The 72,089-nt window shown below is 34.6% G+C and overlaps 2 protein-coding genes across 3 annotated transcripts in view; both read right to left on the bottom strand.

Annotated features, from left to right (window-relative positions):
- Nucleotides 1–18,441: 18,441 nt before the first annotated feature.
- On the bottom strand, nucleotides 18,442–46,580 carry LOC111509267 (juvenile hormone esterase). Its single transcript, XM_074180024.1, has 10 exons — nucleotides 46,273–46,580; nucleotides 43,175–43,303; nucleotides 39,448–39,607; nucleotides 36,116–36,301; nucleotides 33,973–34,163; nucleotides 29,128–29,296; nucleotides 27,124–27,302; nucleotides 26,859–27,012; nucleotides 18,794–18,932; nucleotides 18,442–18,685 (listed from the first exon to the last, which is right to left on the bottom strand). The coding sequence occupies exons 1-10, from the start codon at nucleotides 46,468–46,470 to the stop codon at nucleotides 18,508–18,510; spliced, it is 1,683 nt and encodes a 560-aa protein (XP_074036125.1). The 5' UTR covers nucleotides 46,471–46,580; the 3' UTR covers nucleotides 18,442–18,507.
- Nucleotides 46,581–52,989: 6,409 nt separating this feature from the next.
- The window catches only part of LOC111509263 (juvenile hormone esterase), a 24,837-nt gene continuing 5,737 nt past the window's right edge, over nucleotides 52,990–72,089 (bottom strand). For both annotated transcript variants that reach the window (XM_074180023.1, XM_074180022.1), the window contains 8 exons: nucleotides 68,069–68,228; nucleotides 65,254–65,439; nucleotides 63,295–63,485; nucleotides 62,534–62,702; nucleotides 57,189–57,367; nucleotides 56,958–57,111; nucleotides 53,381–53,519; nucleotides 52,990–53,275 (listed from right to left, as the gene is read on the bottom strand). In XM_074180023.1, the coding sequence (XP_074036124.1) occupies nucleotides 53,095–53,275; nucleotides 53,381–53,519; nucleotides 56,958–57,111; nucleotides 57,189–57,367; nucleotides 62,534–62,702; nucleotides 63,295–63,485; nucleotides 65,254–65,439; nucleotides 68,069–68,228 (1,359 nt within the window). In that variant the 3' untranslated portion in view covers nucleotides 52,990–53,094. The remainder of the gene's footprint in view (nucleotides 53,276–53,380; nucleotides 53,520–56,957; nucleotides 57,112–57,188; nucleotides 57,368–62,533; nucleotides 62,703–63,294; nucleotides 63,486–65,253; nucleotides 65,440–68,068; nucleotides 68,229–72,089) is intronic.

Consider the following 72,089-nt stretch of genomic DNA (forward strand, 5'->3'; position numbering starts at 1 on the left):
TATTGCAAAACGAGCGTCAGCAAATGGAGCAAACTCACGAGCAAAATAAAATCACTTTTAACAAATGTATCATACAAATTTTTTTGTATAACGTTACTGCTGATAATAAAAAAATATATGGTCCATGGGATTTGAACACACGATCTTTGGATTACAAGGCATATGTTACAACTACATACGCCAACTCACGTTATTTTAAGGAGGATTATTGATTAGTCATGAAGGATTTTCTACAGTTGGACTGAATACTACTTCGTCATCGTCAGTAACTTCACAGGGTTTTAATATTACCAATAGCACGAACTGCATGTGTAAACTTTTCTAAATGATTCTTTGGTAGGTGTTCTGATTGAAGTGTTTCTATCAAAGAAATTTTCAATAACATTTGTACAAAAAATAATTTTTAAAGAATTTGATTTCTAGGTAGCCGTGGTAATATCAAGCTTATGACAGTTTGGTGACTTTTATAAGTAATTGATAAATGGTTATTGACGGTGTTTCAAAAAATCGCCAAAAATGAATACAAATATTGATTATTTAAACGAAGTTCTTATGAAATTATTTATTATACACGGACAGTGTGATCAAATCATTGCCAGAACTTGTAGAAAATTCAACCAAATGTATCCTGAATTAACACCAATGAACGAGAGGAAGTTTGTAAGATTACAAAATAATTTCCTTAACTATGGCTCCATGTTAAAAGCGCCTTCAACATTACCTAAACCTGTTACTTCAAATGGGGACAATACTGTTAACGTTTTGGCATATTTTTATGCATATCCAGAAGCTTCCATTCGCAGTGCAGAAAAAGATTTAGGTGTATCACATGCTTCAGTACAACGAATTTAGAAAAATCACGGAATGCATCCGTATGAATTTACCAAAGTTCAAGCTCTAAAAGTAGAAGACTTCGAACGTAGAATGCATTTTTGTGAATCCCTTTTGATTCATACACAGGAAGATCGGGAATTTTTGTCAAAAATAATTTGGAGCGACAAATCAAAATTTACGAGGGATGGTATCTTCTGGATTGTATCTTCTGGTATCTTGGGCTGATCATAATCCTCATGTTACAAAAGAAATGGGTTTTCAATAAAAATTTGACCTGAATGTTTTCTGTATTCTGAAGAACAATAAAATTAGCCTTTTTATTTATGAAGACACACTGAATGCAGAGAGATATCTCCAAATATCAAGGACGACTGTAACCGATTTTCTTGAAAATCGGAATTCGGAAGGAATCGTGGTTTCAACTGAACGGAGCGCCAGCTCATTCCACCCAGGAAGTTTCCAGGAAACTTGACGAACTTTCCGACGATCGTTGGTTTAGGCGTTTAGGGCCGTGGGATTGGCCACCGAGATCACCCGATCTCACGCCACTTGACTTTTCTTTATGGGGTGTTTTAAAAGAAAGGGTATACAGTACTCCAGTGCCTACCAAAGAAAAATTGCGTCGGCGAATAGTGCGGAGTATTGAAGATCTGGATCCCCAGGAAATTGAAAAAGCAACCACAAGTCGCGTACAAAAAAACATTTAAAAGTGTTTAGAATGTAATGGACAACATTTTCAGCATTCATTGTGAAAATGTGATATTTTGTTTACAATTTTGTTATTTTGAATCATCCTATTCTGTTATTGTCTGTACTTTCACATGTTTTAGTGTAGCCCACAAAATCTCACTTTTTATCTAGTACAGTACAGGGTACAGTTGTTCCCTGGAAACTTTGAGCCATAGTTAAGGAAATTCTTTTGTAACCTTACAAACTTCCTCTCGTTCATTGGTGTTAATTCAGGATACATTTGGTTGAATTTTTACACGTTCTGACAATGATTTGATCACTTTGTTCATGTGTATAATAAATAATTTCATAAGAACTTCGTTTGAATAATCGATATTTGCATTCATTTTAGAAGATGATTCGAAACACCATCGATAACTCTCTGTAAATTATTTATAAAAGTAACCGAACTGCTATAAGCTTGATAATTCCACTGCTACCTAAATCCGAATTCTAAAAAAAAATGTTTCTAGAAGAAGCGACTTTATTGAGAAAACTTGACGATTTAGGTATAGGGGCATGATATATCATCTTGAAGCATTTTTCACCATCTTTCAATTTACCGAGTAATATAATATGCACAATGGAAATCATAGTAATTTTAGCACGCCCTGTATGATATGGAGTCGATTTCTTGGTGTTATTTGAATATTTTGAGTTCGTCCAAACTATCATCAAAATATCAACTTTTCATGAATTGAGAGTACTGATGTACTCAATTTCAATTGAGGATATGTTTCGGACCATATTTAGCACAATTTATTTTTTATCTCAAAAACAGATAGAGATGGGTATAGGACATTATCAACAAAAAAGTATTGAAATACCAGAGCGATTCCAAAAATGTATTAATATATGGGGTGTTCCATTGAAAAAAATAAAGTTGCTAGGACTTTTCGATGGAAGTGGCAACGTCGCAATGCTGAAAATATTTTAGATCGATAGAACAGGTAAGGAAATGTGAGAGGTGAAATTTTCAGAAAAATCATGCTCTGCGTTTTTGAGAAACGTCTAACCTACCATCGACCGTGAGTCACGCTGTATAGAGCACGAAGAGTCTGTATATTCTTAAATTCCCGACAATTTCTCATTATGAAACCTATCATTTTGAGAGGCATTTCAGAAACGTAGAATATATGTTTATCGGAAAACATTTTATATAATCAAATATTATTCTTAGGTCCTTTATTTCCGTGACAGTTTATAAGGGACGAGAAGATATTTGATATGATTGATTTAGATAGATTTTTCCGCTTCCAAACAAAATGTGTTAACACTGTATTAGCATGATATCATCAATATCAGAAATTGAATGGTATACTTTTAGATCATCCGCATACTTCAGAAAATTGGCAAATCGAAAGCATTGGGATATATCATTAATATAAATATCAAATAGGAGTGGCTCTAAGCTCCTATCAAATGGCAGTATTCAATTTCTGACCATGCTACAGAGAAATCGCAACATATGATGGATTCGTAAGTTTTTGCTGTGATTGACAATTTTGAAATTGGTCTACAGTTTTTGACGAATTGTTTGTTGCCAGATTTCAAGGTTGGGATTATATCAGCTTTTTTCCATACTGAAGGAAATACGCCCACTTCAAGGGATTAATTAAATATTATGTGAAGTGGTAATGCAATATATTCAGCACAGTTTTTGAGGAAGGTTGTTGGTAGCTCATCGAGTCCCGCTCCTTTATTCGAGAAACTTTGAAGTTTTTAAAAGATAAATTGTAAGGGTATGTTATAGGAAGAAATGTTGATATGTGATTCTTGATGTGTATGACCTGGACTAATTCTTCTCGGATTAAAAACCGAGAGAAAATATTCTAAAAATGTTTTGCAAATTTCATAAGGGCTTGTAGTTATCCTATCACCAACCAAGTGTTAATTGAGGCAGAACTGTTTTTTAATTTCACGAATTGTCATAGATGTTTTGGGTAGGAGTTAAGTTTCACAATCACTGATGTAGTTTTTGTAATCTTTTTATCCATCTAATCTCCACTAGCTCAAATGAGCAAATTTATGGTTCATTCCTTATACTAAACTATGAATCAGTACCAATTCGGTGATGGAAGCTATCGTTTTTCTGACGTTTTTATTTAGCTTGCCCTGTTTGTTCGTTTGTTTGGGTGAAATATAGTAATTGAAACTTGCCCCCTTCCTGTTGACAGATTGATATGATATCTGGTAAACACATTCAGTTCTGATGACAATCAGAACTGTGGATACAAAATGGCGGAATACATATTGTTCACAACTACCTCAATATAGGTATCAAATGACACAGCTTGGCTAGTAGAATAGTAGTGCACTTTGAAAAAGATTCAAATTCAAAATGGCAGCAGCTACAAAATGCGGATTACATATTGTTTCACATCTACCTCAGTATGGGTATCAAATGACAGAGCTTGACTAGTAGAATAGTAGTGCACTTTGAAAAAGATTCGAATTCAAAATGGCCGCGGCTACAAAATGGCGAATTACATATTGTTTCACAACTACCTCAATATGGGTATCAAATGACAGGACTTGACTAGTAGAATAGTAGTACATTTCTATTTAGCGTATGGTTTATTCACATCACAAAAGTTAACATAACGAACATAATTGTATAAAAGCATAAAAAGACACAGGAAATTCAGTTTTCAAACAAACATCCAAGTCACGTATATATTCAATTGCATCCTTAGTCGCCGTCCGGAAGTCCGAGGGATCACTAGTGTCGGCCCTCAGTGAGCAGTCTTCAACGATGTGGCTGATTGTTTGCATATCATCTCCACAGTTGTACCTGGGGAGATGATATGCCCCATTCAAAAAGTGAGTCAGCGCATCTCCCGTATTTGGTTGTAATTCTATTGATATGTTTTGCTACGTAGGTCGAATACATGTGGTTTGTTGGATAAGCAAGGCATGTTGTGGTAGGCTAGTGGAGCATTGTAGAGCTAGTACGCGTCTGTAGTAGAATACTACATATGCACCCTGGGTAACGCTAAATGAACTAGCAAAACTGGCAGTCAGACAAGATGCTGGGTCTCCTGGCATACATCACTATCACCATGACACAATAGTAGTACACTTTAAATAAGATGCGAATTCAAGATGGCCGCAGCCTCAGCGGAATACATATTACCTTGTAATTCTGAGGCAGTAAATGAACTAAACAGAATGAGAAGAATTGAGTTACAAAATCAGGAACTGAAAACTTAAAAATGAAATAGGTGAAAAATTATTTTATGTTGAACAATCGTCACACCACTCCCCTCAGCAATCTACGGTATTGATCAGATAAAAAAGAAATCGTTGGGCGCAGTATTAGCATATTCACTCAGGTTACGCTACGCTCAATGATTTCATTATTTTTTATCTATTCAATACCGTAGACTGCTGAAGAGAGTGGTGTGATGACGGCTACCTAGGACCTCCCAAATAATTTTTTAGTTTTTAGTACATTATCAACATCATTATTACGGTTTTTTTCCAATAGAACCGTTTGACACAATTTTTTTTAACTTTTTCCATTTCTATTCGTTTCCTACTGCCCTGTAGTGTGAATTGTATTTGTCAAATATTCCTGTGCACCTCAAGTTTCACTCATGAATTCGAATAATAAACATTATTCAGCTGTGATTCTTCTGAGAAATAAGTCTTTGTTGATGATATTATAGTAGGAGAGCTTCAACATGCTAGATTGGTGAGGCTGGAAACATTTTCTATATGACATTTGTCAACTGTGGTCCTGACCATGCCCCTAGTCTGTGACGTATAGTTCGTTTGGAATCTTCTTCGAAATGTAAAATTAATAATTTGTCATCCTAAACTTGAGGTTTTCTTTTCCGATGTGGTTGTCCAAAACAATTATTTCTATTCGTGTACTTCTCATGAGATACCATTTGTGTTTCTCAGGCACAATCTATAAATGAAATTAATTTTATGCATATTCCCGTGTTGTGTTCGGCATATTTTTGCAAGCATATATTTACTTTCAAGCAAGCATATATTTACTTTCAAGCAAGCATATATTTTTTTTTTTAAATCAATGGAATTATGTATTTTATGAACACAAGAATACGACTGAGCTGATAACTCGTGATTTTCTTAGTTTTGCTGCTCATAAACAGGGGAACAGAGTGCAAAATCATATAACTTCGAATAGTAACACGAGATTGAAATGATTTCCAGAAAAGTATTCGCCAATGTAATCCCATAATGATGATGATAAAAATTTCACTTTCACGCATTCAAACTATTGCAAAACAGGTATATGAAAAGGAATCGAAAAACCTAAATTCGAAGCAGATATTCAAGCGATTTCCCATTTTGAGCTAGTTACAAAATATATCCAGCTTCTCTCATGTCATCTGTTGCCCTCAGTTCCTATCGATAGACCTCTCCTTCAACATATCTTCATATCTAAAAGCGTGAGATCTGGCAATCGTACTGTTCACAGAATTGGTCCTTTTCGTCCGATGCATTCATTTTTATGCCACCTATTCAGAAACACTCTGATTGTGAGGAAGCGCACTGTCATATTGATAATGTAACCCGTCTCCTATGTCAATCAGTATAATTTAAAAAAAATCAGTGAATGATTCAAGAGAAAAAATCTGTGAATTATTACACTGAGTGGTCCATCAAAAGAACATGGTCTTATAACTTTATCCCCGATTCTATCCTCCAAATATTTGTTGACTATCTGTTTTGACTATTGGCCCAAAGGGGTTTTTTGTTGAGTAGTAGTGGCAATTGTATCTATTACCAATGTTAACGTAGGCACCAGTAGTTTTATTTAGTACCAAGTTTACTCGAATGAGTTTGTTTCTAGAATATGAATTTATCAGTCATGAATACATAGTTATACTCATTATGGTTTCATTCACTATTTTTCAAAAAAGGGTTTCAAGAACATAAAGTCTGAAGCCTAAGGCGTAAACCAAGTGTCAATTACCGGTGAAGTGAAGTCTTCAGAATCTTCAATATCATCTGAAGATCCTTCAAAGGTTAGTTTCATTGTGGCAAACCAACGACACTAGAACAAAAATGGAGTTGGAGAAGTTATATGCTAATTGAACAGAATTGTATGCAAAACTCAAAATGAATAATTTTTTGAAAATATGTCGTGAATTTAAGGTTTTCAGAATGGTTCATTTTTTCCCAGCACCGAAAACAGAACTTTTGCATAATGACATTTCCACTATCTTCACTTTGATACATTTTCGGTGGATAGGAAGTAGTTGAGTTATACATCATGGTATTATGGTACAACTTAGAGGGTGTTTCGTTCAAAAAAAAGAAAAATGTTTGATCACGATATTAAGTTACCTTCGTATAAAAAATCAGCATTCGATGAAATCATCAATAACAAATGAAAATGCAATATTCTTAATAACAAAGTTTTATTTCATTCGATCGAGAAAAAGTATTCCGTATAAAAAACACAAATTTGATATGTTACATATTCATTAAACACTCTGTATATTCAAAATTATTCTTGTACCATTTTTCACCACTTCCATTCAAACTATTTTTGTCTATCTCAAACAGGAAAGTCGCTATCGTCCAGACACAATATCGTTGATACACCCTGAATGAAAACAATGTGAGAATTGGATGGAAAAATAACAAAACAAAAATCATCATAGAAATGTAATAAAATTTCATCTGATGACGATGGCATTAATTATTGAATATGTGTGAATTTAATTGAGGTTAGGTTTTTCACATCAATGCGATTGTTCAAATGTTACAATCCTAAAAAATATCAGAAGGGTTATCTGAAAAGTATATATAGGAATCACCCTGTTTATTTTTCATTTCCAAACGCATATTAGTTTTTGAAAAAAACTGATATTCTAGATGAAACAAACAAATTTATCATACTATCAATTTTGAGTTGAGTATCACACAGAATAAGAAAAAAGTCGCTTTCGGCAGACAACAAAAGTGTTTAAACTTTCCGGAACATTTGACGTGCCCCGTATATGATATCACGAAATCTTCAAAGTGAATAGCTAATTGACAACAAAACTCCATTGTCAATAAAACCATTCTTAACATTCAATACTAATTTATTTGCACAATTACCAAGTAAAACTCAAAAATCCCCTTTTTTGAATCTGTTTTCGGAATTAATTATTTCTCAGGAACGTTCATATCCGTTACTGATATGTAACGTAAACATTCACATAATGATATGGTAATAACACTTATATTTGTGGTGATAGTATTTACGTCGAATATTTATTTTGGTACAGTCAACTGTCGAGAAAGTTTTTGTATAATATGATACTTCAAATTGGCATTATATTACCAAAAATATATGCAGTTATACGAATCGTGCCTAATATTTCTCATAACGCAGGAGCGTTATGCTGATCACACCGTTATGCTGATCAAACCGAAAATATCTTGGTAACTCTCATGAAAATTTCACAATACTTTTCCCAGTCTACAGTTGAAAATTTCTTCTGGAAAATGATAACAAAAATCGGAAAAACACTTCAGTTTTATTTCAAATGAGGCTTCCAAAGAATATATTCAATCATAGTGGTTCAACTCTGAACGAAAGCTAGACCTAGCTTTACCTTACCCAACTTAACATAACCCAATGTAACCTCAGAATCATGAATGAAAAGGAGGTCTAATTGTCACACCCTGTATATAAAAATAACTTCCGAAAATTAAAAATTGTTAGAAGATTGATTGGTACAGTTCCAAACCTATAATATTCAAAATATTGTTCATTGTTATTGAAGTCTGTGAACTTATTTTCTAAAAATCCTGAGAACGACGCAGAAAATGTACCTTTCGATTCGCCTTTCAAGATGAGCACTAGAAGAAAATTATATATTATGAATAACATATGTAAAATGTCCCCAAAAGTTAAGTTTTGAAGAGGTGAAGCCAGCTATTCTGGAGGCTGTTCTGTCAATGAATCTGCCCAGGAAAGAAAGTAAATGAGAACTGCTCGAAATGTAAATGATCCTTCGGTTGAACTGAATTGCCTCCTGCATCAATTTGAGATGCTACAACAAAAAATATAGAATACAAATTTCTGAGAATAGATACATAGAGTAGAGTACTGTATTTGAACATTTCACATAGTACATTTATGGCAAGTCACAAATGCAGAAGTTCTTGTTTGGAGTTACAAGGATAAAATCATGTATTCAATAAAACCAAGGATTTAATGAGGTCTTTCTTAAATTGAAGACCCTGCCTTGTCAATATATACCCCAATGTTATAAAAACAGTGTTGTAGAAGAAACGTCTTAATAATAGTCTTGAATTTTGCTAGTCTCAATGCCTTCAGAGATAAGTAAAGATGATCATACAAATGAAATTTTAGTGAATTGTTAATTTATATCTGGGCAGGTTCGAAAAACTTGCGGATCTCGTTCCATATGCATGAATATCACAATGTCTGTCAAATTTATTAACGTTTTCATGAATCTCCAATAAAACTTCATAGATATATAATGTTGGAAGTGGGGCATAATTCCAAGTTGAATAAAAAGAGGATGACAGTGATCTTTGTAACCTGCTTGGGCTATATTTTCTGGCACTTAAAAAGACTAATATAGTTGTCTGAATTACCCCAAATCAGAATACCATATGACATAACTGAGTGAAATAATCCATAGTGGGCTCTTTTGAGCGTCATCAAGCTGACCACATTATTAAGTCGTCTTAGCATAAAAAAGACAGTGGAAAATTTGCTAGTCACAGTTTTGATATGATCAGATCAGCTCAACCTATTATCAATAACAAATCCTAAAAAAATTATACTTTTTGATAGATGCATATTTGGATTGGGAGATACAGTTGAATTTTGAGTTTTGATTATATCCAAAGTCAGCTTATTAGCAGCAAACCATTTATACGCTAATGTTAGTTATAAGCTGGTGAAGTCTTTGCTAGAACATAATGTCTTATCATCTGCAAACAAGGTATATTTTGCTGGTTTTATAAAACTGCATAGATCCTTGATATATATTAAGAACAAAAGTGGACCTAAAATAGAGCCTTGAGGGACGCCATGCTTAATTTCTTTGAGGTCTGACTTTATGTTGTTCACTTCAATATATTGGTACCTGTTTGTGAGATAAGACTGGGGCTACGCCCCGGATACCATAATAAACAATTTTTTTAATTAAAATAGTATGCGATACACAGTCAGAAGCCTTTGTCAGGTCGCATAACGTCAAAGAAGGGTGCTTTTTCTGATCAAGTCCTTCGATTATGTTGGAAATTAGATTGTAGGCTGCATGTGTAGTTATAGCCATATTGTGAACTGTTGAAGTAGAACCATTTCTCAAAATAAGAATAAAAACGATTTTTCAAAATTAACTCAATTACTTTTCCAATAATAGATATTATGCTAATTGGGCGGTAATTACCCGGTTAAGATTCAGAAGGTTTTTTAAATATAGGTATCACTTCAGATATTTTGGAAACATCTGGAAATATTCCCTAAAAATATTTCATCGAATAATGCTGTTAGTGGGATTTCAATTACGTCGGCCACTGATTTAGGTCGTGTATATCTAGCTATTATACACTAGCTATTTAGGTCGTGTATATCGCAAGAACTACTGTCCTTGAGATTTTATCGTATAATCTACTTCCTGAAGACAGACAGGCTCCAGAAAAAATATTTGCAGAGTGAAGGAAAGCTCTTTGAGTTATTTAGGTCATTTATTGAGAGATCAGGAAGAGCTGTAATAATATTTTCAGCTGCTATACTGCAAGAAAAGTCATTCAAGCATTGTCCTGATATATTTACTGATTTATTTATTTTCATTATATCACCTACCTATAAAAGGGGTATTGAGAAAGGCATAACCACATGAAGGCTATTGATGAATTCTCTATTATCACAAAATATTTTGAACTTTCTGTAACAAAATTGTTTGATCACATTGTGAAAATATTATGATGAATCCACGAAATGAATTGACACTCGGTAGGTTAACAGATAAAGTTAATCAAGTACTCTTGATTCAAAAATTTCAAACGATACATCTTGGCTTCAAATATGGCTATCAAGTTCTCTGTCGAACAAATCCCAAATCATAAAAATTAAAATTTTTCCTACACAACGAATTTGGTTACATGCAGGTCTACAGGGTTCCTAAAGGGGTCCACTGTGTTACTACAAATATAGTGTTTTTAATAAATTGTAAATGGTATTTATAGAACATAGAAATTCATACTGATAGGTTCCTAAAATACAAAATATGAAATTTTTCTGAAGTAGACGATATGTCGTATTCACCACCCTTATGCAATGAATGATAATTGCCATTTTGTGGCATGATGGACATGCCGCACTGGAAAACAACAAGAACTTTCACAAAAATATAATTCCTTTCCAAGAACGTCTTTCTTCTCACCAATACATGTATATGTATATCGTATTAGGTACAGTCTGTTTGGGTATAAACTGAAGTCGAACTATCCGCCAATGACACAGAGCCTATGAAATAACATTATTGCATGTTTATTAGCGCATTTTTCGTTTAGTACGATAATGGTCTTGAAAAGTAATATTCGACTTTGGGAAATGTGGGTGGATGTTTTTCTCTGAAAACTTCAAATTCATGAAAACATCAAAAGAGTTTACATTAGATATATATATTGATTGCGCCCTCTATCAATCAAGTATCCAAGCTGATTTCACAAAACGAAAAGTTATATTTCTTGATACAGCCTTTGTATATAGACTGTCCTACAACAATAATGTTACAGTACGGTTTAAAAATCAACCTTGTTCACTATAACAATAATTACAATAATTAAAGTTATAACATTCTCCCTCTTGATAATCGAATAACAAATTACAACTAGTTTTTAACATCTAAAACGATGAGTCTTGAAACTGGTCGTCAAAAAATCGTACCACTACTATTCTTCACATCGATGATCCTGATTTTATCATCTTTTGTGGGATAAACTTCGTCAATAATACCTCTCTGCTGAATATTTCGGGGTCCATTTGGATCTTTCATGGAAACAGCATCTCCTACACTGACAGATTTCGAATCACCATGCCATTTTGATCTCTTGATCAAACTCGAAAAATTCTTCTTAGTGCAGCACGCCAACTGGACATCAAATATATATCCCTATCACTGGTTTTGGTACAGGAGAGTGCAGCACAGGACGAACCGATGAGAAAGAGATTAGAAGTCAATGCCTCTGCATCTTCCAACGAAACACATGTTATAGGCTTGGAATTTAAAATATTTTCGCATCCAATTAAAAAAAGTTATCAGAACATGTTCTTAATTGAAAAAATGAGATATTATGGTATACGGGGCGTAGCTTCCAAGCTCGTCCAGTCTTCGATTCCTGCCTCGACCAGATATTTTTCTCGAGATAATTTATTTGGTTGAAGCTGGGATGATTCTGTAACCGTGTTAAGAATCACACGTTAAAAGGTAAGACCTCGTTAGTCCTTAGCTCGCACAAGTTTCTCAACTTCTGAGAGTTGTCGTTCGTATGGGGACGACAGCTGATTAACGGAAAAACAGATTTTAAAAACAGACAGACAGATATTTCGAAGGCCCATATGTTTTTGAATTATCTGTAAATTATATATCCTAAATCAGACGTCTTTCAAGAGCTTTATTTATTTATTCTCTCAACAAACTTATTTTTTCAATCGACCTTGATCACTATTAACTAAAAAATGTTAAAAATAAATAACGATATACAGGGTGCAATCAGATAATAATAATAAAATCTATAACAGACTTTTTTTATGATGGAAAGTAGAAAGCCACAAAACTTCTTGTAAAAATGCCCTGAAAGTGTTGTTATATTATGTTTCGGAGCCTGAGTTACCTACCCGTAGTAATCAGAATAATTGTGGAAAATATAGAAATCTGGTTTCGAATTATGAAATGGAATGCTTCAAATTCCATCGCAGATTGCTCTATTCGTGTAGTTATTAGGCATGATAACATTGACGAAATCTTTGATATGATCATAATGTTGATTGTCTAGTTTTTCAAGCTGGTGAGATTCCTGGTCCAGGTCATTATTGTTCAGTGGCTCTGGAAAGTTTTGACTGATTCATATGCAATGATACCTTGATGAGCAGGGATTTGAATCCCTGGTACAGTTCGACTGACTCCCCTTTTGTCTAAAGAGTTTCTTTACAAATGAAAAGTGAATGTCCCACCTGGAAAATGTATTGTTCATATTTTTCTTATTTACTTCAATGTTATTTTCACAATTTCACTGTTCGGTAGGTTATTGAAAAATGTAATCATATAGAAATTTTGAGTTTCAAACCAGTAAAAATGAAAATTTCACATTGGCTCATCTGGAAAGAAGTATGGAATCATCTTCATTATAAAAATGCGAAAAGCTGATCTGGAGACGTGATCTGGCTAGCACTCTGATGACTCCGATAGCGTAATTGGTAAATAAGCATGTCAGCCGCCTAGCAAACCTTATTCCAATGGTACTATATTAGCTATGCAACGTTCATTTTTTACGGAATATTACCGGCAACTTCTTGTCAATACTGACCCGTCAGTTATAAGTTCGATTGTCTCAGTTTTTTTATATTATTGTGTCAGTTCATTTTATTCATGAAATACAAATCAATTAACAGAATTAGGTTTATGAAAGAAAAAGAAAAAAGCACATCGAAAGTGCTGCTTCGTTCCCTCCTGTTCATAAAAGAGGACATATGCCTCCTCACCCACAAGCGATTTTGGTGAAATCAGGTACACGTGTGAATCGTTATATTCATGCCACGTGCCACTATAAGGGTGTCTGCAATATGCTGTGTAATGCCCGTTGTAAGTAATCCCACTGTGATTCGGAAGTGCATATAGATTATAACGACAAGGAGCCACATTATCTGCTGCATAATTGCTAACATATAACCCTTTTAAAAAAAAAGTCAATGGCAACATTCAATTTGCCTCTGAATATTTTCGTTAGAGACAATATTTTCAAATGAATTACTAAAATATGGGAGAACTTATATAAATTGATAGGGACTTTGTGCATTTTTTTCCTTCCTTGCACCTCGAATATGTTGGTTTTTCATTTCCATCTAGAGTTTCCTCTCTTGTGAACGGATTCCAAGCATTGTGGCAAACTCAAGTGGACAGTTCATTGTGGGGAGAGAAAATCCCAGAAAATATCGAAGGTTACTGATGATTGTCCACAGTGTGCGCACTCAATAGTGGATTTTAATTGACCAAAGAAATTGTCTACAATTTTAGAGTTGTTCATGTTCGAATATCTCAGCCAGGACTCTTGCGCTTTTCCGCTATCGCTCAATTTTTCGTCAATCTCCGTTAAGATCGGTTTATGTTTCTCAGTGATTTTATTGAGGTCCTCATGTGAACTTTCTGAAAGATGTCAAAGGAATTCTTAGGCGTGTTGATGGGCAGATCCCATGAATCTAGGGGCAAATATTTGAATCTGACTTTTGAAGTAGCCAGTGTTTATTACTCTAGCAGATGAATTTTCTGACCACAATTCCTTGATAACTTATGCGAACGGTTTGATTGAAGTACCTTTCATATCAGAAATACTAGTATTGATATCTTCCACGTATATATCCTTTTCTAAATATTCCAGCAACCATCTCGTGTTTGATAAACATTGGATTACACTGTTCATTGAACAGGTGTTTCCAATATTTTTCAACCCATTAAACCCAAGAGTTCTGACTGGAGAATGTATCACTGATCTCATAACTGTTGATACTATGTTCGCCACTTCTGAGTACTCACGGATTCGATGATTCACTCCTTCATTGGATCGGTGGGATAAGGAATTCGAAGCTGAACTGCCAAAAACTGAATTGGATATGGCAGACGTTTTGTATTTGGTAGGAGAAGATAATTCTAGAACTTGTTCATATTCCTCTGTATTTTCTGATGGGAACTTATGAGGAGTATCACAAGAAATATGGGAAGTTTAATGAGAAAACAATCTCTCATCGTGACTAGGGTATAAATATGATTTGGAAACAACGGAATGAAGAAAAATTTCATCCAGTGAATGTTACGATGGAATGGTGCCAGAAATAAAAGCTGAATTACCACGTTGTATAGCTAAACTATTTTTTTGGATCAAAAAGGCGGTACTTTTTTTTCTTTAGTTTCGTCAGTCATTGCCAATTTCATTAACAAAATTTAGAGATAAGAAACCAACGTTTCTACAGCCACAGGATAAAATAAAAAGTTATTTTCAACATTTTGATACTTCTGCTGCACCTGCATTTTTTGACGTTCCAACTAAATGAGATGGAGCCAATGTGTTCGCACATATGACATCCCAAATGACAATTTCGCCACATTTCCAGGAAACAAGGTAATTCCATCAGGACGTTTGCCGTCAGTACGGCTTGTTCTAGGATAGAAAGTATCCTGACTGATATCAAGGCCTTTTTTATGATGTCGTTGACTTGGTGATGTCCAAAACTCTTTCTGCTGCTCAAACCATGGGTACCTTTTTCATTTACCTCACTAACAAAAATACTTTTATAAGGAGTACAAATATCTGAACCCAATCTGAATCCAATGGATACTCTGAAAGAATCATCATCTGATAGTGTTCCCAGAGTAGCAACAGGTGATGCGTTCAACCAAGCACCAGATTCTTCAATATTGATGGCTTCTGGTGAGCTTTTTTAGAGAAAGATGACAAAAATGAAGTGATGTACTCAGAAGCAATTTCTATTAAAGGTTCTTCCTATGCTTTCTGAAGTGATTTGAGATCCGTAGGCACATGACTCTTAGTTTGAGAACACCAAATATATTCGCCTTCGACAGCTACATTATATATTATATGAGTGACCGAAAGTATCATTTCTATCAATTACGATGGAAGACATAAATGCAGGTAAAGCCAGCGATAATGCTGAGCGCACACCCAACCCGCACGATTCACAGGCAATGTTGCTTGAGATCAAGAAATATCAGTGAAACAGCTGTTGGAAACAGTTTCAATTATGTTACGTAGGTGATCATCAGACTTCTCAAGGTGTACCTGACTTTTCTAACAAGGAGAGCATCTCAGATTATAGAGTGGATTAGGAATGTCTAAACAATTTTTCAATAAAAAAACGGAAGTATGCATTGGCAAATCATATAAACGGGTGGAAATCAAGTCAAGTAGATCTATTTTGTTCTACAAACTTCCACATAGAGCTTCCATAGTGAGAGGGACGCCAAGTAGTTGACATTTCGATTTTTTCGTGAGTTTTATACCAGGAACAACTTTCATCTAAAGGATTGCCTTATTGGACACTTCTTTGAAATTCAATCAAATGTTCACCAGAAAAACTTGAAAATCCGTAGCATTGACATATAAAAGGGTATAGGTCAGGCAAACACTCTTATGACCATTGTAACATCAAATTTCTGTCTATCGTATTGAATGCATTTCAAAAATCCAACTTGAGGAAAATTTTTGATAAATAATTTGAATGTTGATGGACATATCGACCAGGAGTTCCGGAACCAAATTAATATGGACCCAAGGACTTCTTTAATGCACCGTAAAGTTCAAAATATGTTTTTTCGTTAATCAGCTGCCGCCCCCATACGAACGACAAGTCTCAGAAGTTGAAAAACTTGTGCGAGCTAACTACTAACGAGGTCTTACCTTTTGAAGTGTGATTCCTAACATGGTTGCAGAATCATCTCATCTTCAACCAGATAAATTATCTCGAGAAAAATATTTGGTCGAGGCGGAAATCGAACCCACGGCCTTCCAATCGTGAATCGGGCGCACTACCACCGCGGCCAATTCCACAACAAGTATTGGACAAATCTCTGAATTAACTCTTCCAGATAATGAGAGATAACAAAGATTTGTCACAGAAGCTAGCAGTTGATCTCTAGAATTACCAGCACTACAACTAAGAAGATCTTGTATGTGACTTGGGCGAAAGTCATCTAGTCCTCCAGTGCGAAACGCTTTCACTGTTGCACGTATAAGTTGTTTCGGAAATTGAAATGTTGAATTGCTTGTTTGATTAAGTGAATGTTCAGATGCATATGATATTGAGTCGGCATGAGTATGTTTAAGAATGAGCTTCGAAAAAATATCATTGTCATAATCAGTAAGAGTATCGTTAGAACTAAGAATCTCAATGTCAGATGAATTATCGTTCTTTTCATTATTATTTAAAATATTTTCTGAGATATTTCCTTTGAATCGATTGGCAATCGCTGGCGAAATAGCATATGATTCGTTATTCGTCGTTTTGATATTCCTTTTCATCAATGTTGTTAGAGATGTTTTTCTCGTCTTTTTCGAATATTGTATAGGGAGAACCGTGAATGAGGAAGAAAGTAGATTTTCTCAAATAGAAGAGGAGTTCTCTATTACACATTCATCGATGACTTAAGATAAGACGGATTCTACGCAAAATCTAGCTGATCTGGGGTTTCTTCTCACAATATTAGTAGAGCTAATCTTTTGAAAAATGATAATGTACCTTGTCCTGTTTCATTTGGGTCATTGCTGGAATTTTCAATTAACGAACCCTTTGACATCAAAATTCTTTCTTCTGAATTTGACATTGACGTTTTGTGAATTTTTTCATTATGAATTTTGAGTCCGGTTTTGGTGATAACCCTTCGACATCAAAATGCTATTTTCTGAATTTGATAGGTATTGACATTTTGTGAATTTTTCCATTTTGAATTTTGAATCCGGTTTTGGATATGAATGATTTATGGCAAGTTGTTAGATTATATTGGATTATCGAGGAGCTGGCCCATGGCCTGATTCACTGTGACCTTGGTTGTTAGAGCTCATTATATAGCTTGATCTCTTTGATGAGACTACGTAGTCTTGACACTGACCCCTTCATATAGCTGGCAGCCTTTAGTTTCTCTTCCCCGCATCTTACGTGTCTCAGCCTTGCTATCGCTTTGCATTCACAGAGCACATGCAGGGCGATTGTACAAACATTGTCCATGTCGTATGATTGTTTTAGTTCATCATCACAAGCGGAATCCATTCAAATTAGTAAAAACATGTTTATTTAGAATTGAAAACTTGGACTGAACCTGAATGACCTCTAGAGAGGAGAGGATAGCATTATTCGCTTCCATTTCCCAAAAAATTTCGGAAAGTATGTCCCCAGATCTATGGTCTTGAAAACAATCATTCATGGGGTTTCAAAATTAAAAAAAACAAAACATTGTGGTGTATGAAAAAATTGTTTGTATATAGGCAAGATACTTTTTGACTTGTATAACGATTTTTTTGGATCTGTGAGAAATTCAAGTTTCGTGGACACTCCACAAAATAAGGACTTTCTAACAAAATGTCTATGCTCCTCAACAAATCACATCCTTATATATTCAGGATGATCAAGAAAATATAATTTGAAAGAAGATTGTAATGAATATTTTCAAAATGATAATACCTACGTAGATCTGAATTAACATTTATGAAAAGAAGTAAGAGATATCACTCAAATAGGTACTGGAAAATCTAAATGAACATAATTTCTATGAATCAAAATAAAAATATCACATAAATCAATGGAAAGTCCTCTGATGAAATAACAACGGAAAGATACCTGTTTCCATGCAATTCAGGCGTACTTCCAAAGTGAATTATTTCGGATTTGACAATAGAAAAAAAATGTTTCAAAACATTATTCGTCTAAAGAAAGCTAAGTTTGAAAGTTTAATTTTTTTCTATATCTCAATCTATTTGCAGACAGCATTCATGAATATAAGCAATTTTCGGTGGTTTATATAACCCAGTAACTTTTCTTGATGAACTTTTCAGTTTGCCCTTTATTACGATTCGGCATATTCTCTATCTACCAAGCTCTGTTGATTTTTCTATTTGCTTGTGATACTCAGAAAAACAAACAGTTAAAGTGGATATATTTCAAGATAATTTTTGATGAGGAACACAAAATTACACAGGAGCTAACTAAGCTTCAGTGTAAAAACTCAAAGGGTAGAGTTTTTCCCAAAATTCAATACGCCTCGGAAATAATCTTTCCTTCATGATCAGCCTTCTGCCGATGTCCATATACTTCTGGCTATTCAAAGTAAAAGGTTCCCATTCTACGTTATCCAGTTCAGCACTTCTTTTTGGTATTGGATTTCTGAAAAAAAAATGTGAATCCCACCGATAATAAAATCAAATTAAAATTTGTATTAACGATCCACAAATAGAAATTATCAAATACTAGTACATGTATTGCATTTCTTACCCAGTTTTAGCGAAGTTTGCAAAAATTGTTGTCAGTTTCTCAACCATATGAATTTCGGGTTTCGGTGAATTTTTTCCAAACAATGGGAAGTTTCTTGAATCGTAATATAAATAGCTGAGGTCATCTCCATGAACAACTCCTGTAATGATACCAAATGAAAAAAGTAAACCTGCTATGATTCAATCGTATGAGAAAGTTAGTTTGGATCATTTGCTACAGCCTAGTTCCTATTTTAACTCAACTTATTTCTCAAGTTGAAAAATGTTCAATCATCCATTCGTAAAAATGAGTTAAATACGGCTATTTAGTTTTGGCTTACATGAAGTTTGATACTGATGGATGCCCTAACAAAGAACAAATTCCACTACTTGGTCTGTTTCCAGACACCAGAACTGTAATACTCTTCTCTATGCGAGTTTCATCAACCAGGTTAGCGTCTTCAAGAAATGAAGTAAACTAACGGTACTCCTTTTGAATTTATTTTTCGCCAGAGGTTACAGTTCTAACTTTTATATATCATCACTTCAACAAGAGTGAATTGAACTGTTGTTTGTTTTATGATGATATCTTCATGATTTGTTAATGAATCAGTTTTTCAATACTCTAATTTTGAAAAATTGTTTTTCTTTCTTTGATAGTAATTCTAGACTGAACAAACTACAAATGAAAACTGATATTAATTTGGGACACCTAAACTTTACATATTTGTTTGTATATCTTGTTGAAGGAGTTGCCTTCTACATCAATAACTCTATTTAATTCAAGACACTCTTTAGTCATGTAAGTTCTCATCTTGAACAGTTGTGGATCTCAACAACCCACAAATGTAAAACTCTCGTTTTTGGAGTATTATACCGGCCCCCTTCAGCTGATTTAATCCAATGTTCAAACGAACTCGAAGACAGCATGGCTAACCTACTTCCTTCATGTGATTTTTGGCTGGCTGCCGACGATATTAATATCAACCTGTTAACTCACGACCGGCGTTCTCAACTCCTTACAGATTTTATAAATTCGTGCGATCTTCATCAGCTTATAGAGAAGCCTAACCGAATAACTGCTCACTCTCAATCCCTTATTGACATCGTCCTTGTCTCTGATAAGGAAAGAATATTAGATGTGGATGTGAATAATATTCAGTGAATTTCAGATCATCTGTCAGTGATGTGCAAAATTAATGCTTCTGTTTCTTCTAGAAGAGTTAAAATGGTTTATTTTCGCGATTATCGTAACTTCGACTTCGATCTATTTTGTTTAGACGTCCTGAATATTCAGTGGGATCTGATCTATCAATTTGATAACGTGGATTGTATGATCTCCTTCCTGAACGACAACATTCTTAATCTTTTCAAAAAACACGCCCCTCAGTTACCTGTGAGATTGTGCGAAGTTCCCAAAAGCACCGTTTTGAGTTCTGACGGGATATTCCTCAAAATGATCAATCTCATTGACTCTTTTTTGATGAATCACTCCACCTTTCTCATAAACTATATCATTACCAGTTGCCGATTTCCAAAATGTTTTAAGGATAGATTGGTTATCCCTCTGGCTAAGTGTAACTCACCTACTGTCCTTTCTGACCTAAGACCGATTACAATTCTACCGTATTTCTCTACAGTAGTGGAATCGATTTTGAAAAATCAGATTAATGAGTACGTCAATGAAAATCATATTATAACATCTGTGCAATCAGGATTCAGACCTCAGCATAGTACCACCACGGATCTTCTGTCAATTATAGACGATATTTTTCAAGCTGCAGATGAACAAAATTTGACCTGTTTGATACTTCTAGACTACAGCAAGGCATTTGACACTCTAGATCATGAGATATTTTATGACAAACTTGTCTACTTCGGTTTTTCTCGGAAAGCAGTGTCTCTCTTAGAAAACTATCTGAAGAATCGTACTCGAAGGGTTGTTATGTATGACATGCAGATATATTTTTTTTTTTCGCCTGGCGAGTCTTCATCTGCTCTGTCGTATATGAATAACAATGTCCAAGCCATCTTTGACATTTCTACTGGCCATAAGCTCAAGCTCAATTCTGACAAGTCCGCAATAATGATGTTCGAAGCTAAGAAGAAAAGAGAGCTCACCAACTCTACTTTTCAAGTTTGCATCGAAAACGATGTACTTCCCTCAGTGGACAAGATGAAAAATTTAGGATTGTGGTTTGATCTGAATCTTCGCTTTACTAAACATGTCAGCTATCTGAACCAATCTTCTTATAATGTTCTCAGACAGCTTTTTCTTATTCGGAATTTGCTCAACACAAACTCAAAACTTAGACTATGCGAGTCTCTGATTATGTCAAAAATTTCCTATTACGACAGTATTTATGGACCTGCTTTGAAACAATTGGATGCTCTTCAACTACAGCGTATTCAGAATAGCTGTCTACGTTTCTCGTTTGGTATTCGGAAATATGACCATATATCCCCAGCAATGCAAGAATCAGGATAGTTAAATGTTGAGAAACTTAGAACTCTACACCTTCTTACACCAAAACACATAAAGTTTTGATAACTCGACAACCTGATTACTTACTGAAGAAGCTTAGAACATTATCTACGATTAATAGCTTCACTACAAGGAACACTTCAGTTCTAGTCATCCCCAAACACAAATCTTCCATCTTCACCCGCTACTTCTCGTATAATGCACCCAAATATTATAATCAACTACCCTGCGAATTTGGATCATACACCATCGTAAACTTAAAAAAAAGACTGAAGACTTATTTAACTCATTAGCCTCTTGACCGTTCCCGACCATGGCATTTCTAAAATGAATATTCTAAAGTAAAGCAATGAATATTTTTTTTTGATATTGTTAACTCGACTGGTGTTCATATTATTTAGATAATTATAGTTTCTCCCAGGTTGCGTTGAAAAACAGCCTTGGCTGATACTCTGCCTATTCATCATATTGTTCCTCTAGGTGTTATTGTGCCTCTAGGGTAAACTGATCAGTTATTGGGCATGTGGTAGTTATTAGACAGTTGGATTATAATAATCGAAACAAGATTCCTACTATACCTTTCAGTTCATATTTTACTCTAGAGATGGCACCATATATTGTAATGTCATTGCTGTTGACCGCGATGCATGGAGCATCTCTTTGAGTTTTACCGATGTGTGAATAGCAACTATAACGATTCAACTTTTGATAATGAAGTTCGTGATACATTATTGTGCTACTTAGTTCCGTTGAAGGAGATTTGTGGGATCTAAAATTCCATGTGTATTTTATTGTGAAAAAAGTGAGTTTTACAACTTGTACACCTCGGTAAGTGGAGTTGAGTTATGTTTTGTGGGTGTCCAATAACTGAAAGAAAATACCCACTAATTTGATTGTTGGACACCTGTCCAATAACTGCTCTTAGTAGGTTTCTTCAAGTTTATTCAACAGTTTTACCGCCTTCTCACGTTGATTTATTCAATATGAGATTTCCTCAAATATTTTCATTCCAACCAGTTATCGGACACTTGTCCAATAAATGGTTAATAATGTGTCCAATAACTGAAATTTCCATTTCAGCGGTTTTATTCACTAGTAAATAATGCCAAGGAGAAGCCCTTATGATGCCAACTCTATGGAGTCTGCTAAAAATTAGTTTAAGAACAATGAGATATCATTAAGAGCAGCCGCAAAAAAATACGATGTGCCAAAATCAACATTGGAGTTCAAATTAAAGAATTTTGGACATAAGGAGACTTGCGGTCCATCTCCTATATTGACATTGGGAGAGGAATTGAAGCTGGTAAAGTACGCTGTTTAACAATTTTTGTATTGACATGTTTTTAAATTGGATTTAAATTCTCAAGGTGGATCGAAGAACTGGCAATTCGAGGATTTCCAAGAAAAAAGATGATATCTTGAATAGTGTTCAACATTTTTTAATAGAGAATCCACGTCTTCACCCATTCAAAAACCATAGGCCCGGTGATTGTTGGTTCAAGGTGAAATGAACTGATTCTTTCATCTTTTTGTTATTTTGATTTTTTAATTCTACTCAGCCCTTCCGTAGAAGACATCCCACAATTGTTCAGAGAACTAGTGAGCCAGTGAGTTCAGCAAGTGCTTGTGTTTCAGAAGTAGATATTAGGAAGTGGTTCATTGGGATACAACGCTACTTGACGTTTAAAAATATAGATTTGCAGGATCCGTCTCGAATATTCAATGGAGATGAGACGGGCTTCCAAATCTTTCCAAGCACTTGTAAAGCTTTTGCTGGAAAAAGCGTAAAAAACGTTCACACTGTTGACAAAGGATCCCAAAAAGAAAGCATCACCGTGATGTTTTGTTTTTCTGCCACTGGAATGACAGTGGATCCCACTTGGGGAATTGGCCGATCGGATAATGGTTGGATGACCTCCGAAACTTCCTACGATTACATAAAAAACATATTCCATCATCATTTGATTGAAAAAAGTATCAGGCTCCCTGTTTTATTATTTCTTGATGGACATAAGTCCCACTTAACTTACGAACTCAGCCTACTCTGCAATGAACTGAATATTGAAGTAATTGCGTTGTATCCAAATGCAACTAGAATTCTGCAACCATGCGACGTAGCAGTTTTTAGGCCCATAAAGGTGGGGTGGAAAAAAGCTGTCAGGGAATTTCACGAGAAAAATCCAGGACAAGTTCTAAATAAAATGACTTTTGCACTATTAGAAAAAGTTGTAACCGAAGTTGTCAAGCCAGAGACCCTAGAACACGGATTCAAAGCATGTGGGTTATTTCCATTCAATCCGAATGCGATAGATTTTTCAAAGTGTCTAGGAAAACTGAACGAACTTAATAAAGTGAGTATATCTTGCGCTTTTGTACCTAACAAGTTGATTATAATATGATTTCTATACCATTTTTAGGAAGCACAGTCCAATTTTGTTATGGATAACAAAACTTTCATCAACTTCATTGGAGAAGATACTTTAACGAAATTCCAGACCTATGATGCGATTTTGATCAAAGAAGGATTCAATAATGAGTTCTCAACACTTCATCAAATGTGGAATTATTTCGGAAAACCTGATATTGAACCTAAAACTGGATCGAAAGTTTCTGGTATCGCATCGAAAGAGTCCGAAAATTAATTGTCTGTTGATATTGGAGTGATGAATCGAGAGAGCCTGATATCGGATTGAAAGAGCCCGATAATGAATTGGACATGTCATTGGAAAAAGCAAGTATTGAACTTGGAAAGCCAGAAGCATTAACCAATAAAAAAAAATCATGAAAGAAATATAGATTTACAGAAAAAATCGGATCTAACAGCTGAAATCATGTTATTAGGAATAAAGATTAGGAATATACATGAAAAAGATACTGGAACAGATAGTGGAACTTCGAATGATACGAGTTCACGTATTGATGTTCCTAGTTTGAATTTGATCCAAACTCCATATCCAGCTTCAAGAAGTGCAAGTTTTATTGACATATCTGTATCTGCGGTATTATCATCGGCGAATAAAACATGTATTGAAGCGTACCTCAAAGTACCAGACAAACCCCAACGGAAAAACAAGCGCGATGTGGAACGCGTTTCATATGCAATAACTCCAAGATGTTATCAGGAATATATTGAGGCTAAAAGAGAACTCAAATTAGAGGAAGAGATGAAGAAGTTGGAGAGGAAACGACTAAGAGAGGAAAGAGTTGCGTCTAAAGCTGATTCTCAAAATGAAAGAGATTGCAAGTCAAACCAGGTTATAAAAAATGGCAATTGTTTTGTGTGTAGAAAACGTATCATTAAAAGTAGTCGATATTTCATATTATGTAATATTTGTAAGAAATTTGTTCATCACCTTTGCATTCCAAATAGACACAAAGAGCATGTTCCAGATTCGGAAGACAGTGTCTTTTCATGTGTCACGTCTGCTTTAAAGAGGAAAGCAATGAAGAAGCTGACAGTGAAAAAGATATAAATGAGAATTCCAGTTTCGAACCATGTGATAATTAGAATATCATGGATGAAATTGAGAATATAGATGTGGAAGAACAAAAACACGATGAAAAGATGGAAATTGAAAAAGATGAGGAGAAAAAAATAGATGAATTATTCAATATGTACAAGGAGAAATATGCATAATATAACTAGGTAGATGTTCATGATATTCGAACTTCTTTTTCTACCTACTTGTCTGAATGAAAAATAAAAAAATGTCCGATAACTGAATTGATCCTGTCCAATAAATGAAAAAAATGTCCAATAAATAATTTTTTTGTCAATAATTTTTTGTTTGTCTGCCAAAAGAAAAGTCTTAATTGAAAAGTGAATGTGGATAGAGTTACTTGAAGACCACTAAACCAGCACTATTTTGGCGATTTGCTAGCATCCGTAGGTCTAAAAACAAAATTTTCATATGAGTTTGAATTTGAAAAAATCTTAACTGTCCAATAACTGGTCAGTTTACCCTATACCGTTTTATTTAATTTTTGTCTATTCCATTTGTATTTTTATGGTGAACATATTATTATTATTATTATTATAATTTGTTGTGATGCACTGTTTGGAACCTTTGGTGTAGTAATTAATATTACTGGAGTATTTTTCAACACCAAATCGTTATTTTAGCATCTCAGCACGTGTTTCGATCAGCAAGTGATCATCTTCAAGGAGAAGATCAAACTGATCTTCCTCGATACGTGTTTCGATCACCAAGTGATCATCTTCAAAAGGAAGATCAAACTGATCATCTTCAAAAGGAGGATCAAACTGATCTTCCTCTTAATCACTTGGTGATCGAAACACGTGTCGAGGTGTTAAAATAACGGTTTGGTGTTGGAAAAAAAAATCAGTAATATTATTTACCTTGTTCAACTCAGGAAAAAAATAAGTCAAGTTAAATCGCTCAGGAAAATGGTGAACATTCAATATGATGGGGATCTCTTCTTGCCAAATTGTGATGAAATATATTTTGTGGTTTTGAGAAAATATTCAAAATATTAATTAATTGACTAATACATTCCATTTTGAAAAGACCAGAAAAATATTTCAGATGATGATCAACCAAACGGATTTCCATACAGTGTTCACCGTCTGGAGTCATGAAAGAGAAAGATTCATGTGTATAATTTATTTACGTTTTATGTTAATTTGTTGAAATTCGACGATATCAGCCGTGATAAGTTAGAGCAGTAGTGCACTCCTTAAAAATTAATTCACTAAAAATTAGCCCGTGGTCGAATGGAACCTGAAGTACCAAACGTTTCGTGTGCTACTGCGGCAGACATCATCAGTTGACTGCGGGACGATAGTTGTATTTCGAAGTATCTGCAACGACTGATGATTCTGAGCAGTGTTGGGCCATATTCAAAAATGACAAACCGGAATTTTTGCCTTCATATGTGACAATGAATGAAACATGGATTCATCACTTCACTCCGGAATCAAAAGAAATTTCTTGAGTGGGATATGCAGGGTGTAATATCCATCGACTATTTTGAGAAGGTAGTCACCATCAACAGTGAATATTTCAAGGCGTTATTAAACCGTTTGATGGCCAAAATTGCAAAGAAACGACCGCATATGACAAAAAAATTGTTACATCAAGACAACGCACCGTGTCACAAGGCAATCAAAGTAATAGTAAAACTACATGAATTGAACTTTGAATTGCTCCCACATCCACCGTATTCGCCAGATTTGGCTCCCAGCGACTACTGGCTACCCCAAAAAAATGCTCACCGGTAAGAAATTTCGTTCAAATGAAAAGGTTATTGCTGAAACTGAGGCTTATTTTGGTGCAAAAGATAAATCGTTCTACAAAAGTGGTATTGAAGTGTTAGAGCGGTGCTGAAATGATTGTGTGGCTGGTGATTAACGCCAATTTTGAACAAAACAAACGCGTTTTTTTTCTTAGGCCCCGGATTTTTAGGCCAATGTGTTATAAAAATAAAAAAAAATTATTCGATATACATGAAACCACGATTTGCAAGTATCGAATTCTATCGCTTTGTAGTGTATCTACATGAGAGTATGAGACTCAAACAACACTCGGAGAACCAATCAAGTAAGGGCTTGTTATCAAAATTAGAAAAAATATTATGTTACCCCATGGTATAGTATTGTTGCTTCCAGGAAGGTAGAAGTTACTATAGCGTCCTTGAAACGTGAAACAGTAATAGTAGACAGGTTTGTCGCCATATTGCGATATCAGTTTAGCTGCACGATTATTCACAAAAGTCTGTATCGTATCGTCGTAGATCTGAAAATTGTTAATAAATCATTTTCTGAATTATTTTTTCAATCGGTTCAATTTGTGATAACCAGATTAGTTGTTTATTGTCTATTGTTATCAATAAATATCAATACTCACATATGCCAAATTAAGCAGCTGAGATTTATCCACAGGTCTGTCATGCAAGTAAAACGATTTGATTGCCTTAGTGACTTTTCTTGATTGGGCGGTATTTCTTTCATAAACGAAGCTAATAGGCGCTATCCTCTCAAAATCGTTATTCATTTCTTGTGTTAAAGTTGCATTATCTATCACCTCTGAAAACAATATATTGTGGTTTCATAATAACATTTAAAAAAGGGCATGAGTCGTCGAAATTTTCTTGTATGTTTCAAATGAATTTAAAGGATTCCGATCAAATGGTATATTTCGCTTCGAGAGGGTAGCAAATACATATTCTTATTCTTATTTCATGAACAAATCAATTTTCAATCTGAAAACAAATTCATACCATTTTTCTTGGCGAAATGGAATGTGGATTTCAAAAACTCTAATTTTACAAATTCTTTTCACACATAGTAACAGCAACGATATTGACTTGAGACAAATTTCAATGAGAATTAATCTATGGAAAGAGATTAGTAGAATACAGTCAAGCGGCTTTGGAAGCAAGAGGCTCCTACCGAGCAACGCAAGGTATAGCAAATTGCCAAACACGACTCTCCTCAATAGGAAGATTTAACAAATTGTCTCCGGTCTGGATTTCCGGCCACACTGCTCTGAAAGGCAATAAGGCTGCTGACTCCCTTGCAAAGAAGGGTGCTGCAAGTAGCTTCATTGGACCAGAACCTGTCATTGGCATTGATTTAGGTTTTGCCAAGCAAACATTGAACACCTGGATGGCAAGAAGATTTGAAGACTTCTGGCAAAATCTTACAGGATTTGCTCATTCCAAGGCGTTCATTCACCCTTCGAAACTTGAAACCAAACAGTTGTTGGACTATAGCAGGGATGAACTACGATGTCTAACAGGCCTCCTTACAGGTCACTGTCGTCTAAATCATATGCAGAGACGGGGACAGTGTGTGTCGCCTCTGTTTGGGAAATAATAAGCATATAATTTGTGCCTGCAGTTACATTATTCCCGAGCCAAGCCTGGACTAACCTGGTTATTTTTAGATAAAAATCGGTAATTGCTGACATTGCATTCTTGCCGAACTTTATCTCTTAATTGTTTACAAATATCGTTTGATGTTTACAACTTATAACATATCATAAGCATTTTAACCAAGAATTATCTTTTCATGATTATGAATTCTACCCAGGAATTATTTTGCATAGTAAGACCTTTTCCCGTAAATTATCTTTTTACCTTTACCAATGTCATAGTGTGTCTATATAAGCACATGAATGGTTATTGTACACAATTAGTTTGTGACCAGCTTTCTATTTGAATAAATCACATAGTGAGGTCCGAATAACTTTTATTTGTATGAAGTTCAATTAGTCAGAGTTATAAAACTAGTTCAACATCACTGGTGCTTCTACAAACCCCAGACTGCTGAAAGCACAACGTAATTCTGCCCCGCTGTGGACCGAATCATGTTTTCAGAGTTTGGTAGAACCACACTTCTACTATCTGACCTGAAAGATCACTCACTATATACACTTATTGTCTTCGTCAAGAAGCTGGGTTTATTTGGTCGAGTTTGAATAGGTGTGAGCCACAATAAACCCTTGAGGGTTGCGGAGGAGGGTCGAATAGGCCCACTCACTTCTGACCTAACCTAACTCTGTGGGGTAGATAGTAGTGCACACGTCGCTATATACAAGTATTATCAAACATTTATTCTTTGTTTCTCTTTTATACATTCAAGAGTGGGGACCTACATAAATCGAGTTGCTCGTTTAGGGTTATATATTTCGAGTTTTTTAATTGATTTATTGATTTCTATGTCTTTCAACAAATTCATTTTCTTTCCTTCATTATATGTGTGAAGGAAATGAATTAGTTGGAATTCATGGAAATCAATATGTCAATTGAAAACCCGAAATATATAACACTAAACATTTTTCATTATGAAATTCAGCTATATTCAGCTATATTCAGCTGTATTCAGCTATATTCAACTATTCGCTCACCAAATGCTTTCAGTCCTACTTCGTCGTGGGTTTGGCCAGTAATAAAAGGTACCTTCTGAAATTGTCCGTTCATGATAAGACGTATGGGGTGATCTGTCAAAAATCGTTGTTGTCCAAAATTTCCCTCAATTACCGGTCCCCATACCAGAATAGGATCACTTCCAAATTCCTTTAAAAAAAGTATTCATTTTAGTTTTCTGTTGAACTTGATCGTTGTTGTAATGTTATTTTAAATAAGTAATCAACCAAATAAAAGGTGTAACGGTGTTCGACAAGCATTCCATCAACCAAGTTGATGTCTTCAGGAAATTAAGTTTTCTTCTTCATCTCCTGATTATTGCAATTCTGGTATTTGGGAAAAATCCTTGCTTTGGAAATCATCCAAAGCAGACCCCACATGTATTTTTGTCACCTATAATTTTCCAATCTCATCGCAACTTTGGTATCAAAATATTGGTCAATTGAATATTTCAGTAAGGAAAATGATACTATTAACAAAGCTAGAAAATTAGGTAATACAGCCTGGGGCAGGATGCGTGAGAATCTACAGTTGAGTTGAGTGTCTTCCGTAGATCTTAGATACTTTTTAATGACTGCCTCATCTGTGTCGAAATAATGTATGCTAACCAGTACCAATAACGAACATTTCTAGATTCCGGTGCTTTCCCGTCGTCGAAAGTCTTGTCACGATAGCCATGACAAGTCGAGAGAAAGTGTCTCTCTCGTCTTGACAAGAGTAGCGTTTATCTCGTCTTGTGTTGTCTGGACTTCTCTCGAGTTCTCTTGATAAGAGAACGTTGCTATTTATAATTTTCAGCAACCGGTAAAATAAAAATGTTTTCAACGATTTACCGAGTTTGATAGGTATAATTGGTAAATGCATAGCGTAAAATGAATCTGTTAGAACACTTTTCCTACACCAAATCAAAAAACTGTCTCTCGACGCGCGTTCCGCTAAACAAGTTGCCATCACCAGGTGATGACTAAAACTATCAAAAGAAAATCCATAGGTGTAACACCCAGACAACGGGGAGGTCTACGAACTGGTCTTCTGGTGACAGTGAACCTCAAATGGTCAAATTACAAACTTTTCAACGTTTCGAATATTAACTGGTCCGAAGATTTGATACCCAATGAGACCGCACTATACATGTATGCTGAAACGTATCTGTGGATTACAAAAAATGTTCCGCTTAAGGTTCTCATTACTCTAATTATGATGATATTTTTCTGTTATATATGCTCCGATGCTTTAAAACGAATTCCATAGCATTTGTCTTAGGAAATCAGGATTAGCGTTTTTAGCATTCACAATCCATCAGCAAATGTTTTTTGGTCACCAGGTAAAAGGCACTGGGTAAGTCTGTATTTATACGGCACAAACTATTTTTTATGTTTTGCATAGACCAAATGGTTTTGACTTTCGCGGCTGAGGTTTTCAGTGTCATTATTTTTCGAATTTGAAAGCCGTGGACTTTTGGAATTTCTTCCTGACGTTTCGCTGGCGCGAGTGGCTAACTTCTTCAGAGGTTTAACCATCATGGTTTGCTGTCCGATGACTAACTTTTAGGCTTCGTAAAGCGTATTTATACTTCGTCAGATAATGAGTTGTATTCGTACCTGTACTTGTCCCTGCACTTGTACCTGTACTTGTACCTGTACTGGAATCTGAAACATTAACAAACTTGCTGCCTGTTGTCATTCTGTTCGTTGTTTTCAAATTCCTTAAAATAGGGTTACATATTCGGTTGAGGTTCACCGCTTCTTCTCTTCTGTTGAAATTATCCGTATGTTTGTGGATATCTATTGCCTCCCGTACCAGTCGGTTATAGTATCCCTGGTGGGGGGCCATTAGTTCTGTGTTTTCAAACAAGATTGTGTGGTCTCCTTCACTAAGTGCGTGTTCTGCCACAGCTGACTTGTCCGCCTTTGCCTGTTCTGCAGTTCCTTTTATGCTCTTTCAGTCTTGTTCCCATGGATGGTTTGGTGGTTCCGATATATACCTTCCCACAAGGGCACGGTATGCGATAGACCCCTGATTCTGATAATGGGTCTCTTTTGTATTTAGCCGACCTGAGACTTTGTTGTACCTTCCTCGTGGGTTTGAAGACTGTTTCGATGTGTTTATCCAATAGTTCTCCAGTTCTGTCCGTGGCCCTAGGGATGAACGGTAGATATGCGCGTGCAACCATATGATCCTTTTTCGCTTTTTGAACCGTGTTGCTTTTCGGTTTCATGGCTTTTCTGATCTCGGAGGCACTGTATCCATTCGATCCCAAGGTCACTTCAAGCTGTTCCAGTTCCCTCTCCAGATGTTCTGGTTCACATATTCTCCGAGCCCGTTCCGTTAGAGTGGAGATGACTCCACTCCACTCCAATGTCCCACTGAAAGACTCTCTGAGGAGGTTAGCCCACATGTTCCCGAATGACGTCGCCGAACTCTCTAGAGCATGTGTCACAGGAAGTTACTTTCAATGGAGGGAAAACTTCTGTGAGCAACTAGATGGCGTTGCGATGGGGAGTCCACTTAGCCCAGTGATAGCAAATTATTTCATGGAACGATTTGAAGGAAAAGCGATAGACACTTTTGAATTGAATCCGTTAGGTGGATGTAGCTACGTTAGGTGGATGACACCTTCGTCATCTAGAAACATGGAAGAGACGCCACGAACCGTTTCCTGAACCACTTAAACGCCCAACACCCTAGCATAAAATTCACCATGGAGATTGAGCAGGACCAACGGATAGCTTTCCTAGATGTACTAGTAGAACGATGTGGTACCAGATTAACCCACAAAGTATATCGAAAATTCACACACATAGATAGATACTTGCACGCACTATCGAACCACCATCCTAGCTAAAAGAGAGGAGTAGCGGCCAGTTTTATTGAAAATCCATTTTCAAAAATCTACATATATAAATATTTCTTAAAGATTATTGAACAGTTATACCAATTCTATTCAATTTCTTAGATTACATATTTATGGGAATTCATCGTGGAGAAAATATATTGAAATTTTTTTAAAAAGTAGCATTCCTCATTGGAATTCAATTCAAAATCAAAAACTATACTTCTCCTAACTTTTGGAAAAATATTCATTCCACATTTCACAATTGTATTATCTTATTGCTATTTGGGGATCAGTCAATGAATCCACAATAAAACCTTTACCAAATAAATTTTTTTTTCATTTCCTCCCTGGAAGTAAACTTACAAATTTTTATTCGTGAAATTATGAAACAACGATAAAAATGAAAACAACAATCTGAAAATCTAGAGAAAAAAATTGGATTGAATAATTCAGGAAACACTTGCTACATAAATAGCATTTCACAAGTGTTGTTCATGACGAAGAATTTCAAGAACGAGGTTTTATTGATGAACGAGAACGGGAATGTTTCCTTCTTATTCATCAAACTCAAACACTTGTTCATGCAGCTGCAGTTTCGTGAGAATGTAACATATTTCTTTCCAACGGATATTCTGGAGTCTTTGAAGTCCACTAGATACTCGTTAGGACAAGAGGATTGTTCCGAATTCTTGCTGTTCTTGTTGAATACTCTTCTTGAGCAAAACAATAGCAAAATCACTACTCCCGACCGCTCTGGATTGAATGATTCCGTGCAGTCCATCTCGTCTTGTATTTGTATATATTTTGCTGGCAAATTCCTCACATATTTACTTTGTAGTAAATGTTCAAGTGGTAGCGAAAACTTGAGTGAATTTCTGGAACTTCATCTAGCGTTTCCTAATATGACTAATAACCAACCTCTGACGGAAGCAAGCAACTCTTTCGAAGGTTTGAAATAGATGAACATTTCAATCCAGCAGAAGAATATTATAATATTCATGCAGTCATTATTCACTGTAGTTCTGGCGTTGAATTTGGTCATCATTACGCCTTGGTCAAAGACGAAACGGACTGGTTTAAGTTTGACGATAGTCGTATCACGAAGTGTTCTGGCGATGCATTGAATCTATTGGAGCTTCTGGGCACCCTTCATTTTGTTTTATGAGAGAGAGGACGTTGGCAGAATGAGATCTGCAGATGATGTGGTGCTGCAGGTTTTCCCGGGTTTTCCTACAGCTAAAAAAGCAAATGCGCCACTGGAATCAATGAAGGCGCCCCAGAGCGCCAATTAATTTTTATTGTTGTTTTTACTTCCATGGATGTTTTATAATTTCACAAATAAAAATAAAACTGTAAAATGAATTCATATTTGAATTATCGTACACAGAACCAACAATTCTTAGATTTGAACACACTATACAAACAAAAATTTCGTTATTCCATTCATTCAACAATGAATATCATGATGGAATCATAATATACTTGCATATTATTCCTAAATTTTTAAAAAAATCTTGAACTGCTCTCAAATTCAAAAATCAATTGAAAAATTATTTAGTGAAATGAACTACAAATACAGGATTATATGATTTTTCATATAGCCAGAATCATCTGAATATTTTTATATAAAATATGAATTATTTCACATTAGGCTGTTTTCCCATGTTGATTATTCTACTCGTATTTCCTCATCGAATTATTTATAATTTCTTGAAAGAAATCTATTTTATTTTTTATTACCTTTTAATAAACTTAATGTTCACTGCTCATATCAATTACTTGTGTTTCCTTGTTCAATATTCCATCATTTTCTTAAATTTGTACCTTCAATTAATTCAGTTAATCCCTATTCATGACCATTTTATGTTACGTGGGATAATAAATACAAAACCATTTATCAGGAGGTACTCCTCCATTTAAGGAATTTAATGTGTTGATATAACATGTGCTTTCAAATTAAGCTAATGCTGATCACGCTAACATTACATACCTGAAATCCAAATAGGGATTCTGCTAATTGTTCAGCAGGTACTCTTTTCAGGCAGTTCACTATATTCTCTGAAGTATCATCTGGACATCCAACCAAACGAGCCTGTTTCTTAGCCTGTTCTAAGAGATTCGTTCGAATTGGCCAAATCCCTACCGTGTTACCGCTCATTGATACTGCTTTGTGAAACAATCCTAAACAAATATAACACAAATAGTAAGACAATTAGAATTTTCAGACCTTGAATTTCACTAGTTCGGACTTCCATTGTCTACTATATAAAATGATTTGAAATCCCTGAAACAACTAAAAAAGAAGAATTGAAAATGAATAGCTGAAAATAACAATTATATTAACCAAAATAAACCTGAAATGAAATAATAGTGAAATAAAATACAAGTAAAAATAGAACAATTGAATAAATATAAATAAAGAAATGAAAAAAGAAAATAAAAAGTGGAGAGATTCCAAGTCACGTTAGTTCACGACGTTTCGATTGTTAATATCTACAATCATCTTCGGGTGATGACTGGACTGATTCCTCCGAGAGATGACTATTTATAGGTCCTTCGAGTACTTTCACTTATCCCCGCTTTCCATTTTCCGCTTCACTGGTTCCGTGGGGAATGACCGTTTTGGCGGGAGTTGGCCATTTTTCGCTTGATGATGGGTTTCCATATTTTGCGTATTTCTACGCTGGCTAAGCTGAATACGTTGTTGGACAACATGTATGCGGCTTCCTTGAATTTTCTCCTAAACCAATGTTCCTCTCTGTGCAAGATCTCAGCTTGGGACCACTCGATGTTGTGTTGATGGGTCCAAACATGGTCTGCTATTCCTGATTTGCCGGTTTCCCCTCGCTGTGTGTGTTTCTTGTGCTCGGCAATGGGAACATTCAATGGCCTCTAAGTTTCACCAATATAGGATTTTCCGCACTCACAGGGTATCCGATAAATGCAATTCTTGGAATCGCAGTCCGCGTTTGGTGGCCTGCTTTTCGTGAGGCTGCTACGGATAGTGTTACCGGATCTCAAGCAGGTTCTGATGTTGTATTTGGAACCAATTCTTCTTATCCTCTCCGATAATCCTCTGATGTAGGGAAGTGCAAGCACTGGTTGTGACGGCTTCTCTTCCTTGCGAGGCTCCTGCTGTCTTCTAGCCAAAGTCTTTTCTACCATCGCTTTGGAGTAGCCATGCCGTTGAAGATCATTTTTGATGATGTCTAGTTCCTTCTCGAGACCTTCCTTCGTATTACAAAGCCCGAAAGCACGGTCTAATAGAGTCTTGATGATTCCTCTTTTAGTCTATTGATGGTGGTTGGATTCGTGGTTCGGATACTGTCCCGTATGAGTGGGTTTTCGGTATACAGATGTTTGATGGAATTGTCTCACGCTGTTGATGTGTTTCAGGAAGGTGTCTAGTTCAGTATTCCCATGGTTCCATATTATGAAGGTGTCGTCAACATATCTCAACCAGACTCAAGGTTTCTTTCCACTTCGAAACTGATTAGTTGATCTTCCTGTGTCATCATCCATCCCATCATCAAGCGAAAAATGGCCAACTCCCGCCAAAACGGTCATCTTCCACGGAACCAGTGGAGCGGAAAATGGAAAGCGTGAAAGTGAAAGTGAAAGTACTCGTGAAAGTGAAAGTACTCGAACGACCTATAAATAGTCATTTCTCGGAAGAATCAGTCCAGTCATCACCCGAAAACGATTGTAGATACTATGAATCGAAAGGTCGTGAACTAACGTGACTTGGAATCTCTCCACTTTTTATTTTCTTCAAATTTCTTTATTTTTATTTATTCAATTGTTCTATTTTCACTTGTATTTTATTTCACTATTATTTCATTTCAGGTTTATTTTGGTTAATATAATTGTTATTTTCAGCTATTCATTTTCAATTATTCTGTTTTAGTTGTTTCAGGGATTTCAAATCATTTTATATAGTAGACAATGGAAGTCCGAACTAGTGAAATTCATCATGAAACATTGTCGATCACCTTCAAACATTTTCAGACCTGATCAAATACAAAAGTCTCAAGAAACTAGTAACGAACGAATTCAATAACATCACGATAAGTGATGTTGATGTCTCTCAATAATGAAATATACTCAAACAGTTCTATATTGATAATACCTACCTTGGGACATGGGAGATACCATGTGCAGTACAGGACACCAACTTCCGGAACTGTGTCCAAAAAAAGTGACGGAATTGGGATCACCTCCGAAATGTTCGATATTATTTTTAACCCATTTGAGTGCTACCACTTGATCTTTAAATCCATTATTACCCGGAGCGAATTTATCTCCAGTACTCAGAAAGCCTGAAATATTTTGTTGTCAAGTGAAATAAATCTATGTGTTAGAGTGTACTCTTTCCAATAACCATGTAATATTCAGTCATATACTAGATACGAACCGAAAAAACCCATATAATTAATCGATATAATATTACAAATATTGAAAATCAATTATTGGAAACAAATGTATTCTGATATCACACCATGGACAACCGAATTCAGTGATAATTTTTCAGAAAAGTTTTCTAGGACTATAAAGGTTACAGCGTATAATACTGGTTTTCAGCTACTTCAGGTGGTCATATATCTCGAGTTTATCTCCGATGACTGGGTGCTAATTACTGTAACTGGAGTAGGTAACTGGGCTTGTTTCATGCTATGGAAAATGATACTGGTTTACTTGTAGACTGATCGAGTTAGGAGTATATTATACTTATCAAGCCTAATCGGTCCCAAAATCTCTTTATATTTGCAGAAAAAAGAATAATTCGAAAAGCAAGAATTTAAATCTGTTGACCAATAAAATTGATCGTGACCAGAGCGGAGTTGTCAAGTGTATTGGTTTTTAATATCCAATCACAGATCTCTTGATCCAATTTGACAGACGCCATTTTTATTGTTATTGTTGTGAACTCGGTGTGAATACAACTGTTAGAATTATGTAATTACAGAACGTTTTTTTGTGAAAGGTAATTCTCGCCGGGTATCTATTTTGCTGCATACTCCGTGTCATCAAATATGTAACAATAATAATAACAATTAATTTTTCCCCAAAAAACATTCAAAAATCACTTCAAAATCTATTTGATTGTGAAATTATAAAACAACATTCCGAAAAATATTTTTCCAGGTTATTTTTGGATTGATATGTTCTGGAGTAATTCTACATTTCACTGTACATATTTTTGCTTCTCTTTCCATCCTTCGATAAAAGACAAAGTCTGAAATGAATGTCATATAAATAAAAGGGACCTACTAAATATACCACCTACCGTTTCAATTTTTCATTCTTCATTTCGGTACCAAAGTATTGCAAATTTTTCAAGTAAGATTCATCGATCATTTCAAAATCGACTCTTGGTAAGTTGTCGGAGTCAGCTTTAACAAAACTAGGCTCAACATTTATTTTGAACTTATTTTAACAAAAATACGAAGTTATGTGTGGAAACCATTTACATTAGAAAGAGCACATTGTCGCATACACTACAGAGGGCGCTGGCTGAGTGGATGACAACATGGCCAATATACTAGTAACGTTGAATTTCTAATTTTTTGGTGGGTGGCATGAATACATAATTGATTTATTTTATTAGAGTTCATGAGCATTCGAAAACCATTTGAAAATACAGCTCGTTTAATTCTAATTAGAATCATATTTAGATATAACTTGTACTATATCAGTTATTCGTGGATTCGAGCGATCTTATTGTATATTTAATTGTTCGTTGGCTTTATTCTCAAAAAATGAATTAATAATAACAGAAAATTTTAATTGATCATTCGGAAAATGGAGTACCCATATCACAATTTATTGGTTTATTCGGAATTGAAAATGTATGTCATATCGGATCCATTTTGCTTGTTTTTGCAATATTGAGTTTCAACTTTTTCTTAACTGACAGCTCGCATAGGAACAATTCGGTTTTTCATCGTTTTTCATCGGTTTTTCATGTTTTGAAAGTGTTTAGAGATTAATTTGAATATCAGTATGATACATTCTGATTCTGATACATGCTGATTTTAATTGTGCGGAAAGCACAAGAAAACAGAAAGCGCATTGGTTTATAAGTCAGTTATTGAATTTGATAACAGAGTTTTCTATTTCAACTTCAACTATTCTCCAAAAAAGTATTATTTGGAGTTAATCCTGTTACTGAAAGTATGAAACAAAATTAATTGAATTTTATCATATGATTAATGGTATTTCTCAGAAGTTTTTTGTTAGATCAGTTTGAGTACAATCAATTCTGTCTATACTCGACCTCATTCAACCTTCCTCTTAAGTTTTGGAAGATTCAACAGATTACCCAAGCGAACCTATAAAGCTTGAATTCAGTAGCTATATTAGAAAGAGGTATGTATGTAGGATATCGTTTTTTTTTTGTAATAAATTGCAGTTGTACAGATTGAGGATTGTAGAATAAATTGAATATTTGATGTGATTCTTCAATCGAGTTTGCTATATTTTTGGATTTTCATAACTGTATATTATTAAATAATGCATAAAATCATATTTTAGGTGAATATTTTGTGATCTATCGACTTTGTGTACTGATTTTAGATACAGAACTTATTTGCAAACATGATTTTCGTGTACATTCTATTCCATGTGGAGAATTGTTCATTAATTGAAACGTAACGGGTTCATATACACTTCCATAATTGAATTAATTATTATAGGCTTCGTAAATTTTACGATTTGGCAATGTTGATTATTTTTATTGTTCCCATTGGTCAATGGAACAAGAAGCGGGAATAGGGGCGTGACGTCATCATCCTTCCACATTTGATTTTTAATAATTAATTACGGGAAAACTACGGTACTTAGAGAGATGGAACAAAATGCACTATTTTTCAATTCAAAATTTCTATCAAGTGAACTATAAACAAAAATCATGAAACAAGCCCATTGTCAATAACATTCATTGACCCTTCTCCACCTGCCGTCTTGATGTTCATTATTTTTGAACTTTGAGGTTCATAGCTTGTTCTTTTCTGTTGAAATTACCCGTGAGTTTCTAATATTCTATTGCCTCCGGTGTCAGTCGGCAATAGTATCCCTGATTGGGGGCAATAAATTTCATGTTCTCATGGATCTTTTGTGAACATGGCTGAAGGAGCATGAAAAAAAACTTCAGACTTGGCCAAACGGACAAGTCAGATGTGGCGGAACTCACACTCAGTGAAGGAAACCACAGGATTCTGTTTGAAAATAGGAAACTCATTGCCCCCAACCACGGATACCATAAACGACTCGTACGGGAGGCAGTAGAGAAAAAAAAATCAACAAAACCTCTGGAATTTAAATTGAAAGGGATTTATTTTCAAGGGAGGTTAATTTTTTAGCCTTTCTACTACTTGTTTCGAAACAAAAAATGTGGGAATCTTCCAAAGAAAGTGTTATGAGAAGTACTGTTTGCAATTTCCAAATAGAATTTGTATGTACTTACCTAGAGAGGCTAGTCTGTGGTTCAAAATTACTAGAACTATATCCTGATCCATGAAATAATTAGGGCCCACTTGTGTACTAACAGCTCCATTGATGAAAAAACTACCACCAGGAATGTGAACAATTACGGGTCGTTTGGGATTGTTGAAAAAAGTTGGAAGCTGAAAAAACAGATGTTTTTGAGCGACTGCCAAAATGTGTTCATCATATCAAAACCTTTTCTGATGTTGACCATTATTGAGGTTTTCTCTAAAATTACTCCTCACAAGAGTAAATGAATTTCATATACGATTCGGCAACCTGATAAGATTCGATTCTCCAAAGATGTTCGAATGATTAGAAAGATAGATCTGTTTAAAAATCTGTTTTTCCGTTAACTAGCTGTCGCACCACTACGAATGACAGCCCTGAGAAGTTGAAACTTGGGTGAGCTAAGGATTAACGAGGTCTTACCTTTTAACGTGTGATTCCTAACACGGATTGAACGATAGCTAGTAAAGATCGATCGTTCAGACTAGGTCTTGAACCACCTACCAACACGGCAGTCAATTCGAGTGAGTGAACAAAGTACCCACGTCGAACCGCCTGGCTACCAACCGACGATAGCTGGTTAGATATATTATGATCTTCATTTTCTATTTCAATGTTTTCACAACAATATGCACAAATCAATCAGAACATGGGAAAATGCCCTTGGACAGGGCACCGAAATAAACTCTAGCATCATTTTGAAAAATTTCTGGAGGGGCTCGAAAAAATTGCAGGAGTTATAAACAATTCAGTAAAAAAAGAGGGTTTGGTTTTCTTAAATATCTCGGAAAATATTAAAGATATCCGAAATTTTAAAAAGATCCTTGAAGAGAAGGAAATTTATAAAAAAAAAGTACTACCTCCAGGAACTCTATCACCAATATTTATAATTTTAATTCAGAGGCGAAAATAGCGCTAAAAGCGGGCGATGGGCGTTCCGCATGTGCTGACCGATACGGACCTTTCAACAATAAAAATTATTTCAACCCATTGAATATCATTATTTAGAAATAGAAAAAAAAAGCACATACCTTCTAAATATTTGAATTTGAAAATCCATTGAAAAAATGTTTTCCGTGATCATTTCATTAGATATACTTTAGTCAATTAACCAATTTTTACAAGTTTTAAATTTACATTAAAACCATGAAAATTCTTGAACTAAATACCTCAATTTTTTTTCACTACTTGGAGCTCTTCTTGTTATTAATAACCAAAGACGTTAAAAAGTGGAATATTCAATTAAAGCGACGAAAAAAATTATTTTTCCCTAAATATCTAAATTTATTCGTATTCTCATTATTTACAGTTACATAAAAATGATTTTCGATAATTTTCAGCACTATTTGTTCAAAAAAGTGTTATAAACAAATGTATTGAAGTTTTTTGAAAACGAAATCATTCCTTAAAAAAATGTTTTTGCTTAAAAACGCATTTGTGAACCAACAATTTTTTTTTACTGATTATGAATATTAGGGAACAATTTTTTTTTCAAAACATAATTTGTATTTCTCTTTTACATTCTGAGAAAAAACTTTATTTTTAATTTATATTTTCATTATTTATTCCATAAACAATTTATTTTAAACAAATTAATCATTAAGATTTTTTTAATACTACCACTTTTTGTGTAAAAATAGAGAAATATTGAAAAATTTGTAAAAAATAAGAGAGTAAGTATTCAATGTTTGAGGTTTGAATGAAGATGTTTTCAATCCAGGAAACTTTCATTCGAAGCAGACACAACTAATTTATTGAATTGGAGCTTTTCTGAATAATATTTATTCGAATTCAAATTGTTTGCAGCAATGAGAAATGGAATGTATGTATGGAATGTATTTCAGTGTATTGGTATGTATAAGTAAGTGAACTTTTGTCCAATTTCTTCATCGAAAAGTATGAATGTATTTATTTCCCTATAACTGTATAATGAATTGAAAGGGGTATAGTTTTATAAGAGATTTAGTTTTGGAAAAGATAGGTTTTAGGTTTCTACTTCTTCTTTATTCCAAAGGAAGGTAGAGAGCTATCGAATTCAAAAACTTTCCACTATATAAAGATGTGTAGATCATGCAGAAAAGTAACTTTCAGACACAAAATGTATTATTCAATGTTCATATAAAAGTAGATGTTCCGAAAGTATTTAATTTCGTGCAATTCAATGTTTATATGAATTTATTGCTTTCTTTCTTCCTTCGGAAAATTCCCACATGCCTACGTGGTCGTGTTATATGTAGCCTGGGAATTCTAGGTCTTCTAACTGGTCCGCAAATGTGCGGTTGGCTTCTGTTGTTGACTCCGTGCGTATGTGTTGTTTCCTGCTTTCGGCAAACAAGTATTGCTCATCTTTACACTTGGCTGCACCGCGCTTGTGAGGCCAATAGCCAGAAACACGTGTCCGCGGTTTGCCCCCCTTTTTTGAAGTATTGTGTCCACGAATTGTTTCTTTTTTGATATATATCACACGTTGAAAGGTAAGACCTCGTTGGTCCTTAGCTCGCACAAGTTTCTCAACTTCTGAGAGTTGTCGTTCGTATGGGGGCGACAGATGATTAACGGAAAAACAGATTTGAAACAGATGTATATATATATTATTTCAATTTTGTATCACTATCAACTGAAAAATTATTTGTAAACTTATCATTGAATTCTATACATAAATTCCTGAAATCAACTTCTAAGTGGCCTTATTACCAAAAATCGACTAGAGCGCCAAGTATGATCACAGATTTGTAATCAACTAACAACATGCGATCGTGAATCGAAGGCGTCATTTTACAAGTTCCTGAAATCAACTTTTGAGTGACCGTATCTCCGAAAATCGACTAGACCGTAAAGTTTTCATCACAGATTTGTGATCTACTGACAAAATTCGTGGACTAACTCAAACTGAAAAATCGAACATTTACCAAATACTCTACATGTGATAATATAGATTCACTCAGAAAATATTGTTATTCTGAATCATACAATGAATCAGTTGATTCTTCGTTTCGTTGGGCATTGTGTTCGTAAATATTTTGCTAGGAGAATCCTCACTTGTTTACTTTGTAGTAAATTTTCAAGAGGTAGCAAAAACTTATGTGAATTTCTGAAACTTGAATCATCTGAAAATGGATCTTTTAACAGGTGATGATCGACTGTATTGCCTAACATGCGCCAAACTAACTGACTGAGTATAACTGAGGTACCAGTCAATCTAATATAATAACACTGATGATCTTCAAACATTACTCAACCTCTGACGGAAGTACCAAACTCTTACGAAGGTTCGAAATAGATGGACACTTCAATCTAGCAGATCACTATTATAATCTTCATGCAGTCATTGTTCACTGTGGTTTTGGCGTTGAATATGGTCATTATTACGCCGTGGTCAAAGACTAATCGGTCACTAAGTGTTCTGGCCTCTTGTCTGAGGTTCTGGCGATGTGTTGAGCTTCTGAAAGCACCCTACATTTTGTTTTACGAGAGAGAGGACATTGGTAGATCAAGATCTTCAGATGATGTAGTGCTGCAGGTTTTTCCGGGTTTTCCTGCAGCTCAAAAAGCAAATGCGCCACTGGAATCAATGAAGTCACCCCGGAGCGCCAAATAATTTTTGTTTTTTTATAATTTCATGATTTGAATTTTAGAAGTGTTATCACATCATTATCTCATTATTATTTTCCTACTAATGAACCACAGATTCAACCTACCTTGGTAGTATAAACATTCAAAGTGAGACAATCCTCAGAAGAGTTTCCGTAAATCTTTGGCTGCGGGCACAGTGGACCATCTTTGGTCGCATCGTATACTCCTTCCCATTTGTCAACAGGCTGTGGCGGCTGGAAAGGAAAACACTGAAGATTAAAGTTTAGTCTTCCTATTGAAGTTTATCACTTGTTGATTGAAATACGTGTCGAGATGTTGAAAATAACGGTTCAGTGTTGGGACTGAACTTCAGTAATATTCAGCATGCAACCAAAAATGAATGCCGGAAATCAACGATACTTCTTTCGAGCAAACATAAGACAATTGATTATTCATTTCTCACAAAGAATACTTCTGGTATTTCCAATAGTGCAAATTCCGAACTAAAAAATATTCATGAGATGTTTTGTTGATTAGTTAATTTGAATATCAAGTTTTGAAATCCTCATTTACATTTTCTTGTTTACTTCTGAAATGTCGCGACATTCTTGTTTCCATTGACACTGAATTTTTCAACCTCAACACTAATCATACCATGTGTGCATTTATAATTTTTTTAAATGAATAGTATAGCCTAAACTGGTTCTATTTCACGTAAACAATATCAATATAATGGATATTGAGCCATACCTTCCTTTTTCTTGACACATGAATTATCTCTTGATTCCTTCATTACTGACTGATATATTGTACTTTATGGAGGTTGCCTTAATGGCCATATTATGATTGCACTGATGTACACTTCGAAGTAGAAATGGGTTAATTGAGGCTAAGCCTATGGCGAGAAGCGCTTACTGCGCAACCTCTGCCGCAGGCAGCCAGTAATGTAATTGTGTTTAATAAACCCTACAAATACAAAAACACAGAGTCATATGCTACAAATGTAATACGCATATACGAAGATGGTTCAAAAACCAAAGAAGGCTCAGAATGTGGGGTTTACTCCAGATCACTAAGCCTAAGGATTAAGTGGGGTATGGGAAAAAATACCAACGTTGTTCAAACAGAACTGGCTGGTATATCAATCGCCACAAAGTAACCAGGAAAGGAATTTCTGGCAAAAACATAACAATCTGCACTGATAGTAGACAAGCCATATTAACAGACAACGTGTTACCTCAGGGCTAGTACTACTAGAGTGCCACCAAGATTCAGCCAAAGCCTCGGTAGATAGTAACATTATCCTGAGGTGGATTGAAGGGAACGACAGTAGTAAAGGTAATCGCATTGCCGACTCTTTAGCCAAGGAAGTGGCTGGACTAAGAATTTCAGGACCCAGTGACATCTACAGCCTGAAGACTTCGACTATTGCGAAACTAGCCAAATTTCACACCCATACTCAATCTCTGAAGAAATGGGATGGAATCAAAGAATGCAGTAGTGAAATGGTTCACCCTGAGCGACCCTCGGAAGCTGGCGCCAAAGAAATATCTGGCGGTGATCAGGAAAAACTTACGCCTAACAGTAGGATTTCTAACTGGCCACTTTCAATTGAGGAAACACCTCCATATTATGGGGCTAGTGGATAAACCTCTATGCAGGATGTGTGAACAGAAAGATGAAAATAACGATTTCATTAAACAAAAATCTGATATTACAAAGAAATAACATACAAGTAACAACCAAAAAGTTATTATAAGCTGAAAGTAAAAAAATTTAAAAATATTATTAACAAGAAATGTAACAAAAAATTGAAAGATTCCAAACCAAGTTATGTCAAGAAGTTTCGATTGTTAGTATCCACAATCGTCTTCGGGTGATAACAGTTATCACACGAAGGCGTATTGCGTATTACGGTTTTGTGAACTGTTCTGTGAAAATTTTAAAATGAAGTGTTAACTCATAGCTCAAAAAATATCCTGATAAAATCTCAGTCGATACAAGCACTTTTATCCAATTCTACTCGAATTCGCAAAAATTCATCAGATGATAATTCACCTACAAACTTTTCTTATATATCAATAGCATATCTTGAAAATGAATGTATCCCAAACAATATCAAAATTATGGGGGATTTGAAAATTGAATTGAAAAATGAAACGGATTTGTAACATTTCTTATAACAATTGCTATCTGAATTATATCGACATGGACCTGTTTTGTTTCTTATAAATTTCAATTCTTTTGCTACAGTAAATCAATTTGGTTGATTACAAATGTTTTCTGACGACACCACTTCAATTCACAATGGAAATATAGTACAAACATTCAAAATTAATATTTTAAAAGACCTTGATAAAATATTTTCATGGCTTCAATGCCATGAAATATCACAAAATTTTCAAAAATATATCTATACCTTCATATCAAAAAGCTCTTCATCAATTGATTCGAGAGATTCAATCGAATTCCATAATGGCAATATCAAATCTCTTTGTACTGAATTTCTTGGTCTTTAAAACAATAAGAAGTGAAATTTCATTGAAAATAAGAAATGTTGTACCCCTGAAATAACTTAAAATATATTCCAAAATTCAAGATCTATCATCATTATGGGGAATGGCAACAAACTCTTATTGAAACCAAAAAAAAAGTTCAGAACAGAAGTATAAAGTGTATTGTCAAGTAAAACTACAAGGAGCCTACACTCAACTTTCATAAACTGAAAAATTATTGGATTTGTGATCCATACATAAATTCAAATTATGTACCTTCATTCATTTGGTCATTTCAAAATCAATGGTGACCAACACAACAATTCGACAAGATATTCAGGCAATCTAAAATCAGTGAAAATGAAAACAAATATTGGGCAAAATTCGATTCATCATAAAGGTATCAAGTTTTATAATGAGCTACCAATAAACAAAAATTCCGAATTGAAAAAAAAACGTTTGGAAATTTGAATACTGAATCAAAGGATGAAAGACATCTGTTACATTCCTTGTAATTAATGCAATTTGAAAAATACTCGTATCCACACAACGTCCATGATTCCTAATAATGATTTAACCAAAAGGAATATAAAACCACAACACTAATAGAACATAAACCAAATTTTACTAATATTATATTTACACAAACAGAAAAAAGCAGGATTCAAAACATCATTGCTAAAAATAGTTGTGATTAATTTGGTTCTATTTGAATACCAAAAACTCACCTGAAATCTCAAGTCATTTATAGGCGGTTTTGCATAACGAATTCCTCTGAAAGAATAAATAGTCTTTCCTAATCTAGACTTCAATGTGCTGCCTTTTATTTGTCCGAGTGTTATCGTTACTATAGGATTCTCATCACAATAAACTTTGACATTCAAATTGATAAAAGCGAAGAGTAACAGAACTGTTATTCGTTTCATTTTAGAAGACACTGCAAAAAGCACACTTCCAAATGCCCAAAATTAATAACAAAATATTGCCTTCATATTGAATATTTGTGATATTCCTTTATCAGTCCCTTCCTTTTTCTGATTGGAAATTCAAATGATGCATGCGGTTTGAATTCTTAATATTAACGATACGCTACTTGGAACCACGTAATTGGTTTAAACAATATTTTTCATTCTGAGAAAATATTCATACCTTATCAATTGAAAAGGCGAAACAACATAACGAAGATAACAAATAAAGTCTGCTCCAAGCATGGTATTGTCCTGAAAACATATTTTCCTGTTTTATGAATAAGAATCGAACCGATGACAAACCCATCCGGAATCAACTGCTTCATGAAATTTTTGGCTTCATGGAGGCCAAAAAAATAATGGTATTGCCTCCATTGGAACAGTAATTCTCGAAAGTCGAAATTCGTGCATACTTTGAATCAACGCGGTCGTATACAGTGAGTCAATGGACTGAACCATCAACCACATGAAATACCAGTTAGTCCATTAAGAAGTTACATTTGGAGTTGCTTTCTGAAGAGGACACTATTTCATTTTTTTGATATGTATATGGTTTTAGTATGAGCTTAGATCGTATCTCTTGTTTCTCGGCCGCCATGTTGGAAAAAGAGGTGCAAAGGGTTTTAGCGCTGTATCTCGAAAACTAGCAAGCTCATAGAAACTTTTATGGAACATCATTTGTAACAAATTACCTGAACATTTTTGAACACATTTTCTTTTGGGCGTTATAACTTTTTTTCTGGTCACTTTACAAGACATTAGCGCAAGTTCATAGACAGTTTTTCAACGAATAATTTCCAAGTTGTGGAATTGGCCGCGGTGGTAGTACGCCCGACTCACGATCGGAAGACCGTGGGTTCGATTCCCGCCTCGACCAGATATTTTTCTCGAGAGAATTTATCTGGTGGAAGCTGAGATGATTTTGCAACCGTGTTAGGAATCACACGTTAAAAGGTAAGACCTCGTTGGTCCTTAGCTCGCACAAGTTACTCAACTTCTGAGAGTTGTCGTTCGTATGGGAGCGACAGCTGATTAACGGAAAAAACATATTTTTAACAGATTTCAAACTACAAGTTTGTTCAATTCCGTTGATTTATCAGGGTAGAATCTGGAGGCGGGTTTTTTATGAGGCATTCCCAGTAGACCTCTTTCTACTGTTTCCAATTGAGGCGTTGTTCATGGGTGAATTTCACAACTGTTGTTGTGCAAAAACATCAATTGCAAAAATAAGTACACGTGATGAAGAAATCAGAAAATATGTATCATTAACATATGAACATGAGTTTCGATTACAGTTACCGATTTTGTTTGAAAATTAATTTTCTGAATGTATCTGCAAACTCGTCGAAACCACTAAAATTCGCGTAGCTACTGCGTCAAATATTGAAATGTGAAATGAAGTGGCAAGTGTGATAATATACTAACACAGGAGTTTTCACTTATGACTTCAAATCACAATTAGAGCAAGTTACTCTTATAAAAATATAACATACATAAAAAACCGAGTAGACAGGGCTAGTCCGGCAGATAGTTGGTTTACAGATGGATCAAAAACACCTTCAGGTTCTGGTGCAAGTGTTTTTAGTCGCAGTCCCAGGACAGAGGTATCAACCTGCATTGGGACCTGTGCGACTGTATTTCAAGCGGAAATTTATGTTACTGAATTATATGCGGAGAGATTGGGAGAACTCAACCTTATTCACCGGGCAGTCAAGCGGCGTTGGAAGCTCTTGGCTCCTACCGAGCAACGTCCAAATTGCTAGCAACTTGCCAAAAACGACTCTCCCCAATAGAAATACTCAACAAAGTGTCTCTTGTCTGGATTCCTGGTCATACTGGCCTGAAAGGTAATGAGGATGCTGACTTCCTTGCAAAAGAGGGCGCTGTAAGCAGCTTCATTGGATCGGAACCTGTCATTGGCATCGCTTTAGGCTTTGCCAAACAAACATTGAACACCTGGATGGCAAGAATATTCATAGGCTTCTGGCAAAATCTTCCAGGATTAGCTCACATCGAAGCGTTCATTCACCCATCGAAGCTTGAAACCAAACAGTCGTTGGACTACAGTAGGGATGAACTACGATGTCTAACTGGCCATCTCACAGGACGCTGTCATTTGAATCATCATATGCAGAGACTCGGACTGTCGGAAGAAAATGTGTCAGGTTTTTAAAGTTTGGCAAAGCCACACTCTTACCATCTGACCTGAAATATTACTCACCATATAAAATAATCAGCTTCGTTAAGAAGCTGGATTCCTATGGTCGAGTGTGAATAGGTGTGAGCCACAATAAACGGCGGTGGAGGATCGAATAGACCCATTCACTTTCGACCTAACCTGACCTATATAAAAAAATCTATTGTTTCAAATAAAGTACCGTAGAAAAAAAAATCTACGTATGTTACTTCAGGTCACATTTTGCGTATACGGTTAGTTTGGATGATAATACATGCTCAGCTAAGAGACGTAATTTTACATACATAATGGCGGTCCGCCAAAGAGGAAGAACTATTTATTTTTTATGTGCTCTCATAATATAGATATCAAATGGAAATATTTGCTGTGAAAAGAGAAAATAATATGACGTCACCCTAAATCTCATAAAAACGGACCGACCAAGATGGCGGCTTAGTTATTTTTTATGCACTCCTGTATGCAAATAAACGAACAAACTCATTCTAAATTCAAGATGACGGATCGCCCAAATAGTTATACTTATGTGCTATCATGACATGAATAACAAAAGGGTTTGTTGAAAAATTCGGAAGAAACGTCGCTTCAAATCTAATATGGCGGACCGTCCAAGATGGTGAATCAGTTGATTCTTGAGCATTTCCATGACATGAGTATTAATTGAAAGGATTTACTGAAAATAACATGAAGAATCTCATATGAAGGGCTGCCCTAGATGATGGACCAGTTAATTGCGGAGTAGTTGATTGTCATGCACTTTCATGCATCATGAATGATATCATTCTGAATCCAACATGGCAGATTAGTTGATGAACTATGTTCTTTTATACACCTCCATAACATGGATATCAAATGAGGAGGTTCAAGAGGTGAACATTCGAAATAGCCAGAAATGAAAATTATAACACGACTTTGGTGGTGCTCTAACAAATGTTCAAATACCGACCATGCAACAATGACGCATTGAATGAAAAGAATAGATCAAGGAACTTGCGCAAAGGTAACTGAAAATGAGACATTAATAAAAAAAAATATTCAGCAACAAGATTTCATTCACATGCTCTGAAAATGAGAAAATAATTTTTGAATTTTTGAAGATGAAGATTGAGATAAAGATTATGTACTTCCATTTCAACATGAGTAATTCTTTTAGAATCATTCAGAATAATGTGTTTATTTTATGAAATACAAATTTTGGATACCTTATTTCTGTTTGTTTTGAGTATGGCGGCACTGTCGTGAGATATTTTGTTTTGAATATGCCATATGTAGTATTCACACAGATATATTCGTACTAGGTTTTTGCTCAATTCTATAGGAGTCTGGTAGTCAAACAGGCTGAATAGGAATTCAAATATTTGTTCATATTTCATTTACAGAAAACGTTGTTTGTCTATGTTAATACCACTTTCAGCTTCAAACGATACGATACATCTCCTGAACCAATAGTTTCTCAAGCCGATATGAAGAGAGTTACGCAATTGAATTTTCATTTCAGTTGATTTCAACTTGAAAAAATCAATAATCTTGGTGATGGATAAGTGAAAATATATGATCATATATGAGCTTGAGTGGCCTTGGACGCCTTGGTGGAGTATGAGAAAATTTTAAAAACAAGATTATGGGTAATTTTGTGGAAGCATGTGTTTAGTTTTAGCAACTGATTTTTTTTCTGAACATTGTGAATTCTCTGCGAAAAATTCAAAAGAGAAATAGAATAAATTACAAATATTTTTTGTGACGAATAAATTACATTTGGGCAGTACAAGTATTGATAAACCGTCCTCAAATGCTTGACGTTAACTAGTTACAGTAGGATCTTGCCATATCTTGGATACTGTGTGACCAGCATTCACCCAGGTTTCGTCCAGATAATGAATCTTTTTGTGAGCAGAACGCATTTCTCTAATAGAGCGAAGATATCTCCGTCGCCATGAGACTATATCTTCTCTTTCTATTAAGACAGATTTACGGGATCGTTTGGCATATATGAATTATAAATCTTCTTTCATTATTTTCCTTAACTTCTCTTTGCTCATTTTTGGAATGAGATCATTATCCATTACCTTTGTCCTAATGGATTCGAGGGTTGGCGCTTTATTCTCAAAAAAGAAAGAATGAAATGGTATAGCGTACTCGTCCAATTCGATTCTTTTTCTACCACGACAGTGTACTTTTGGAGCTTGTGCAATCCCAGTCACCTTTTTTTCACGTACAATGCGTTCAATTGTCGACACGGATATTCCCATTGAAAATGAACACTGGGCTACAGCTTCCACTGTACGGAGTGTATTTTTCAAATTTTCGTACACTCTAAAGACAATCTGTTTTTATTCTAACGACATAAACTTCCGCTTTCTTTGTACATAACTTGGACCTGCTACGGCATCCACCTTAATACTATAAAAATAATAAAATTCAATCATCTTATTCAGCTATTTGTCAGTTGTTTACTTACCTCAAAAACTATTTCAAAGTTGATGTATTCTGAAAAACACTTTATTGTGAGATTTTCACTAGAACAGATTAACAAATCCGCAACACGTGTTTCGCTGCACAGTAGCTTTTTCAAGCGTGTTCACTAACAAACTCAATTCTACATACATTGTGATTTATATATACTTTTTGAAATATTACTATTTTTCTAGAAACTAATAATATTCTAGGAACTAATTAATGACAGTTATACCTGAGTTTAACGAACATTTATACCTGAGTTTAATGACTAGGTCAACTAATTATATCACAATAAAGTGTGAATGTGATGAAAATCTATGATAATGTATTTTGAAAAACAAGTATCGGCCAACTCAATCTTATATTTTAAAGTTAATAAATAAATAAAATGAATTAATAAATATAATAAAATATATTTAATGAATACAAAACAAAGTAACCTTCACAAGAAACAGAACACACTACCTACCGATGTTTCAAAGTATTTAACGAACTGGTTCACCTATTCGCTCGTACATCCTATGCAGAAGCTATCTTGTTACGGAGGGCAAATTTTATGGAATCATCTTACTTTTCAATTATTCACAGTGGCGATGCATAGACAATAAAAATGACCCCGGTAAGAATTTAGTTCTAACATTCAACATTGTTGCCGTTAGCTCTCAGTTCATTTTGTATATGAGTTACCTCCAATTGAAAATTGTTATAGTATAATTATTTTACCTTGGAAATGAACAAATTCAATAATGGTGAATTATTCAATTCAGTTCAATCGTTCATAAGATATTTTAGTTTTTTAATTTGTTCATTTCCATACTCTCCAACAGGTTAAGTTTCAAACCTTTCTTCTGGAAATGGATGGAATTGTAGTCATAGTCAAACTCATGTCTCTCTGTGACATGAGTGGCATATGTGGAATTTATTTTTCCATTCTGGAAACTAAATTTCTGTTCCTTTATGTGGGCTTTGAACGTTCTTCCAGTTTGACCCATATAAAACATCGGACATGACCCACATGATAATTTATACGTTTTTATACGTGGTAAAAAACATAGAAATTTTCATTTCTCTCTTCATCATGATATCCTACCACATAGTAACGGCTACATACATCAATTTATTGATGATTTATACATTCCTGATTTTTCTGAAACTGAACTATCATCTTTATCATTCTTAATATGCATGCCTAAGTTGTTGTTGATTTTGAAAGCAATATTTACACCTTTGCTGTGCAGAAAATCTGAAATATTTGTAGTGGGTTGGCCTGAATAGGTTCTACAAGGTTCTTCTCTTCGAATTGGATAAACTTTGAAAGCTTGACTGTATAACTTTTTTGATAATAAAGAACGTATTAGACTGCTATCATAATCATTGTTGTTTCATTATATTCAGTTCTTTATTGAAATTCGCCTCTGACAAGGGCACATTCATCAGTCTGTAGATCATACTGTTGAAAGCTACTACTTTGTGCTGATACGGGTGGGTGGACGAATTATGAATAATATCTGTATGTGTCAGTTTAAGATAAATTGAGAAATCATGTTTGTTGTTAACTTTTGTTATTGTCAAGTTCAAAAATGTATAGAGTCGTCCTTTTATATCTCCATTGTGAATGTGGTAGAAGAGTGGAGAGAATTGATGAAATTTAAAAAGTTTGTCAACTGTTTGTTCGTTCCTGTGAAACACACCAGGATATCATACACACACATATATATATATATATATATATATATATATATATATATATATATATATATATATATATATACCAATACACTTTTAAGTGAAAATCATACATACAAAATTTACATACTTCATAGTTTTAATATGGATTTTCAGTTCTATTTATTATACTTTGAAACCTTTATTTCTCCAAATGTTACTTCAATTTATTCAAACTCTTTCGTAATTAAGATACATTGAATTTCTTAGTTTGATTCAGCATAGAAACTCAAAGGATAAAGGTTCTCCCAAAATTCATTGCGCTCCTCGAATAATCTTTCCTTCATGACGAGCCTGTTACCGATATCCATGTACTTTTGAGTTTGCAGTGTAAAACGATCCCATTTCACGATATCGAGTTTCGCACTCCGGTGTGGTATTGGATTTCTACAACAAAAAAGGAATTGTTTCAGTACTCAAATACTCTCATAATATTCACGTACCTACTTGAGACTTATGATCAAACGATGTAGTGTTTAGTATAGTACTTACCCAGTTCTAGCAAAGTTTGCAAACATTGTTGTCAGCTTCTCAACCATATCAATTTCAGGCCTTGGAGAATCTTTTCCAAATAGAGGAAAATTTCTTGAATCATAGAATAAATAACTCAAGTCATCTCCGTGAGAAACCCCTGAAAAGGTAGCATGAAAATTAACTGGACTAGTGCTGAAACAAATTGGATTGTAAACAGGATTGGTTTGAATTATTTGAACTAGCTATTCATGCTAGCCACTATAATTTTCTGTCTCTCGTGGTATTACTGTGAAATTGGTTCAAATGGCATCATAATTTGAATTGATTGGATTAGATGTGCACAAAAAAATATTCCATTTGCGCTCATGGTTTTTGTGGAACTCAAATCACCACCATTTCAATCACCAAAATTCTATACTAGTACCAGAAGAAACAAAGAAGTATAGGAGCGAGCCTGAATCGATTTACACACATTACATTTCATTACATAACGGAGATTGGACCTAGATCCAGGTGCAGGAATCTTTTCATTGAAATCCAGGAGCATGTTCAATTCGCCTCAGTTGTACCAAATCGAAAGACTCATCAGGAATTCGTCCATAAATCTGTTGAGATTTTTCCAGTGATTATTTCATATGAATCACTTTCTTGTAATTTTGTTGCTGATGAATTTCTCAGATACGAATTTCATACACAACCCTTCTAATCTGTTATGAGGGTACCACAATTTTTGGTATGGTACCAAATCGGAAAACACACATGAACTACAACAATGCATGGAGAGGTTCAGAATAATTACAGAGCTTATTGGACATTGAGAGAACAACTGAATAAAAAAAGGGCTATATAACGAGGACCTCAGCTATAGTTAAGAATGAGACAGAGATGGTTCGCTATGTTTCATGTGAATGTGACGCACTGGTGGCTATGTAAAACCCAAATTATATTGAGAAGAATATGATGAACATATCATGAAAGATGTATACAAACTAGTATATTCGAAATGTATTGTCACAGAAACAGTGGGTGGAAAACGCAATGAGCCTAGGAAGCTGCAGTATTCTCCAGAGACTTGAAAGATCTGGAGTCAGATGTCTTCCAACCAGCACCAAAAACACAAAAGCAGAAACAACATTACATGATGCTGTCTGATGCTTGAGTGTTTTCATAAAAAATTTTAAAAAAATCAAGCTGTCGATGCGTTGGCAGATTCGTTCTGATCAATATTCGAGCAGTTCAAATTATTATTAGGAATTCTTATTGATTCGAATAATGGAGTTGTTCTTATTCATACTCGTAACTAACAAACTGCCTGCCAATCCCAACGGGTCTAGAACCTTCTGGGCGGTAGCTAAAGCTGTTATTCAGAACTTTACAAAATCTACAATTCTACCACTAACACAAGCGAATGGTTCAATCGCAACACCAGCCATAGAAACAGCAAATCTACTAGCTGAATGATTGCGCCCCACTCCACAGTCGATTTTCTGGGAAAAGCACCACCCACTATTTCCAAACTAGAATCCAGAATGCCGAAAATTACTTTTCGACAGCTTCTAGTCAGGCGAATTTTAAAACAGCTCAATATAACAAGGCGTCTGGTCCTGATGGAGTGCCCGTCATCGTACTTAAAAATTGCGCAATCGAACCCACACCAGAATTTTGCACACTTTTCAACCTGTCTTACATGAAAGGGATTTTTCCTTCTTGTTAGAAGATTGCTCGCGTTCAGCCTATTCCCAAAAAGGGCAAAAAAATCTTCCAAATAACTATAGACCAGTCGCATTAGTGATATCAAAAATCATAGAGAAAGTCGTTAACCACCATATCCTTGAATATTTGGAAAGCTCCAACATCTTGAGCGATCATCAATGTGGCTTTCGGAAACAAAGATCAACAGGCGACCTTCTATGTATGTTACCCATATTTGGGTAACATACCACGATAGAACAAAAAATCATAAAACATGGAGAATCAAAAGCTGTTGCGCTTGATATTTCTAAGGTCTTTGACTGTGTGTGGCATGAGGGTTTGCTGGCTAAACTTCGATGCTATGGCTTGTTGGATCATTTTTGTGTGTGGCTCTTTAGTTTCCTGAAAGAACGTTTCCTGTAAGTGGCCGTCGATATCTCTCGAATACTTTCACCATCAACGCTGGTGTTCCCCAGGGATCCATATTGTCTCCAACCCTCTTTTTATTGTATATCAACGACTTATTGGATAAAACAAAGAATCCTACATATTGCTTTGCTGACGACAGCACACTTGTCTCGTCATTCCATTTGGATTCCAGGACATCGGCTACGGAGGCACATCTTCACCGGCAGCAGGAAGTTGCATATCTCAATAAGGATCTAGAAGTGAATTCGAATTGGGGTGAAAGAAGCCAGATTCAATTCAATGTCAAAAAAACCCAGGCATCGGTTTTCTCCAACCGGTTATTATAATGTCAGGTCAGACAATTCCGCTTTCTGCTTCGACAAGTTTGTTGGTGGTTAAAATGGACACCAATATGTCTTGGAGTATTGTTCTCATTTATGGAGCTCTGCCCCCAAATATACCCTAAAGTTGCTGGATTCCATCCAGAAAAGAGCCATCCGCCTGATTGGAGACGCGAACATCACGTGCAACATTGATAGCCTGAAACATCGAAGAAAAATTGGAGATTTGTCTCTCTTCTATAGATACTTTCACGGGAAGTGTTCAGGTGACACATTCGATTCCAGCAAGAGCGGTACATATCAGAAATATGCGACGAACTGTGGCTTCTCATCGTTTTGAGGTTTAGCTCAGTAAACCCCGAACTTTACTGTTCAAGAACTCTTCCATTTGGAGAACCGCGTTTATGTGGAATAAATTTCTTGAGAACGTTTTTCCTAATGGATATAATCTTCAGCGATTCAAATGCAATGTGAATCGCTACTTTCGCACAAGCACCGCTCTGAGAGCGCCATAAGGATTTTCCTGTAGTGCTTGTGTTTTGGCCTTGAAAAACTTCCTTATTTTCTACTTCATAACAATGTATCATATCAACTAGAAAAATGTATTACGTATGGAGCTTCATATTAGGCGAGAACGTGCCTTTTTCACGCAGAAAGACAAAGAAGTGTCACTAAACTATTTTTCTCTTCTACATCTTCGAGAGTATGAATCATAGAAGGGTTTCTATCAACCAATTTTACTCAAACTGAGGTTAATGCACGTGTAAACACTGTTTCTATACTAACGCTCATGCTCATCTTCAGTTTCTGTTCACATTTACCTTTACATTTATTATTTTTTTTTTTCGGTTTTAGACTCAGAAATGAAAGTTAGATGAATAAAATTGATATTTTCACTTTTTCATATCTGTCAGTTATATTCGTTCCGCCTTCTGGGAATTGTTACTAGCACTTCATAAATTGAACAATTTTCTGGAAGATAACAAAATAATATATATATTATTTTCAGATTGATTTGATAATCTGATTGATGATAAATACAACTAAACATGTTTGATATAATGAGGTCACAGTTCAATTCAAAAATTTTAATGGGAATATTAAGGAATCTATTTTAGTGCAGTTCTTTTCATTATTTGAAATATTATTCTTACCATATGGTACAGTATTATTAGTTCCAGGAAGATAAAAGTTACTGTAACGTCCTTGGAAAGTAAAACAATAGTAGTAAACAGGTTTGTTACCATACTGTGATACTAGCTTAGCTGCACGATTGATTGTAAAAGTTACTATGGCATCCTCGTAGAGCTGAAAATGAAATGAATATATTTCCATTTGTCTGTTTGTTCATTATCTGGTTTTGATACAAAACCTTCAATACCTACATTTCCTAAATTTTTCAATTGAGATTTGTCCAAAGGTCTGTTACCAAAATAAAACGATTTAATCGCTCTGGAGACTTTTTTTGAATGACTGGTATTTCTTTCATAGATGAAACTGATGGGAGCTATCGTCTCAAAATCGTCATTCATTTCTTTAGTTAAGGTGGCATTATCGATTACTTCTGAAAATCAATGAAATATTTCGGATGTAGCAATGGAAAAAATTAGAAATATATCATGAAGAGAATGATTTGGTAGGTAATGGAATTGGTCTATACTTGATGGAAATCAAAAACGTATTCAAGTATTAGTTGAATAAACTCATATGGTTTTTGGTAAAATATAAAAATCATGGATGAGCTCTATCACCGAATCGATTTTGTTATTGAATTATAAAGAGCGTTCCAACAAAAACTTGACCTCCCCGGTAAGTCAGAAACGGACATGTAATCTAAAATTTCATAGGACACGTAATTTTTTATTTCTAGGGGGACTTATTCTGATATGAAAATCACCCGAAACTTCACCCCACTGCGGTCACCAACTACCCCCAAGAATGCCGGCCCAGACATTCAATTTTTGTGGACATTGTGAATGTGTTTCCATCACCAAATGAGGATTCACATCGCTCCAGTAAGGACAATTATGTCTATTCACTGCACCATTCAACATAGAAGAACTTCCGTCTGAAAAACACGTATTCTATAATAGTTTTGGGTATTAGTCAAATTCTCTCTGAACACCTCACAAAACTGAAGTCGAGGATCAGGATCATCTTCGTTCAATTCCTGAACTAGCCTTATTTTGAAAGGATGGAATTTGTAGGCTTTCAAAATCCGAAAAACACTAGTAGCTGATACACAAGACGCTCTAGCTACTTGTCTGATAGACTGTCAAATATCCATTTGTACACATCTCCTAAAACTACAACTTCAACTTCGTCATTTCTGACAGGACGAAACACTCCATGTTTTCTGTTGTGAACAGAACCTGAAGTGTTCGAAACTTATCCATTGACTGCTTAACGTATTGATGGCTCACGTTGTTTAAAAATCTGTTTAAAATCTGTTTTCCGTTAATCAGCTGTCGCCCCCATACGAACGACAACTCTCAGAAGTTGAGAAACTTGTGCGAGCTAAGGATTAACGAGGTCTTACCTTTTAACGTGTGATTCCTAACACGGTTGTGGTCTGGATGATTCGTATTATAAATTCTTGCAGCAGCTTTAGAACATTCATTATTTCGATATAAGGTTACAATAATTTCTATTCTTTTTTCAGTAGAATGAACCTTGTCGGAAGACAGAGAACAAGGATGACTGAATAATAATTCGTGAAGAAGTGACAGTGGCCAACTATCTACTTTTTGTTCAACGACAACTAGATTCAACAAAAACTACCAGTACAGAAAAAACTAACAGTGTCGTTCATTTCAAACGTTGACTACTGTTCAAATGAATTCTACAAACAGAATTCTGCGACAGAGAATTTTTCGGGAATGCCCATTTCCGACTCCGGACATATTCAATAATGTAAGGAAAGCTTTCGAAAGTAGACTGTATTATTATATGGAACTAGATGGATGTCATTTTGAATACTCCATATGCCGATTGTGTTGCCATTGATATTACTTTCGTTGATTTTCTCAATAAAATGAACGAGAGCAAATCTTCTGTTTTTTCTTAAATGAAACGTTCAACATACAATTTCTCAATAATGAATAAACAAATTTTGAAAAGAATCACAGAATTATTAAAGGGACAAAATACCTTTCAAATGATGTAGCACTCGACCCCCCATGCCATTGGAAAAAAATAGGGGGGTTAGTTGCTGACCGCAAGGGGTGAAGTTACGGGTGAGATTTCCATATCAGAATTAGTTCCCCTAGAAATGAAAAATTGACGTTTTCTTTGAAATTGCCGATTTCACGTCCGTTTTTGACTTACAGGGGTGTCAAGTTTTAGTTGGAACGCCCTGTATAGGGTAAGCGCAGTAAATTTGTGTAAACTTTTCATTTTCAATCATAAAAAATATCGAAAACTGGGCAGAGATTCTCATAATTGAATTAGTGGTTTTCAAGACTGTTTTAGATATGTGGAAAAAAATAATATAATTCAATCCATCCGTTTTTCTGAGTTCGGAAATGTGCTTGCTCCTTTAGCTTCGTTCAATGAGCAATTTGCCAAAATGAACAGCGATTAGTTTGCATACCCTTCGTGCGGGTTGCGGAGGTCTCACTCGAAGTGATTCCGTGGGTATCAGTTTTTTCTGTGAGTGTAAAACAATTTTTCATTATATTTCCTGCAAAAATATATATTAGTGATGAGAGTAAAGCAAGTGAGTAGAAACAACTGTGCGGATGTTCAAAATATAGGTCATATATATTTTTTTAAATAAGCCTAAGACAATAACAAACGAAAAATACTAATATCTATTATTGTGAAAAAAGCGACGGACGCTTGATATACTAAAAATATGGTACAAGGCGCCAATTGTTTTTAACTTTTCAGTTCGAAGTTCTTTAAAAGAGTGTGTTTTAGTCTTTTTAAACTATATTTATTTCATCTTAACTTTGGGATCAATCAGTCATATATTATTTAGAAAAATGACCATTGATATTTTCCGATTCCGGAAAGGGAGCCTGAAAATCAGCTTTCAAGCCCAAGGGAAGCAGCAGGCGCGCGTGTTAATAAAAAAAATATTTTTTTCAAATGAAGAAATACATGTAAAGTGACTTCGAGTTATATCACAGAGGTTACGTAGAGCGCCATCTGCCCGCGAATAAATGAAGCAATAATGTCGATAATTCTGTCAAATACAGATCCCGAACATTCAAACGAGAAAGAAGAGTTACAAACAAACAAACATACAACATACAAACATAAATTTCATCAAGAGTCTTTTGTTAATACAAGGAAATTTTCTATACCAGAGTGATGTTGGAAAATTCTGTTGTATTTATTGAGAGTTGTACTCTTCTAGTCGTCATAGAATTCACGTTGTATTTATTATCACGAGACGCGTAATATTGATTTTTTATCTATTTTTATATTTTATCTGTTTGAATGTCATGGAATACGAAGGTCCATTCTGTTTTCGATAGATTTATAGAAAATGCATTCGGTACGAAGGGAGATATTTTTCTCAAATAGTTCATGAACAGCAATATTGAACAGTGAATACAATACACTGTTCAATATTGAATTAATCACACATATGTCTGCATTGCAGATATTTATTGAATTGGATATTCGAGATTAGAACGAAAATTTGTTTTGGGGAATAAATACTCCAATGCGTCATAATTTCCAAGTTACTTTTTTTATGCATCAGTAAATGCAAAAACATAGTAGTCTGACAAATATCTGGTAGTTTCTTTGAATATACAGTTGATGAAATGATAGTCTTTCTCATCTTTCGGTACCAGGATCAATTTTTTCTTTAAAAAAATTGTTTTTTGCCAGTGTTTCGAATTTAATCAAATTGTTCTTCGGGGCTCAAAAAGTAGTTTCTTCGAGCCCTGAATTGATCCTGTTACCCAACCAACTTTCTTCAGAAAGTTGGTTGGGTAACAGGATTACTAAAATAGTTAACAGTCTGTTAAAGGGGAGACCGGGTATGGTTGTCCCACGGGTTGGTTGTCACAGCGGCCATATTGGAAAATTGAACGAACCAAAGAGTTTATCGGACAAAATCGAAGGATCGCAAGAGCAATACTTCCATCCCAATGTCACTTCAGTCCACTATCATACTGTGTGACAGAGATACGTGTTTTTTTTTCGGAGGGCAAAAGTAAATTTTTGTGCATTTGTGTTGTATTCTCCGTTTTATTTCATATATTTTTGATGTGATATCTGTGATGCATGATATCACTATCCCTTTTGATTCAGACTTATTTTAGGAAGTTATTATTTGAAATGTGTTTTGGGGCTAGTTGTCTCAACTCGAAGGGGGATGTTAGTCACATGTGACAAAATGCAGTACATATGTAAACTGCATTTTTTGTTGGCTTATTCATTTCACTTTCTATGAAAATATTCATTTGACTGTTTTTTATACCCCTCAATCACCTATGTGACTACCTGCCCCAGGTGACAACCATCCCCGGCTCGGGGTTGAAAGTCACACTTTTTCTTCTACATAAGAATTATTATTTTACCTCTATGGATGCTTGTTGTCAAAAGAGTATGAAAACAGTATCCATTGATATGAAAATATCAATAATAGTTTATAAAAGAGGACATTAAAAATGCAAAAGATACAAAATGTGACTTCCAACCCCGGTCTCCCTTACGTTCAAGTTTATAGAAGGAAACGAACTGGAGATCATGGTTCGATTCGAATCATGGTAATTTGTTTGTGCAAATAATATTTTCCCTATAAGATTTTCTATTATACTAGTATCAAGGGCTTCAACATAGTAAGAGGTTCCCTTCCTATACCAATAACCAGTACTGGTTGAATAGAATATTTCGAAGTGATTCTTAATTTAGAAACTCATTCAGTGACTAACTCCTCACGTCTTTATTCAAGGGACATTTCTCATATTTTTGCCCACAATGTATTCGTTAAAGTAGATTCTATACAACGAGAAGATCTCTGATTGGTTCAAGTGATGCTACTATTGTTTGGTCTTTCCACTGGTTCGGAATATCTTCTCTTTTGAGACAGTTATAAATTTCTAGCTACATACCAGTAACATATCTGCCATCGGCTCATCTGCCCGTAGACAAGGTAGGTACTAAGCAACCACAATCGGAACAAATTGTTCGTTTAGATGATTTGACATACTAATATGTATATTACTAGAGTTTCATTCCAACACCAAACCGTTATTTTCAACACCACGACACGTCTTTCAATCACCAAACACATATTGAGGTGTTAAAAATTTGGGCCATTTGGATAAGCGGTTAGTTAGTACCTCATCTACAGGCAGATGGGGCGATGACAGATATGGTGCTTTCTTCGAGGTATGCTACTCTGGAAGAATTCAATGTTTGATAATGGGAAATTATCGACTTCGTGTTGATGATGGACACTACTTTGCACTTATGAGAGCAAATAGCCCGAAATCGGTCTGCAAGTGTGCCAGTTCCAATAATTGAATATTGATTTCGGCAGTTGTATCGTCAAAAATATACGCAGAAATTTCTTCTGTGAAAAATCCTGCACTGACACCTGTCGGATGTAATCCAACGCCTTTCGTGATATTAGCCAGGGGTGTAATTTTTTTCTGTGATTTGATTTATAGCCAGTTATCAAGTATATATGTCCTGGCTACTAATATGTGAGACCTAAGTATCACTTTTTCTTCACATTTCCATCCGTAGGCAACTCTTCACTTACCGTATGATTTTATTCCTATTTCATCTTTAGTTTGTCCAGTTATATAAGGAACTTTTTGGAATTGTCCTTTCATGATGAGACGAATTGGATGATCCGGTAAAAATTGTTGTTGCCCAAATTTTCCTTCAATTACCGGTCCCCATATGACAACAGGATCAGATCCGAATTCCTTGAACCAAAAATCATTTGTCAGCAAGCTCTCTATTGAATTGGACGGTTCATTCAAAATGTTTTCTGTTAGATATAAATTGAGGCCAGTTTTGAAAATTAGAAAAAAGTAAAGTGGCACCTCAATCATTATTGTCGATGAAGGCGAACTGAATTTATGAGAAATGGTACTACTGAAGTAAACTACTGAAAGTTCATCCCGATTGAAGGATCCTTTTTATATTCTGATATATTCGTATGTAATCATATTTCAAAGGTCATGATGCGATTCATTTGGCAAACTTTTCTATCTGCTTTCCACGATCAAATTATCAGAAAACAATTTTGAAGTGATCGTCAGTTTACAACTTACATGAGTCATCTACGAAAGTCAGGTTATTTTGAACATTGACTCGCAAACGCTCAACCTTAACTCCGACATCAAAGGAATATTCGAAAAATCTATTAAAAGAGAGATAACTTCGTTTAACGAGAATTCAATCCACTTAATACTATTTATATAATTTATATATATATATATATATTTATATAATGAAATTCAAAATGTTGATGTTCATTTGAATTGAGCTAATGATCACGCTAACACTACATACCTGAAATCCAAATAGAGATTCAGCTAATTGTTCAGCAGGTACCCTTTTCAAGCAATTCACTATATTCTCTGAAGTATCATCTGGACATCCAACCAAACGCGCCTGTTTCTTTGCCAGTTCTAGTTGATTATTTTGAATTGGGAATATACCTACTGAGTTACCGCTCATTGATACTGCCTTGTGAAATAAACCTGAACAAATCGAAATTGAATCAATAGTTGGCTTTCGCATCTTATTAGGGTTTTGTTTTTCTTAGAATAGGTAACGGATAAACTAGCTTTTGTGTAATAATTTCTGGACTCGGCTATTAGGCGGGTAGCTGTCCTTCTGGATGTGTTGATTGTCACCTTGTAAACGCGAGGTCTCACAAATGAAGATATATACATATAATGGCTGGCTCCTAGAAGTAACTCCGTGTGCTTCAACATTCAAGTTTGGCAACCAAGTATTGACAATAGATCACCATTGTCTATGCTACCCTGCCATAGGCTAACGAGTTAGAAACACGTTGCTGCAGTTTGCCAACCATTTTCTTTTTTTGTTTGACTCTATGTTATCTTATCTTTGATTACTGGTTAAAAAAACAAATTTCAACCAGGTTACATAGGACTAGTCGAACAACTCTTTTGCATAACAGTTCAAACTCAGTCACAGTAACCATCTTATCAATACTGAATCACTAACCGTAGCATTTCACGTAAGGTTTTCACTAAGACGGTTTTACAAAATCCGTAACACGTGTTTCGCTATTCAATAGGTTTCTCAAATGAAAATATCTCGCTCTCACTGAATTCGCGAATATTAAAGATACACAATATTCAACACAAATCAACTGACTTGACTGTGATAAATTCGCCAAAGAATGATACTTTTCCAGATACTTTGAAATATTTTTGCCATTTTCAAAAAATCGCCATTTCGAAAAGATTGATGAAACTTGACTTTTGAAAATGGTTGCCATAATAATAGTCTTCGTCCTTATCAACTTTTCACCTGTAGTCTAGGATCGTCCGCAGTCGAAATAAACAAATTTTTGGTAACGACTACTAAAAAAATTGTAAATGGCATTTACAATTTGTATCAATACATAATTGATAGAGCATTGAAGAAGGATTCGAAGTGAGCACATTGAGGAAGAATTTGACATAATTGATACACAATATAGAGAAAAAAAAAAGGGTCCGGGTGATCATATCAGCCATCTATCAGAAAACAAAGTGACTTCAGTTAGGAATCTCTTAATTTTTTCATATGCTTTTGTAGGTGTTGCTCATTGGTGAGTGTCTGCTTCCTTCCAATGGCAACGCATCACACCAGATTGTTTTACTCGTTCAGAATTGAACAAATAAATTTTGATCTGAAATTTTTTTTGCTCAGTCAATTTAAAATGCCGTTTTGCAATAATTCAGTCAACGTTTTTTTTTGTAAATGAATTTCGTGAAATTAATGAAAAACATATTTTTTTCGATTGCATCAATTTCAATTCTAAAGACTAGGTAGCATTACCAAATCATGTTGTAAACTAAAACTAATATTCTCGCATGACATTCACATCAGGTAAATGTCATATCTGATGTCATACATTATATCGACTACACATTCATCAACCAATTCTTTTAGATGAATGTATGATGGTAACACTAGTGAAATGTGCTTCGAAAAATGGATGTGGTATCTTTGTGTTCGTACTGTCATCTGATATCTGTACTGTACATCATCGAACAAATCAACAACCGACAATTGCAAAACTCTCCGTAGGAAAAACATTTTGCTGAAATAATGAATGATGGAAAACACTTGAATAACCTGTATTACTTCAGAGACATTAAATTGCAATTGAAAAAAATACCAACATATGATTCATTTGCTGAATTATTGAAAATATCACTTGAATAAATGGTAATGAGTACCAATGTACACCTGTTCTAAATCAATCATATCGAAATTAGATCTGCTCACCTTCGGACATAGGAGATACCATATGCAGCAATGAACACCAACCTCCGGCACTAAATCCAAAAAGGGTGACAGAATTAGGATCACCTCCGAAATGTTCTATATTATTTTTGACCCATTTAAGTAGTACGACTTGGTCTTTGTAACCATTATTACCTGGCGCATGTTTATCTCCAGTGCTCAAATAACCTGAAATACAAATAGGTTTGTCAGGAATATAAATGTTCTGCTTTTTCTAATATTTTGTGTTTGGTCTACTGAAGATGAATAGCTGCCACTCGAATTAACCAGAGACGTATGGCCCGCGAAAACACTGTGATCATGTTTCATGAAATTATACAAGTCATTAATATGAATAATGAACGAAAGGGTGTCCAATAGTGATTCTTGTTGAACAACCAAATTTACCGGTTTGAGATCAGAGAGGCAGTAGCCATTATAAACTCTCAGAAAACAATTTTGGGAATTTGATTCAAAAAGATCGAAAGCAACCCCTTTGACATCATTATCGGACATTTTTTCCTGGAAAACTTTTCATGGGAAACACAGTCGAAGGCCTTTGAACAGTCTAATGATGTAAATGTAGCCTGGTGGTTCATTTCATTTATTCAGTCAACCGCTGTGTGAACCGGTTGTTCGAATAGTAAGGCCAGACATTTGATTTTCATTTCCTATCGTCCAACCCGTTTTGGGAATCATACTTCAGAAGGTAAGACCCCGTTAGTCCTCAGCTCACACAAGTTTAGACTTCTGAGTTAACGGAAAAAAGGAATTTAACAGATTTTTCAACTCCTATAACATTCCTTATTTCAAAACTTCCAACTTTGCTTTCAACACTTACTGCAGCATTTGTGGTGAAGAATAATATTCACAATAAAAATCTTTTTTAAATCATTCCAAAAATAAAAATTGTTGTATAAAACTATAGATTCAATTCGGTATCTTCACTCAATAGTTTCGAAAATATTTAGACTATATATTAGATAGAAAAACAAACAATTATTTTTAAAATGTAAGTTTGTAACCTGGGAATCATTTCAGTTGTCCATTTCATCCAAGTATCTGGACAACATGGTGATTCATGGGATCATTGCGTTTTTCTTCTCATCTTTTCATGATATATTTTTCAACAATTTCCAATAATAATTCATACAGGGCTGTTGTTGGATTTTTGTCATATTCTTCTGGACATAATTTGAGTTGTCCATGAATCCAAAACCTTGCATTCGCACAAAATATGACAAGCTGCCATTGTCCCTCTCTTGCACTGTCTGCAGCTATGTTCACTGCTGTACCGGAGCAGTTCTAATGTTTTTTTCGGACGGACCCTTTTTTCAGACAGTGAAAATAGAATAATTTTTCAAGACGGATTTTCCGTGTGTTCACAGGTATATTTTTCCATCTGGTTCAGAGTCTGTATATGGAGCTGAAAATATATTTCTAGTTTTCTCAGTATTAGAATGAATCTATTCCGGTTCACCAGTTCATTCATATTTTCACGATACTCCCAGACCAATTTTGACGTCTCTAGTGATCATCTTCAAGAGATCACCAAGTGATCATCTTCAAGAGATGATCACTTGGTGATTGAAACACGTGTCGAGGTGTTAAGAATAACGGTTCGGTGTTGGGATTAAACTCCAGTATTATAGAGTATTTCAATGTTATCACATTCAGTAAGGCTTCACTTGGAGAATTGATATAAGCAATAGTTACGTCAAAATTGGTCTGGGAATATCGTGAAAATATGAATGAACTGCTGAACCGGAACCGCAAGAGATCACCAAGTGATCATCTTCAAGAGATGATCACTTGGTGATTGAAACACGTGTCGAGATGTTAAAAATAACGGTTTAGTGTTTGTATTAAACGTCCAGTAATATTCATTACTACACCCACCAAAGATTCCAAACAGTGCATCACAAGTATTGATCTAATCATTTTGTTGAAGCCCCAACCTTATTCACTGCAAGATTTTATACACTTCTTGAATATCAGATGTATATTGTCCTAGCGAGGCACTAAAATGCAGATTTCTTTCCACACTGTATATACCAGCTCTCATCTCTTGTTCAATGTTCGATCCGTATGTATACCAAATGTGTTCAGGCAGGCATAATCTTGGCATGACTGTACTTCATTAACTGTTTTCTGCTCAAAATGTCTTCGGTATCATGTAGTCCGTGAACATGTTCGTTTCTCTGAATATTAAGTCAGCCCAGAGTCAAATACAAGAGGTAGTAGCAGCAATAATTCTCCTTTGACTGATATTGATCCAAATTCGAACTTGACATATGATATTTCTGTACAGAAGCATAAGACCCAAGATGGAAAAAGAGCTACAGTCATTACATATCATGAAAAAAGTCTCTCCGCTGTGTTTATTTATTTGTCTCTGATTCCATTATTCAGTTCATGTGTATGTTTTATTATTATTTTGTATAAATTGGTTGGAATATGACTTCAATTGTTGGAGATATCGACAGAAACCAAATCGAGCTTTCATCAAAAATGTTCTCTTATTTCCTCGAACTATAACTGGAAACTGTGGGCATATATGCTCTGCTACTCGTGCCAAGTCGGGGATGATTTCTGATAGAAGACGATCAAGTTCAAATTGAAAGGGATATATTTTCAGGAGAGATCCATAAACATGGAGGAGTGGAAAGCCAAAACCTTTATTTACCAATGATCAATGTGCCATTAACGTCAATAACTGATAGATAGCTCTGTTAGTCATTTTTGTACTTCGTATTACAAAATTATTGATACTTTTGTTGTGATGAATTATCAATTTCATGTTTTCTCTTGTACTTACCCAGAGACGCTAATCTATAGTTGAAACTTATCAAGACTATATCCTGATCCATAAAATAATTTGGACCCATCTGATTACTGGAAGCTCCACCAATGAAAAAACTTCCACCGGGAATGTCAACTATAACGGGTCGTTTAGGATTGCTCCAAAAACTTGGGAGCTGAAAAATATTCAGTAGTTCTATAAATCATTTTGAGTAAAAAGTATGTCTTGCTATCAACTCTATCAGCACTTGGTTTCCGTGAACTACATATATGCATGAAGACACCAACAGGAACCAACAGTTAGTTAGTAGTTAGTAGTAGTATGCGTAGTAAAAAACTAACATAATCACGAAGGCAGTTACCTGCATGATATCCGGATCCAGAATAAAAATACTAAAAAAATATTAACGAGTGTTTAATCTTAATCAAAAAAGAAGAAATTCGCGGACAAAACACTCAAAGAATGGGATAGGTCTCCCAACCAAAAACACACATGTGTTGTTGTCTTATATTGGAGACTGCGTGCATATGTGACCTTTTCTGCAAAACTTGGGTAAATTGCTCTGATGAGGTTGATAATCAGAATACACTCGTTAATATATTTCGTTACATATATATTCTGAAACATACTATTGGATACTGAATACTGTCTTCACTTCAACTACACAGCTTATTTGAAGTTATATTGATAGAGTAAACAGTTTTTGGAAATGTAATCAATAAACTAGGTATTAGAGTTTCTGATTGTCCTAATAATGGTCAATTTTGCCTTTTTCAACCTTCTATGCAATTCTCACCGTTCTGAAAATCAGATGAATCGTCATTAGATTAAGCTTTTAACGAAAGTGAATATCCTCATTAGACAATCAAATGGCGAACTAGGCTAGTAGATAATACAAATTGAATACTAAAACTATCACACTGGCTCATGATTTATGACAACATATATGAAACCTGGAATAATTGGTTTGTTTTCTAATTGAAGAAATATATGTTGAATCATCATCACTAACCTATTATTATTATAACAATTCAGTAGTAAATTATCAAAATGAATGATAATATTATCGGTATCATAATGGCCATCAAGGTGGATCACGAATCCAAATGGTATGGTGTTTTTGTGTGCCCTTCAAAAATCAGTTAACATTTATTTGTAGATATCAGTCCGTTATTTTTCTGTTATAATATTAAGCCTCTATCATTATTCATTATTAGCGTATTCACGAATTATATTCGTTGACCTGGGGAACTTTGTACCGCCTTAGAATCAATTAACGTTGTGTTGAGTTTTTACCTGAATTACTTTTTTATTTTGTATTTGTGAAGTCGGACCATAATAACACTGCCAGTGTGGCCAGGTCATTTTCATACTTCGCAGTGACTTTGTATAATAAATTGATACAATTTGATACAGATTGGTACAAAAAACAGACATAGATACATACTATAACACATAAGTGGTAATTTCGACTCTTATTTATCGAATACTATTGAAAGTTCACCAAGTCATTAGTAGAATTGAAGGGGTTATATTTTTAGGAGTGATAAATTTTTTGGGAAAAAAAGTTTTTGGCTTTCTACTACTCCATCTGATACAAAAAAAGGGGATGAGAGAATCTTCCAAAGAAAGGAAGGAAGTAATCAATTTGAAAAAAGTAACTCTATACGTGGATGTGTAGATCATGCAAAGAAGTAACTTTCAGACACAAACTGAAAGAAAGTCCTCCTGAAACAGCTACTTTCCTATAAACATTGAATTACACGAAAGAAAATAATTCTTTCGAAACAAATACTTCTATATGAACACTGAATTATACAGAAGATACTTTTCTCTCAGTTTGTATTTCAAACATTCGTTGTGGAATAAGAATCAGATATAATTCACATGAGTTCTACTTTGAATGAATGGTAATAAATTGTACTCACATAGTGAGGGTGACAGTGTTCTTTCACTTAATTACAATTAAGTGAAAAAAAAATGGGGCTTTAGTTTTATCTCAATATCTCGGAAAATTTTCAAAATTTTGGAAATTTAAAAAGATCAATGAATTTTCGTAAAAAAACTCACGACTTCCGAAACTGTATCTCGATTATTTATAATTTTTACAAAGCCCTGAAAATAGAGCCAAAAGCGGGTAGTCTGGCTTCCGCGCGCCTTTCGTCACTCTGACATAAAAACAAAAAAATTATTTGAACATATTAAATGTAAATATTAAGGAATGAAAAATTTCATGTAATGTTGGGATACATCAATAAATAATTAATTAATAACTTTTTCTGAATTGAAAGTTAATATAAAAATCCCTATAATTATTAAACTAAAACTCTGGCATTTTTTTTCTTTCGTGAAGTTATCCTTAATAGGCAAAAAAATAGAGTATCCTTGCCAAAATAAAAAAATTGTTATTTTCTATTTTTTATTGACAATTGAATATTATAATTTTATAAAAAATACATTACAAATTTGTTTTTCAAATTTTTTATTGTTTCAATGTCTCATGGCTAAAAACTGATTAATGATATTTTTTGTAAATTTTTTACAGCTATTGTTAATAAATTTATTATAAACAAATACATTGTTTAAAAGCAATTCAAAATTTTTTTTTGTATTATGTTAATGGAAAAAAATCATGATTTAAAAAAAAATGGTTTCTTGAAAAAATTTCTTTGTTGGTAAAAAATGCGTTTGTTAGTCAACAATCGTTTTTTTGCAACTAAATATTGAAATTGAGGAACTATTGTTCTTTAAGGTTATGAAAAAAAAATTTTTTATTCTTTTTTTAATTGTTTATTCAAAAAAAATGTTATAAATATTTTGTTTTCAATACTTTGTTCTATAATAAAAGTAACTATATGTTTTTCATGTAATGTAATTCATTCTATTTTTCATAAAACTTTTAATATTGTGATACCTTGATACTTGTCTTTTTCATTCGCTCCTTCGCTTTTATAATTTTAATAACTTTCAAACTATTGCAGTTATGATAAATATGCTTCAAATCTTTTTTGTTCATTATGAATTTATTAACAATTTAAGCCTTTTACTAAAGTTGTAGTCCTATTATTTATTTAATTATTGATCGTTATTTATTAAAAAAAGAAAAATTTTTAAGTCTTTTCAACATAAACTTCGTGTCATGTAACAATAAATCATAAGGATTTTACTACTTGCACTTTTAGTAGTTGTACGATCATTTTAACATTCACTTATCGTCATATTTTTATGGAGTTTGAGAAAATTAAATGAAGCAATCAGTCATTCTGTTAATTTAATTTTAATGAGTTTACTCATTAACCTTCTTTAAATTTCCGATGCTCACAACTTTAGTAAAAGGCTTAAATTGTTAATGAATTCATAATGAACAAAAAAGATTCGGAGCATATTTGTCATAACTGCAATAGTTCAAAAGTTATTATAATTATATAATTATAAAAGCGAAGGAGGTATCACAATATTGAAGGTGTTATAAGAAATAGAATAAATTGAAAAAGAAAACACATAGTTACTTTTATTATAGAACAAAGTATTGAAAAAAAAAATAAAAAAAAAATTGTTTATAACATTTTTTTTAATAAACAATTGGAAAAAGAATAAAAAAGTTTTTTCAAAACCTTAAAGAACTATGAAATTTATGATTGAAAAAAAAACGGTCCCTAAATTTTAATATTTAGTTGCAAAAAACGATTGTTCATTAACAAACGCATTTTTTAGCAACAAAGGAATTTTTGTAAGAAACCATTTTTTTTAAAAATCATGATTTTTTTCAATTAACATAATGCAAAAAAAAATTTTCGAATTGCTCATAAACAATGTATTTGTTTATAATAAATTTATTAACAAAAAAAATTTAAAAAAATATTATTAATTGGTTTTCAGCCATGAGACATTGGAACAAAAAAAAAATTTAAAAAAAAATTGTAATGTATCCTTAATTAAATTATAATTTTCTATTGTTATTGAAAAAATACAAAATAACAATTTTTTTATTTTGGCAACGGTAATCTATTTTTTTGCCTATTAAGGATAACTTCAC

The sequence above is a fragment of the Leptinotarsa decemlineata genome, unplaced genomic scaffold (genome assembly GCF_025532065.1).
Source record: "Leptinotarsa decemlineata unplaced genomic scaffold, Ldec_3_MD MMD2_tig00026282_RagTag_RagTag, whole genome shotgun sequence".
Taxonomy (NCBI): domain Eukaryota; kingdom Metazoa; phylum Arthropoda; class Insecta; order Coleoptera; family Chrysomelidae; genus Leptinotarsa; species Leptinotarsa decemlineata.

Excerpts from the sequence above, each read along its gene's own strand:
- LOC111509267 (XM_074180024.1), bottom strand. The coding sequence starts at position 46,470 with ATGAAACGAATAACAGTTCTGTTACTCTTCGCTTTTATCAATTTGAAT. Across the intron at positions 43,304-46,272 it reads TAAATGACTTGAGATTTCAG|CCGCCACAGCCTGTTGACAA; the intron begins GTGAGTTTTTGG and ends TTTCCTTTCCAG. Across the intron at positions 36,302-39,447 it reads CCACAGACTAGCCTCTCTAG|GCTTTCTGAGTACTGGAGAT; the intron begins GTAAGTACATAC and ends AAAATATTTCAG.